Source organism: Rattus norvegicus, chromosome 8 (assembly GCF_036323735.1).
Source record: "Rattus norvegicus strain BN/NHsdMcwi chromosome 8, GRCr8, whole genome shotgun sequence".
NCBI classification, from domain to species: domain Eukaryota; kingdom Metazoa; phylum Chordata; class Mammalia; order Rodentia; family Muridae; genus Rattus; species Rattus norvegicus.
The window spans coordinates 33,969,656-34,040,365 of record NC_086026.1 but is presented as its reverse complement, the minus strand read 5'-3'; the positions used below and the strand labels follow the sequence as shown (position 1 = coordinate 34,040,365).

The following is a 70,710-nucleotide window of genomic DNA, read 5'->3' as shown; positions in this document are numbered from 1 at the left end:
GGAAGGGGAATAACAATCGAAATGTAAATAAGAAATACTCAAGTTAATAAAGATTAAAAAAAAATACTGTACTTAAGAAAACTAAAAAACAAAAGTGGGTCTAACCTATAAGCCCCACTTGCCTAAGGACACAGCACTGCTGAATGCCAGGGGCTGTTCTTGTCATTGCCAGGCCTTGTATTAACCACGTGTCTTCACTTCTGTAAACAAGCTTGCCCTGAATTAAACACTAGAACTGCATAAATTGGGGGTAGTGCTATACACCTGTAATCCAAGCACTCAAAAGGTAGGAGCAGGAAGATCAGAAGTTCAAGACCGTCCTTAGCCTGGGATCCATGAGACTGTCTCAAACACATTATTAGCACATCAATGGAATAGAATAGTATTTACTGCTATAAACTCTTAGGATCACAAACCCTTGGAAATGAAATCCTGCCTTCATGATCCTGTCAGTCTTGGTTTTGACTAGCGTCACTTTTACTGCTGGGGATCAGCTAACCTACCCCGGCTTCTCACCCAGTTCTAACGTGAGTTACTGCAGTTACTGCAGTTACAGCGGTGTGACTCTGTTCCCTGTGTTAGTAATCTTCCTGCAGGCCGCCGTGGACACAGTGTCACAGCAGTGACAGAAACCCAATGGAGGGGCTGGGGATTTGGCTCAGTGGTAGAGCGCTTGCCTAGGAAGCGCAAGGTCCTGGGTTCGGTCCCCAGCCCCGGAAAAAAAAAAAAAAAAGAAACCCAATGGAGCAGCCCCTAAAGCAGAACTCATTTCAAGCTTTTACCTGTGTCACCTCTGCTGACAAGCATCATCCATGCTAGCAAAGCATTGCTTCACCCACCCTCTTGCCTAGGTCGCTATAATTTGGCTCCCTTTCCACCCAGATCAATTTCAATAAGGTTACCTGTGCTTCAAAACCAATATCTAACATCCAGTGTGTCACTCATATTTTTGTGACTAATATGTTAATTGAGCATAAAGCTAAGTCAGATGTCCCCCTCAAAAGGCTATGTTTATGCCATTATCTTTCTTGTTGCATCCCAAGGACCACGTCTCATTGTTTTGCTCCGTGCTGTCTCCCACTACATGGGACACATCTCTAGAATCCTGTGCTTTGTGGCTTTCTGTAGGCTTCTTCCTGCAGGAATCCTGGGCTGGGCATTGGAATGGGAAAGGGCGGTGAGATCAGAGTGCTTATTCAATGTCTGTGAGGTCAGCTGGGGGTACCCTGCATGGTACTCCTTTCCATGAGTCCTGCAATACAGGACTTTTCTTCCCCATCTGTGGTAGGTCCCCACCCACCTTTAATCTTCAAGCCTGAGGTGGTGTAGTGTTAGTATTGGCGAACAACTTGACAGAACTAGAACTCTGAGGCTCTGGGAAGGCCTTTGAGGGATTATCTTGTCAGGTTAACTGATTAAGAAGACTCATGTCAGTTATGGGTGGGACCATTCCCTGGGCAGGGGATCCTGGGACGTATAGAGTAGAGAAAGTAAACTGAGCTTCAAACTTGCACTTGTTGCTTTCTGATTCCTGATTTTGAATTCAATGTGAATGCCTGTCTGCAGCTCCTGCCACTGTTGGCTTCTCTACAATAATAGGCTGTAATCCTGAACAGTAACCTATAATAAATTTCTTTTCAATTAAGTTCCTTTTGTCAGGGTATTCTCTGACAGCAACAGGAAAAGAAACTGAGAACAATGACAGCATCTAGGCACTAATTACCCTGGATTCTTGCTCTAACAGTACAGTCTTCCTACACCCTGCCACATTTATGAAAACAGTCTCTTTACAAATAAATCTTCCTATGGTTATTTGCTTCCTATTAAAACCCCAACTTACCCAGTATGATGTCACTTACCCTAGTGTATCCATTTGTACTTGAATTTGAATCTTCTTCCTCTTAGACATTTAAACAAATCCATTGAGGAACACCAAAGCAGAAGGAAGAAAAATGGGAAGAGTTCCTAATCATTATTCTTTGAGAGTCTAGAAATTGAATGCTCTGACAGTCAACAAGCATAAGCACATCACACAGCAAGCTCTAGGACTCTGTGTAAGCAGCTTGTAGTTCTCTGAAGCCTACGAATCACCGTAACATTCACATTTGGATGTGCTGATCTCTATCGCATTAGCATAAGCAGGAGAGAGCCTGAGACACATTGTAGAGCCTTTCAGTTGGATTGGGATGTTGAGCTTGCACTGTCACCAACAAGCCACTCCAGGATTGCTTCTATAACTCAGGGGAAACACTGCAACGAGTCTAAGAAGTAGGAGAATGAGGAGCCTTAGAAAAATTGTCCCTTATATTTAGCAAACGAGATGCGAGGATATTGAAACATGAAGGTTGACTGAAGATTTAATCAATATCATCCCAGCTAAAGACACAATGACAACATTTACAGGTCTCTTGTCAAATTTGACCCAGCTAACCACTGTCCGTTCTCCCTGACTGTCATGTTTCTGGTTCATCTTTCTTCAGTACCCTTTCCTCTGCCTGCCCCTTAGATACCAGCATCTCCCAAGACTCTATTGTTGGTCATCATTCATCTCTTTCTCTACATTCTCACAAGCAAACACAACTCAGTTCATGCCTTAGCCATGAGGCTCCATCTGTTCTTTCTCTATAGCATATTGAATGAACAAAAACAGTTTGGAAAACCCAAGGGTCAAACAAGGAACACAGCAGATCCAGAAGTCTTAGGGTGGAGATATTGAACCCTAGGAAAGGTAATTACACACCATGGTGCTATACCTGCTTTCTCAGTACTCCAAAAAGTAGAGGGGAGCTGAGCAAGGGAGAAGGATCTTCTTTCCCCTGGTGACAAGGAAGATGGCCAAAAACCTGCCTCTGCTACAATTGCTAACATGAGGAGTCAAGCCGTTACTGCAGAAGTACATGGTTCGGCCCTTTGTTACTAACGACCGTGATACAGAAAACAGCTGGATAGGAGACTCCTCTCAAAAACTAAATAAAAACCACAGAATTTTAGGTAGATGAGGATGAAAAACCAGACAGCAAGTAATAAGTGTATAGAGATCTGGGTACATGGGTTTTTAGTCATGGAGACCATTTTATACACATTTAGCTACATATTGAAAACATGCATCTAAGGATGTGTAATCTAAGACATAATTCCTGTGGATGGAGAGAAGGCTCGCTCGGTAGTTAAGAGTACTTGCTGCTCTTTCAGAGGGCTTGGGTTCAGTTCCCAGGACTCCATGACATATCACGACCTCCTGTAACTCCAGTTCTTAGGGGATCTGAAACCTTCTTCTGACCTCCACAGGCATGAGGCACACACACGGTGCACCTATACACATGCAGTCAAAAACACTCATAAACATAAAATAAAAAAATAAATATTTAGAAGAAAATAATAGTTCCAATTTTAACCATAACTTAAAAGAAATGCACTAAACACTCACCCAAACTCGGGTTAAGATGGAAAAGTAAAGTAAACATTTTCAAAGGTATAATTCAAGTTAGGAAAGGGAAAGGAGGACCCCCATCATCTTCTGGGGAGAGGGAACAGTCAGCTACTATTGTCCCAGTAGAGTTGGCGTGTGTTGTCATTTAATAGTGGCAAAGGACATATGGTACTCACTGGTGGCTTGGAAATGAAACATAATCATTATTGGAATGAAAATGATAGTTAAGCTCCCAAGTTTAATAAGGAAGTAAACACATAATAAATAACAGTTGAAAATAAACAGCACAAACCAGGAAAAAATATAAAAAGTGAAAACCAAGAAAGTTAAAATAAAGCGAAATAATAATAAATACAAAGTAAGCTTAAGCACTGTGCAAGGTGTGACAGTTGACTCGGGGTGAGCCACTAAATCCCCCCTTTACAAAACAGACACCACGTTGAGTGTCTTCGTGTTAGGAAGTCCATGTTGGGTCTTACTCAGATCTGTACTCTGAGTATGGGAACGAGGAAGCAAGAGAATTAAGAGTTCCACACAGACTTTGCTACATAGCAAGATCCTATCTTTTCAGAGCATAAACCAGGGCTGGAGAGGTGATGCTGAACTGAAGAGAACTTGTTGCTCTTTCAAAAGACCCACGTTCAGTTTCCAGCCCACATGGCAGCTGACAACCATCTGTAACTACAGATCCAGGGGGCCTGATGCCTTCTGATTTCCATTGGCTCCTACATACACAGGGTGAATGTATACATACATACATACATACATACATACATATACATGTGTGTATATATACACATATATAGAGATGATAGATAGATAGATAGATAGATAGATAGATAGATAGATAGATAGATAGATAGATAGATAGATACAAACAAATAGATGCTAGGTGAATGAGAGATAGGTAGATAGATATTAAATAGATGGTAGATTACATAAACAAATAGGTAGATGATAGATAGACAGACAGACAGACATATCTTTTTAAAACATGCAAAACAACCAAATGAAAGCATACTTTGAAGACAAAGAAAGGTTAGAGGCTTCTAGTTATGGTACCAAGCTAGTAACATCATTAAAAAGCCTCCTGACCCTGGAGACTGGGTGAGCTATGACAGACTTCTGAATGCAGAACTGGGTTTGCTAATTGCCATTAACCAAAAGTAAAGAGGGAGCTGATGTTTCTGTTGTGGAGGGAAACAGCAGGAGAAAGAGGAAAGTCTAAGCCTGTAAGGAAGATCTTTGGCATTAGTATCTGGGTAGGGATATTAAACACAAGCTTGTACAAGGCAGACTGCTGGCCCTGATAGACCCCTATAAAGATCACATTCTAAGAGAAGAACAGTACAGGGAGGAAGGGGTGTTTCTTCTGCTTAGCTTAGCTTTGATCTCACCTCCATTCACCTCCATGCTTAGGTCTTTTCTTACACCTCTCCCTAAAATCCTACCATGTACCTTTTTTTTTTTTTTTATAGTTTGTTGTCTTCACTATTACAAAGTTACCTTATTAGTGTGTGTGTGTGTGTGTGTGTGTGTGTGTGTGTGTGTGTGTGTGTGTTGTGCATGCCCTGTTCTCTTTGTTGCTGTTAGTTTTTGAGACAATATCTCATTTGGTAGCCCAGGCTAACCCGGAACTAATAACTAATCTCCTTAGCCTCCCAAGAGTTGGGATAAAGGCATGTACTACCATGCCCAGCTAAATGTACCTCTTAAAATACCCGTTATAAAGCTGAGCATGGTGGCACATGTTTGCAATCCCAGCAGTGGGGAAGTAAAGTCAGACTGATCCTCGTGTTCTATCAGTCACCTAGCCTAGCCTGCTTTGAGTATCTCAGACTAGTGAGAGACACTGAGGAATGACATCAAGGCTGTCCTCTGATCTTCCCATGCTCACTCACACAAATACACACAAATGCAAACAAACATACACAGAAAAACAAACAGAACACCTGGTCTGCTGCTAATAGAAACACTACCGTCTCAGGCTCAGCAAACTTTCCTTGGTCTCTTACTATTTCTAATAGTTCGTTATAGCGTATGTCCTTACTAGCTTTAACTGTTAACCTAACACAGCCTATGTAGGGAGCCTTATTGGATTTGGGCCTGGCCGCTTTGTGACTGTATGGCTCAAAGTGGCTACGTGACTCTTGGCTGCACGGCCACAGATACTCACCCCTAAGATGACTGCCATAAAGCCTTGAGATTGTTGGACAAAAGCCTCTCCCATGAATTTACGGCACAGGAAGATAACAATCACGCAATGCGTTCAGCCCGAGCAAATACCAGGTGTCTCCTGAGCAAACACCCGGTGTCTCCACTGCATGACCTCTTCACCTCCTGCTATCAGGGTACCCTCGTCCCTCCTTCCTTTGTGTTTCACAAAGGTCACTCCCCCTACCTGGAAGCCTTAAAAGCTGTAACACTCACCCCAATAAATGAGACCTTGACAACGGAACTTTTGGTTGGTCTCCTTTTTCTCTTCACCCCCGTTGACCCACAGGTAGAAAGCCTCTTCGGGACCCTGAATAACTGGACCCGCTGGATGGGTCAAGCCTAGAGTCATCTGAGAGCAGAACCTCACCTGAGGAATTGCTCAGCTCAAATTGACCAGTAGTTACGTTTGGGGAAGATTATCTTGATTGCTAATTGATGTAGAAGAGTGCACCCCACTGTGGGCAAATCCATTCCTGGTCAAGTGGCCCTGGGCTCTACAAGGGAGTGAGCTACATGAGCCTGTGAGTGAACCAGCAAACACTGATCCTCTACGGTTCCTGCTGTACTCCCTTGCTATGAAGTGAGTTCCTTGACTGAAGGTGGTTGTGACTTGAAAGAAAAGTGCTCCCCTACCCATAGTTTTATGCATTTAATCATGTGGTCCCCAATTAATGACACTATCTGAGAAGGTTTAGAAAGTGTCTTGGTTAGGGCTTTACAGCTATGAATAGGCGCTATGGCCAAGGCAACTCTTGTAAGGACGGCATATAACTGGGGCTGACTTACAGGTTCAGAGATTCAATCCAGTACCATCGAGGTGGGACCATGGCAGCATCCAGGCAGGCATGGTGCAGGAGGAGCTGAGAGTTCTACATCTTCATCCATGCCCATAGTGACATACCTAACTGCAACAATGCCATACCTCCTAATAGTGCCATTCCCCAGCCCAAGTATACACAAACCATCTCAGGAAGTATGGCTTTGCGAGAGGCAGTATGTCACTCGGGGTGGGATTTGAGAGCTAAGGCCTACTGCCCTTCAGTTCATTCTCTGCACTTCACATTGTAGTTCAAGAGGCAGAGCTCCCAGGCTCCTGTACCGGCTGCCTTGACTGCTGCTTATTGTAATTCCTCCCCTACATGCTAGACTGCTACCCCTCTAGAACCATAAGCTCAAGTACGCTCTTCCTTCTCCAGTTTGCCTCAGATCATGGTGTTTCATTACAGCAACATTCTGTATGGATTGGTAAGCATGCCTGCCTTGGCTTCCTATCTTGACATGCCTCAATGATGAACTATGAGCTTAAATTGATTGTGGTCATGGTGTTTCTCATAGCAACAAAAAATAAAAGAAGATCTTACTTAGAATTATTTTTGATATTCATGTCATTTGAAAATAAAGTTTTGTTTTACTTTCCAAATTTCAAACTTTTCCTCTGGTGAAAGGTTACTTGGTTTTGATTTTTTTTTTTTTTTTTTTTTTGGAGCTGGGGATCGAACCCAGGGCCTTGCGCTTGCCAGGCAAGCGCTCTACCGATAAGCCAAATCCCCAACCCCAGTTGTTTTAGTTTTGATTTTTTTTTCCTTTGGAAAGGTTACTTGGAACATCAACAATACCCATTAGACTCTTAGCACAATATTTCATGGTGGAGTTGATGGGTTTTTTTTTTTCTTTTTACTTGCTTTGGACTTTACAGGTAATACTGCTTTTTTCACCACTGACAATGATACCTTATAAGATTTAATAGATGCCCGGATTTGAAATAGCATGCTAACCCATTAGCCAAAACCTCTAGAAGTTAGCCACTGCTTAACTTCTCATCTAGGCTCCACCCATCTTCCTGATTCACCCCCTCCTTGGTGAACAGATGATCCACTATCCCAACGAGAAAACCTGGGAAACTGTTGAGTTTTCTAGATTGGTTTTTCGGACAGATCCATTTTATTGTGCCTATTTCTCTGTGCCTTTTGATGACCCTGTTCAGAGAATGTATTGAAATTCTAACATCTGGTTTTTGGGGGGCCATCAGTCTCATCAAGATTCACAGAGCCTTCTAGCAGCTATTGGAACTGCCTTCCAGAGGCAAAATTGATAAAGCCTATATCATGGAAAGATGTCCCCAACTGAGCAATCTCTCCTTTGTGGAGCTTTGTGGTCCACTTTCTTCATCCAGCAGGACTTATCTGCTGCTCTTATCAAACACAACTGGCCCACTCTTCTCTTCCTAAGAGTTCTCTTTTGGGCTGGAGAGATGGCTCAGTGGTTAAGAGCACTGACTGATCTTCCAGAAGTCCTGAGTTCAATCCCAGCAACCACATGGTGGCTCACAACCATCTGTAATGGGATCTGATGCCCTCTTCTGGTGTGTCTGAAGACAGCAACAGTGTACTCACATACATAAAATAAATAAATCTTTTTTTAAAAAAGAGTTCTCTTTCTTTATTATCTCTAAGATATATACACCTTTGCCTATACTCTGTTTCAGTTCCACAGAGGTGACAATCTCAGCAATTGCATTGTTAAGGCCTGTCAGAGACAACTGCTATTGGACATAGCACTGTGACATTGTCCTCTTGCCAGCCAGCTTCCATGAAACCCATCTTCAGAATTCCATCCTCGGTGTCTTCTTGCCAGCATATCTTAGAGCGGGTTCCTTATATGCAAAAGCTAGGGGTGTGCAGTTGGGTATGTGCCAAATTGTGGGACTGTTCCTCCAGGCAAAAGTACTTAAAGGAATTAAGGAAAGGTAGACAGGATACAGAGAAGCAAGTAACAATGCCATCTCAGGTAAATTGCAGCTTGGCCTGATTCAGAAGATCATGATCAGGGTGCCTTCCTGTAAAGCCAATGTGTGGCCTTTGTTCCTGAATCAAAATGTCACAGTGGGACAGCCCATTAGGCAAGTACTCTTAGGCAAGGAGCCTTGTGTCAATGGATCACACCTGTCACCTCCAAAGGAGTTAAAGACTTGGCATACCCAAGAAAGGGGGCCTGCCAAGCTGCACCTAGCCCCGAAACCCTAAAGCAGTGTCTAATCTGAGAAATGTCTAATCTGGTCTGTAAGTTCCCTCATCTGCCGTTTAGCCTCAGATTTAGCTATTGTCTCAATGTCCTCAACCCACTCCAGCCGGAATCACTGTCATGACTACTTCACTGAGACTCCCCTTGTCAACAGCAGTTACCCCCTCTGCAAAGCCCACACAGGTGGTCATTTCTCTGTCCTTCAAGTGGGGCTTCTGTGCCCTGCCTCTCAACCTATACCACCTTCAGGTTCCCACTAGAGCTCCAGACTGGTATCCAGTGGTATCTCCCCTGGACATCTATCAATCCTTCAAACCTCGTGACTCCGGACTTCCCTCCCCCTCCTCCTCTCCTCTTCTCCCTTGTCCTCTCATTCTAGGTTGGCAGATAAATACCTGGGCTTTTCTCTTTTTTCCCCTGGTTTCCCTTCCTGCTCCGCTGATGGCAAGTCTCTCAGTAAGTGTGGCAAAAGTCTCTTAGGAGCATGTCTGCGTTGGTCTGATTTTTCTTTATCTCCACTATAGCTTCTTCATTTAAAAGCTATGCTCTTTACGTGGGGCTTTTTTTGGTGATCGCTGGCCTCCTCAGCAAATAGTCTAGCCCCAAAGCAAAATCGCCTTAGTTTGTGAAGTCCATGAAGTTTGTTGTCATGTAATCTCCACCTAGCCTTATCTTTATCGCAGTAATTAATCTGAATTTCCATGAATAGAAGTATAACATTGCTCAATACTATTGGGTTCCCAGGAGCTCCGTGACCTAATTTGGGAAACATAGGTGTCCTTAGACAGTGCCATGTCTGTATGAAGGAGGTCCAAGAAAAAAGAAAATGCTAGAGTCTCACTTTTCTTTCACAGGCATCAAAGCTGATGTGAAACAAGGTTAAAGGGGTGGACCAAGGAACAGGAGAAAAGGGAACGAGAGGCCACTGACAAGATCCTTCTCCGGTTGGTAGAGGATAAAGATACATTTTCTTAGCACACGAGGTTACTGTGAGCTCAAAAAATAAAATAAATCCGAAAGTAAAGAGTCAGTGAAACTTAAAAAAAGAAGTGTAAGCTAAGGAGCTAGAGAGATCGTTCAACCATTCGAGCACTTCCTGCTCTTGCAGAGGACTCAGGATGGGTTTTCAGCATCCACCTGGAAGCCCACAGCTGCCTGTTAACTCCATTTCCAGGGCATCTGACACCCTCTTCAGACCTCCATGGGTTCCTGCATTTGTTCACACATAAAAAACATGCAGGCAAACACTTATACACAAGTATTTGAAGGGTTAAAAAAAATCCCATAAACACTATTTGACATAGAAAAGGTCCTCTTGGCTCTGTTCGTTTATGTAAAGAGGCAGAAAATAACTATGTGTCTGTTTTAAAAGTTAAAACCAGTGCGTATAAAAATATCAAAACATTTCATTAGACCCTGCCAACAGAAAGAGAGATGACAGAGGACATGGAAACCAAGCAGGCATGAGAACTGCAGCAGATTGTGGAGGCAAAGGACAGCTGTCTGGATGCCAGATCCCGATCGCATCGTTTACCTGTCAACTTTTAAAACTATACCGAGGTTTTGAATTTATAGATGAAGCTATGTTTGGGGACTGATTGGCCAGTGCTGAGGCTTGGAATAAGCCCTAAAGGGCTTTGTCTCCAGCCTGCATATTATCGAGAGACAAGGAATCCTTTAGGTAGTAGAACTTAAGAGAATATTGGAATTCTTCCCAGCCATAGATTGAAATGGCTGAAATTATGAGTAAAAAGAAAACCTTCTTTACTTCTCATCTTCTTGGTCATTTTGTCACTGAGTTGGGATGGTGACTGACACATAGTTAGTTGATTGCTGTCTGCACCCAGAACAATGGGCACAGATTTTTTTTTTTTCATTTTTTTTCTTTTTTCTTTCTTTTCTTTTCTTTTTTTTTTTTTTCCCGGAGCTGGGGACCGAACCCAGGGCCTTGCGCTTCCTAGGCAAGGGCTCTACCACTGAGCTAAATCCCCAACCCCCAGATTTTTTTTTTTTTTTAAAGCTCACATTTTGGTATTTGCCATCCACTCAGTGCCAAATAAAGTTTGAAGGGCAGGAGGACACTTTTGAGTTCAAGACTAACCTAGGCTACAGAGCAAGTTCCTAGGCTACAGAGCAAGTTTCTGTCTCAAAAGACAAAAACAAAACTTCATATGCATACAGTTGACACCCTAAGGAGGGACATCGCCTAGCAAAGGAGAAGGATGTCAGGCATATACACCAAAATAACCCTGGAGATGAGTGTGAACATCCAAGCCTGCTGGTCCCCGAGTCCTTGACTTTCATAAATAAGACTCTCATAATAGGCTGAGACGAAGCTCCTTATGACTGTAGACTCTTGAAGGTCAAGTCAAACCAGAAAGTGACCACTGGCATGTAAGACTTCAGACAAGGGCTGGAGAGATGGCTCAGTGGTTAAGAGCTCTGACTGCTCTTCCAGAGGTCCTGAGTTCAAATCCCAGCAACTACATGGTGGCTCGCAAGCATCTGTAATGGGATGTGATGCCCTCTTCTGGTGTGTCTGAAGACAGCAACAGCGTACTTATATATAATAAATAAAAAGAGACTTCAGACAAAAGTAAAAGAGGTTTATGGGCCTTGGGTAGAGATAAAGCCTCCCTTTTAGGCCTTGTTCTAATGTCATCTTTCTTACGAAACCTCCGAACACCTTTCTGAGTTGCAAGTGACTCTTTCTTTCCACACTTGAGTTGTGCCTTACCCCCACTTTCTGCACCCATGTATACCCCATCTTTTCCCAGTCACTAACGACTCTATGACAGCCTATGCTGCTCTTACCACCATCATTGCTGCCTGTACACCACGACAAGCTAAGTTCCTCAACCTAGAGGACAGGCAGGCTTTTACTCCTGGTGGTTCCCAGGTTCAAGCAGGCGCGACTCTTGCAGAACATCTCCTCAGAACACACCTGACTGGTGAAATGGGGAGCCGGTAGCTCAACATCACGTCGAGATGTCAAAATGAGCTGGTAAGGGAGAGCTAGGGCCAGTATTGAAATTAGATACCACTAGCAGCTACTTCTAGATGTGAAAAAACAATATACAGGAAACGAACTTTTTTAAGCAAATTTTTATTTATATCAAAATACAAAACATTTCTGAAGCAGAGTAATGGTACATGAGGAGTAATTAAATACTAAATGTTTTGTAATCAGCTTAGCTTGCAATGTTCCCAGGGGTACCTTCGCTGACCACACATCTAGTTACCGGATGTGTCTTCTTTCTCTCTCTTTCCCTGTGTTTGCTTATGTACTGTTGTTGTTTGCGGATATGGACATGCAGTGTTAACTGGTGATGAGTTGGTCAGCTTCGGCAAGTCTGAAAGCACCAGCAGGTGGAGCCTAGAGTCGCAGTCTAGGTCAAGGCCGACTGCAGGTTTCCTCCCAAATAAACCGGGGCTGGTGCTCAACTTTACACTGACAAGTCTGAGGCCAAAGGAATCACTGTCCTCAGCAGGCAGGGCAGGCATTATTGATTAGGACCACGGAGCAGGTACAGCTATGGGTCTGCCACAGTGAGGCCCTCTCAATGGGCTAAGAAGCCCACCCAGGCCAAGGAACAGGAGATGGAGAGATCCTTGGAGGAAACTTTGTCCCCAAGAAACTAGGCAGGGGCTAGAGAGAAAAAGGGTTCCTCTCAGCCTTAGGCGGTTAGGATTTGGTAGCTGAGGTGCCTGTCCCAGGGACAGGCCCTTCACAGATAGATACGTAGTTTGGAGATTTTTTTTTTTTTTTGAGGGGGAAAAGCACCTGTTTGAGAGTGTAGCTGTTTCTGATACACCTCCATTACTAACCTACAAGAAAGGGGAAATGGGAAAAAGGAAGGGGCGTGCCCCTCACTCCCACAGACACCCCACACCCAGGCCAACCTGGGTCTCCCTTTCAATCCCCAGGTAGTGCATGCACTTCGGCACTATGCACTGATGAGCTCATGCACACGTGCATGCACGCACACACACATGCACGCACATGCATGCCACATACACCAACACCCGCTTTCCCTTCGGTATCTGCTCAGGCAGAAGATGGGTACCCCACCTTCACCATCATCTTCTGCTCCCAAGAGTCCCTTCAGCCCACAGGTCCCAAGCACCCAGCCCCAGGCTTGACACACACTGGCATTCCCAGGCTTTTGAGAAGAGGAATAAAGCAGGGAGCTCCCCGGAGACAGAATATACAGAGTGGAGAATATGTCATAAGGCTTTGGTACAGCACCAATTTAATGTTCGTATAGTTTGATTTTTAAGTTATCTTTTAGAAGAAAAAAAAAAGGTTACTGAAAAAATAGTGTTTTATTTACTTTTCGGTTACATACCTGAAGTTCAAAAAGTATGCCTCTAGTTGCCATCCAAATTGACACTCAAAGGTGTTCTGTGCACAGCTGTACAATGTGTTGTTTAACTTTAATTTGGAGTCAAAGTCAGCTGCCCATGATAACTGACTTTAACCAATCCATACATACATACAGAAAAAGGAAGAGAGAGAGAGAGAGAGAGAGAGAGAGAGAGAGAGAGAGAGAGAGAACACAAAAGCTACCCCTACATCTCCCACCCCAACCCACTAAGGAAAAACATCTAATAGAGACAAAATACAGCAAGCTCTAAGGAACCAGTGGGACGAAGCGTACTGATCCCGTCCAGCTGGCCTCTTCAGGAGCAGCACCATGAAGCACCCTAGCGCTGTGATGTAATACTCAACATTCAAGAAATAGAAATGAGGTCTGAACCATCTTCGTGAGAAGACTAGGCGTGAGTGAAGAGACCCAACGAAAGCCAAAGGAAGAATAAAGGTTTGAAATGAGAGCAAGAAATCTCATGACAATATTGATAGTCATGTCCAGGTATGTTAAGACTAACAGCCAGGAGGTTGCCATGTGCAAGAGGTGTGCCGTCTGTGAGGGAGCCTGGCAGGGAGCACCAGGATCCTTCACCTCCCCACTGCTGTGTGTCTACACACTAATGGGACAACAGGAGGGAGGGAATTCAGACCAAAAAACTATGTCCAAGATGATACAGCTCTTCCTCATGAAAGAGAAAAGTTAGAGATGATGGGGGCCCCAGAGTTGCTGACCAGAGCAGAACACCCTCTGCCCGGTCAAGGGCTGTATAAGGACAGGTAACTTGGGGAAGCATGCCCCCCTCCTGCCCTCAGTCTCTGGCCCCACAAATGGCAGTTAGGAAACTAAATCTGAATGGAGCTTTAAGACTTTCTGACAGTGCATACAGGGCTCCGTGAAGAGAACACTGATCAGCTGCTCCCTTAGTGATATCTCAGTTTCCAGTTCCCGCATCAAGGTCATTCATTCCACAGAGCACCTCCTTTCAGTCACTTCCTCAGCAACAGAACAACCCCCCCCAAAATACCCCCTAAGCCAGCATCATGATCTAGCCCTCACCCACAGGACGGGCCCGTGTCCTGTCCCTCACCTCACGCATTTGTATTACCCAAAATGTTTCCACACAGACCTACAGCACAAGGTGAGGCCCAGGCAAAACTGACGCATGGTGGAGGTGTCCCTTTCCCCGAGGCTCCTGGTTAAGGACAGTGGGGAAAGGACAGAGCTGCATCGACCCTGGGGAGAGCAATTCCCAGATCTGTTTCCACATTCGTTCCATAGAACAGACAGAGGTAGCCAAACTAAGTCCCCACAGATTTCCTCTATCTCCTACTAAGAAGAAAAAGCATCACAATTCAACCTCCCATGACCTAGGGACCAAGGTGAATCATAAGGATATGAAACAGCTCAGAATCCTGGCAGTGGCTTTCTCAGGGCTCCCTTCCCAAACACCAGTCCCATTAACTGAAAGATTCAGAGTTAAGGCAGCTTTACTCCTTCCACACATAATCAGACCCTGGCCTTCTTAGCTCTGTGTTCTCTTACGGAAAGCTGGCTCTTCTGGGCCTCCACTCGTTTCTCCTCCAGTGCACGCCTTGCACCATCTTCATGAGGTCTGGGTCATAGAAAGGGTAACGGTAACATTCCCGAAGCCGTAAAGCTTCAAGATGAAGGACGTATCCGTCTTCCCATTTCCAGAGAGGGGTCCAACTGGAGGTCATGAAATCGGCGGGTAATCTCAGGTACCTTGGTGCTGCTGGGGTTTCTGAGAATCAACGTGGAGTAGATTCTCAGTAGAGTAGCGTCAGAGCAAACCTGGGCTTCATGGAGTATGAGCCCTGCGATGCTGACAAGATCTGCTCTGCTCGGATCTCAGGACAGGAAGTGAGACAAAAGAAACGAGGTGGGCTCTAAGAGTCAAAACAACAGCAATGGAATCCCCTCTCTGGTAAGTGAGGAGAGGACTCAAGCTAGAAAGGAACTAAGAATGTGCTGTTCTTCCTCTTGCCCAGCCTCTCAGGAAATCTACAAGAAACACCTGGCTCTCCTCCTTTGGCCTCCTGAGGAGTAAGGCAGGACACACTGCCAATTAGACCCAGTGCTGCCATCCATCCTGAACTTCCTGAACCACAAGAGTCCATTTTCTCACAATATCCTTGGACATTTTTGAATATTTTAAACAGATCATTAAGGGAATCATAGGTCTCCATACGGGTCAGGAGTTAGAGTTAAGCTCTTCTCCACCCTACTTTGCCTATCCCACGGTTGAGGCATCTGGAATAAGAGCTCTTGGCTAGCATTATGTTTTGTTGAGGCAGAGGGGGGCACTTTTGCCTTTTCTTAAATGAGAAGCAGGAAGACTGGAGAGACTACAGTCTTGAGTCTCCCCTGGCATCTGTATCAGCTTCAAGCACATCACTCTGATCACTTGGCACATGAGAAGAAAGAGCTAGCACCAGGGGACGCCAGCTAAGGCTGCAGGGCATGTGGCCCTAACAGCATATGTGAGGTCTTGAATTCTCAAAGAGGTATTCTTCAGAGCACACATTTTCCTTCCCAAACGCAAGTGAACTCCTCCCCAAATCTCCCATCCACACCACATTGTTCCGATACATTATTTAGTGTCCGAGTCCCGGGCAAGGAAGATAGCAATGGGGCTCATTCCTTACATCATGACCAATGTCAGTCCCTCATGCCTGATCTTCCATTCAGTGTTCTGGGACTAGACTGCCCCATTTCTGACAACAGTTTATTTTCCAATTAAAAATAAATGAAAAAGCACAGATGCTATATTTATACGAGATATCACATTCACGCTGGTTCCAAGACTCTACAGCAGTAATTACCAGGGTGTATCTTCTCCAAGACTGAGCCCACGCAGTCAGCTTCAAAAACCTCACTACCACCTTCCATGGGGGCTGCTTGAGCCTAGGTGCTACAAAGCAGGAGAGGTGTTACCAGAAGACCTAGAGAATCCGAACTACTCCCTCTGCCCAAGATGCTGAGCTAGATCGTTTCCAAGCAACTGAGTACCAACTTTAGCCATGGGGTATGGATTAATGCTAAGCTCTCCGTCGTCCTTTGTACACTGAGCACATCTACCAAACAGCATGAGTTAGGGAACCCTCCTGACAGGAAACACACAGATCCGGTAGCTTTCCGTCTTCAGCTCGCTTGTCCTTTCTACAAGTGACTTTAGCTCTTTTCATATATACACATTATCTACCAGAAAGACTCAAGCAGCTTCCAACACGGTCTGTCTCAAGGAGGATGGAGAAATAGGTGGGATCAAGGCATGAGCGAACACCCCGGACCACCTGGGGGAGGCGATACTGCTCAAAGTGTCTCTAAAGCACAGGTACAAAAATAAAGCAAACTATGACTTCATATAGATATATAGATATGCTAGATAGATAGCTTTATATAAGTTTTCTTTATATTTATATATATGTGCAGAGGGCATGAGGCCCACTCCTGCCCGGCTTACATCGCTTCCCCCCCACACCCCCCACTCCCCGTGTGGACAACTTACCTGAAGCTCCCACTGTTAGCCACCACTATTGCATCTGAGTCTTGCCCCCCTCCCCAGTAAGTCTCCTTTTGCCTTAAAATAGAACAAGTTATATATATTTATATAATTTTATGTACAATCTCCATAAAAAATACACTCAAGGTGGTATATTATGACCCTCCTGCCAAAGCAGAAGTTAGTCTAGCAAAGAAAGAGTCAGCCATAACTAGGCCTGATGCTACCCAGGCAAAGCGGTGTCTCTACTACAATTCCCTCACACCCATACTCTCATCAAACACACATCCAAAGCATACCCATACAACACACACACACACTGCACACGCCGCCCACACATACACATCACACACCTCACGGATACTCAGACCCATCTAATACACTTAATTCTGAACACTGGACTAATCAGTTGGCTAGGGGTTCATGACCAGGCAGATAACCTGACACCCGCAGAGAAACAGGTGAGATTACTCCATTTCTCTGACCCAGCCAGGGCAATGTCAACCCACAACAGACTGCTCAGTTGTTCTCAGTAGGCAATATAAATACTCGGTGATAGAATAAGTAAGTTTCCCTTCCAGGGTTTGCAAAGGTAACTATAAGGAGGCTTATCGTCCTCTACCAAATAGAATAGGTTCCTAAGCCAAAAGGAAGGCAAATGTCTCCCAAGTCCCCACCTCCCATATGAGGAGCAACAGGCATTTTCCCTAACCATAGTTTATGTGAAAATCCCAGAGGTCACCCCAAAGCATGCTTTCAGTATTTTAAGGTTGAAAATGCAAATCCCCTTCCCCAGTCCAACCCCTAGACCCTCCCCAATTCTCTCCCTAACCCAACCACCTCCCTAGTGTAAACCATGCACAAGCCAGAGATCCTGGAGCTACACCCAAGTGGAGGCAAGAAGGAAAGAGAGTCTGGATGGTATGAATGTGGGTGGAGGGAGAGCTTGCTCTGCACTTCCTTAAAACAGATCCAGGAAGTCAATGCCGGTGGGAGATGGGATTGGTGGGACACATTTCTTCAAGACCCAAAAGAACAGCAAGCCCACTCATTCATGTTACCATGTAGATAAGCTGGGAAGGAAAGGTAGACAGTGGAGGCCCCGGCTGCAAGCTGAGTCTCTTGTGCTGCTTTGGTTGAATTCCAATGCCAGCGGTGCACAGCCGATCGCTCTTCACCAGAGCTCCTAAGAATCCCTAACTGCTGTAGTTGACCCACTACAGAAGAGAAAGTCTGAGTGGTTCAATGGCCCGCTGCTGATCTACCCATCTATTTAGCAGTTAGGATACCCCAACTCTTCCCCCTCCTAAGACATGGCCAGTCACGAAAAAGATTTGCACTAATGCATTTTTTTTTAATCTACACAGAATTCAGAATGATCTAGGAGTGTCTTTAAACCAGATTCAATTGATTAGGGATTATTATTATTTTAAATGAGGTCATGAAAAAACGTTTACCCTCTTGGCAATCCAAGACACCAAACATCTGGTGCAGACAGCATATTTGTTCCTGAAAGCTTATTTGGAAGTATAGACAGGAGCCCAGACATATGGCTCTGGACCCACGCTCGTTCAACATTAGAGGTGAAGCCGTTATAAGCCAGACCCATAACTGCACCAAGTTGCAGGAGTTGGGAAGAGCTCTTAGAATCCAACTGGAGCTTTGATTCTCAGATTAGTGACTTCTCTTAAAGAGATCTTCAGTTCTTCCTCTTAATCCAAGAGGAAGTTCCATAGAGTAAGGAGTACACAACAGATGACCTCTGGTTTCAGATGAAATTATTTTACTCTGATAGCTATAGTATGGTATCTTTAACCTATCAAAGGAAGAGAAATTAAAAACAAAGCCTCTAGTCACAAGGCCACTATGAAGCCTCCAAGTTGAAGGCATTCTCTATAGCTCAAGAAGAAAACTGACAAGATCGGAAGCCCCTCCCCTCCACCATCAGCACAAAGGTCCACTGAGCACTTTCAGACACAGTCTGCCACAGCAGCCATGAGAATGAGGACCAAGTTCCCGAGAACAACTGTTCCCTCTCCACCGACAAGGAGCTGTGGGCATTTGAAGACCAGTCTCCCACTTTTCAGCAAGAAGCTCCAGAAACAGAAAAAAACTGAAGAAGTCTGCGTTGTCAGTTAGAGACGCATTCTATAACCAGAAAAGTCCTGTCTTAAGCAAACTTTCTCCCAAGATCCAGTCTGCTCACAACCTGTTCTTGGTGGCCACATCCCTCCCACACCAGGGGTGCCTGCCCCTCACTGCCTTCCCTGCCAGTCGTTCATTTCCTTGTGATGAGCCTCCGACATCTGTACTGTCTGGGCTGGTAGAGTCTCCAAAGAGAACCAGAAGCTTGGTACCCTGTGTAAGTCTTAACCTTGTCATCCCAGGATTCCTTGCTTTACAGACAACTGATTCACGACTCCAACCCTCTAAGTGTCACATCGTGCCTTCCCTCCACTCTCTAACAGTCTAACTTCCTTTCCGCAATCATCCCTTGCCCTACTGTAGTCAATGAAGAAGAGCTGCCACACACATCCAGAGCCTGTTCCCAAAGAGACAAAGATAATCAGCACGGCTCTGAGCCTCTGTTGTATTGGAGCTTGCACAAAGGGTAGGGCCCAGCCAAGGAACACTAGTGAAAATGCACAGGATCCCAGAGAAAGCATTAGTAGTACCTCCATGCTCTGTATCTCTGCTCTTGACTCTATCCTCCCACCCCCAAGTCGCTGCAGTGCCCCCCAAAGCACTTTTACATGCAAAGCAAAGCCTAACCATTAGCTGTTCACTTCCTAGAGTTCTCTATATACTAACAAACCGTACTTATCTATATAATTTCCCCAGTCCACCCCACGCCTTCTTAAAGGGTTTTTCTACCAAAATTAGAAGAAATGGCCTCAGTCTCAGACTCAGGTCCTAGGAAGCAACTACAGTGCCCTAATGTTCTGGGATACCTCCCCTGAAGCTACAGTGTGCCAATCTCATCAGGAGGAGGAAACAAAGGAATACCACATCTCAACCTTACGCAGCTTCCTCTGCATAAAAAGAGCAGAAGAATGAGAAAATAAAATCTGCTCACCCTCAAATAGGTAAGATCACTGTGAAAAAAAAAACACCAATAAGTAATTGTTCTAACACACCCTGCTGAAATCTCCCCCAAATACATAACCCAGGCCCCTGGAGACAGAGTACAGATCTTGCTCACAGTGTGTGATGTAATCTCTCTCCTGCCCTAGTCCCTCTAAGAAAACTGGGAAGGAGATGGGCTGGCCATTAGGCAGAAGCCAGCACTAGACATTAGACCAACAGCCACCAATAACCATGGTTGCATAGATCTCCACTCAGAGACTGGAAAGCAAAACTGTGTAAGTCAGCCATCAAGTCGAAAAAACAAGATTCACTTCTTATTTTTCATCTTCTTCCCGTCAAATAATTGCAGTCTTTCTGGGCCTTCAGAGAACCAGTTTACGATCTTCCTGGCTGGTGGCTTAAACACTGCGATAGCACTTCCAGGGACAGTGCAGAAGGAAGGACACACACAAAAAATACCAAGTATAGGAATAGGTTTTGAACTGAGTTACTTCTGCAAGGCTACCAGACCCAAAGGGGAGGATTTGGAAGACATGATCCCCCACAGCAAGAAAGGTGAAAGCCCTAGGAAGCTCAATAGTGGTCACTGCTAAGTTCAGAGGAAGAGTGTAAAGGTAATTGGTCCCTAGAAGTGGATACACCCCAACATCACACATTTCTAAACATATTGTCAAACACGTGCTCCAATCTAGCAATTGAGACCACGCCTATGACACCCTGGTCAGGCACTGACCATGGGGATTGTATCCAACAGTTGGCTTTGCAGTAATCAAAGGAGGGGCTGAAACAGTTTCCTGAACTTCAGGAATGCTGCTGGCCTCCAAGAAAAGTCATAAGAAGAAAGACCTCTTAGGAGAAGACTGTCTGAGAGGCCACTTTGGGATGGGTAGGACCTTGTGTCCCTTCTGAGCCCAGGGGACACAATAGCACAGCTGTCACACACCCAGTGGCCAATCAAAAGCAGTTTCCACCATTTGGTCAGCAAGGCAGAGGTAAGGGGCCCTGCCAGAGGCAAGAAGAGGAAGGAGTCAGCACCTTTGTTAGCACAGCCTGCAAGCCAGGCCTGCAAGCCTAGCCATGGGCTGAGGCATCTGAGCTCACAAGGTTTGGCTCTTGGCCCTACAACACCCCAAAGAAACAAAGTCTTTGACCACAACTTCTCGGTTGTAACCTCAAGGTCCAGAGAGTGACCAAAATTCCCAGGAGGGTCCTCAGAATAGTTGTCCAAGTTCAATACAAAGCTACTGCCCCGACACCCTACTTTTGCATTCCGTGGTTCAGAAATCACGTAATGTGAGAGCAAGCAAACACTATACAGGCTAGGCCCGTAGGAGTCTCCAAATGCTACCCCAGCTATTTCAGGTAGCCTTGTTCCCAGTAGCCCCCGAGATGATGAATTAGCAGCCCAAGGTGTCACAGTGGAAGAAGCAGTGTGCCACTTCTGCAAAAGAACGGGAATCTTGCAAGTCAACCCTTCTACTTCATCAGAGCTAAGGTCCAAGGGGCCAGTGGTCTCCAACATCTCTGACAACCACATCAGTTGGAGGAGTCTAAGGTATGTGGCCCTAATCTCAGAGCAGAAGAAACTCTGCCCTCAGCACCTCTTTTTCCCACGTCCGGAAGAAAGCTGCGGTTGGTGTGGCTTGCATGGTGAAGCCTCAAGTGTGGAGTCCATCGCTGGGAGAGAGAAGGGAGCACCGAGGCCTGGCTGCAGAGATGCAGTCAATCCCCGAAGATGGAAGCTCTGGAAAGGAGGTGTCCCAGCCCCTGGGACATCATCAAAGTCACTAGGCCAAGTGACCAGCAGCTTCTGTGGGACTAGCAGAAACCTTCCGGTAGGCATGGCTAATGCCCAAGGCAATCACTGGAGAGGGACGGATACAGCAGCACCAAGAAGGAATACTTCCAGGAAGCTGGCAGTTCCCACTACTTTAGGCTAAGCCAGAGGGGAGGAGAGGGGAGGGGAGGGTGGTCCCCACCCTCCCCCTTTTCTACTCTTGAGTAACGCCATAACCCACCAGAGACAAGCATCGGAATTTACAAATGTCATCAGGAAAACTGCTGAGCACTAACAGTTTGAACCAGTACAAGATTTGGACAGAGAAAGGATTAGGGCCCTGGCGCCTGCCCGCTACCCCTTCTACCTTCATTCCTATGCCTCAGTCATTTCCACATAGAAGCAGTGAGGAAAGAGCACCCCAGAACTCAACACTACGAGGCACCCCCATCTCTTCATCTCATGCACTAGAGATTGGGTCCAGGGGGTGGAGAAGGACCCCCAGGGCAGAGCAGAGTTGGCAGGCAGCACATAGAGAGTATGCCAAGGAGCCACAGGCAGCTCCCACAAATGGCAATTAATCAATCTGGAGAATTAGCAGACACAAAAGGAAAGGAGGAGCCAATCGGCAGCAGGGGAGCGGAGCTCAGAGTGCCGAGCAGAGATGGGTATAAACAGAGCTTGTGGCAGCTTAGTGCTGAGCACAGGTGGCTACAGAACAGGAGGGCCTTTGGCTGCAGGGCTCCTAGCCCTAGCTGGACCAGAAGAGACTGAGGCATGACCCCATGAGCAGGGGGTTGTACACCAGGCCTGCCGGTCAGCCCCACTGTTAAACAAGCACTACATCTGTGGTGAGTGCCAAACTGCGTGAGAAAGACACCAGTCGGGCTTTAAGCCTGGCCATGCTTTCTTCACCTAACAAGCAGGCAACAAAGGCCCGGGTTTAGTTCAGGTGTTAACTTGTTGCTAACCTGCCAAGCACGGAGCTAGGAATCGTGGTAGGACCCCATTTCTGCTCCAGATGGGAGAGGCTAGATAGAACAATGGTGAACTCAGCTGGGAAGCATGAATCCTATTTCAACTGGAATGATCTCCCAACACAGACATGAGGACACCCACCAGTTCATAGCAGGCCCTGCTCACCAAGCCCCGCTGTTCAGCATCTTCCTCAGTCCCTCACTGACCACAGGGAGAAAAAGCACTTTGCTTCAATGTACATATATATACACATAGAGAAACCCACCAACGACACACAAGTGCATTTGTATCTATATCTATATATATGTGGAGTTAGGAGGGTCGGATATAACTCTAACCCCCTCCCAGGACTTGGAAAAGTGAAACAAATGCATTACTAAAAGCCATTGCTTTCCGTTTCCTCACTTCCTAAGACGTTGGAAGAGGTGAGAAGAACCAATCTAGTAAAGTGGGAGAGGTGGCATAGAGACAGATGTCTTCTATCCCCACATACTCCCAACTCTGACCCACAGTTAAAAGCTCTTCCCCTAGTCCTCTGTCCCATGGGCAAGGCTAGCTGGCTAGATAGTGGGTGTATTCCCCACTGGCATGAGGGAATACACACAGGTCAGGGGCCTGAGCCATCCCATGATGGGCAGAGGAGGACAAGGCCCTGTACAATGGTCCCTCTCTGCCCCCTTTAGCCTAGCACCCCACCCTGGGGACATTTAGAATGGTGTCAAGTCATAGCAGAGTAGCGTGGCCTGGGTCATCATGATCCACACTGTTGAGGATGGCCGTCTGGTCTTCTGGAAGCTGACGGTGGCACAAGTCTGAAAGCCGGGCAAAGGGATCAGGACGAGAGTGTCTCTTCTTCTTTCTGAGGCAGACAGCTTCGTCGGGCCACAGAACCTGAGAGTTGGGAAGCTGCTGATCCTGGGAGGCAGAACCGTCTACAGAGGAGACAGACACACAGAAGAAACGGAGTGAAATGGTGGACCAGAGTCTCTCACGCTCCATGCATCTCCCAGGGCTGAAGTCCAAGTTGCCACTGAAACCAAGGGAGCATCTGTACGTATGGGCTCCAAGGCCAAACATCTGCAGAGAACCTGCTCTCTCCCCACTGGAACAACCAAAACCCAGCCTGGAGTCAACAGAGTAAGGTCTATGAATTCATGGACCTCAATATGCAAGCTGTCTTAGCAACCAGTCTACAAATACTTGCTGTGCTGTGCCTCTTGGATACCAGGTGGCACTCTAGGTGGCAGGAAGCAGAGCTTCACTATATCTCTCTCATCTACTCCAACCAATGACAGACATTACAGGAGACTTCAATCATGAGCGACACTCAGGTCTGCGCGCCTCTTCCGCTGCCAGGGCCAGTCCTCTGCCTCATGGCCCTTTGAGGGATACAGTGGGAGGGTTTTGTTTTCTAGATTAATACTTCACATGGGGGAAGTCGGGAAGAGACAAACTGTCAAGGTTTGAAAGATACAGAAACTGGATTCTCAGGCGTTGCAAGTGCAATAACAAAGAAAGACGAGATACGAATGCACCAATGGCCAGGGCCCTGCTTCTGCCTCCCCAAGAGGTAATATCTGGCTGGAGACTTGAACCAGGATTATTCCCCAGAGCTGAATGAGAATGACTACCATCAACAAGAACAGCCAGTGTAGAAACCTCGAGTTAAAAGCAGGTGTAAGCCACTATGGTGGGGCACCCCCTAATCCCCATACTTGGAAGATTGAGGCAATAGGATTATGAGTTTGAGGATAGCCTGGGGTGTACACACTGACCCTGCCTTTTAAAAAAAGAAAGAAGAGAAGATAAGGTAAGAGAAGAGAAGAGAAGAGAAGAGAAGAGACGAGAACAGAACAGAACAGAACAGAATAGAACAGAACAGAACAGAACAGAAAACAGAACAGAACAGAAAACAGAACAGAACAGAACAGAACAGAACAGAAAACAGAACAGAAAACAGAACAGAACAGAACAGAACAGAACAGAACAGAACAGAAGAGCAAACACAGTGAGTCCTAGAGAGACGGGGCAGTTAAGTCAACAGAATCTAAAACTTCTTGTTGCAAGGAAAAGAAAACTTCTACAAGATTTTTGTGTGAGAATGTATGTGTGTGTTTGTGCATATGTGTATATAAACACGTATGGGGGATAAGAACTGTAAAATCTTTACAGCTCACTCTGGCTGCTCTCCTGGCAGCCGAGAGAGAGGGGGGCAAGAAGAAGGAGTATTTAAGCCCAGACATGGGTACTTTCAGGTCACACTGAGCTACACCGCATGACCTTGTCTCAAAACAATAACAAAATAACATTCTGCTTTCCTGCCTCAGTATTCCCACTGGCGGACTCATAGGAAACCAGTTACCCACGAAGGCTAAGGGATCAATGAGTGATTGCTGCCTCTCTAGGTAAGGGCCAGGCTGTCACCTCTTTGGGGTACTATAAGATTGCAGATGGGGCAGGAGGGCAGCTGCATGGCACTGCAACAATCCAAAAGGAGAGAAAGGGACCAGCGCTTCAACTTTTCAGTAAGAGCAACCAAAGACGGAGACGGCCAGGTATATTGCAAAGGTTGAGCCGACGTACCTCCCCACGAGGATCATGTGTGAGTCACAGAGTGAAAGAGTCTGGGCAGAAGCCGAGCATGAAGGAAACAGCACCATTTACAGAGTGGGAGACAGGGAGGGAGGAGTAGGTTTGAAGAGGATGATAAAAAAAAAATCAGTTTAAGAGTTATAAAGCATGCAAGTCTGAGTCCAGGAGTCAACTAGAAATACAAGATGCTAACTCCAGGACAACACATAGGCTAAAGGCAGACACCTGAGAATGGGCACCGAAGCTGATGAGGCCTATTCTACAATAATTAGATGAAATTTATTCATTTAAATTTACAGTTATGCACTTCCTAACAGTATTTTAACCAAGGAAGGGTCATCTATTCAATGGCAGTCCCATAGTGAGTGTCCAGGCTAATACAAGCCTTGTCTGCAATGTTCACACAGTACCCAAATCATGTAACGGTGCAATTCTCAGAGTGTGTTCCTATCCTTAAATGCGTACACAAAAGAAATAGGTCTGTAGCATATATAACGTATTATGTACGTGATTAAATTGAATGAGTTTAAATCCCAAGTCTCAGAAAATTAATTTTTGCTAAACATGGCAGCATCCACCTGTAATCCTAGCCATCCAAAAGCAGAAGAGGACCAAAAGGTCAGAGCCAGCCTAAACTATCTAGACAGGACCTGTCTCAAAACAACAACATGATTTTCTTTTTCTCTGCCTTTGTATTGCCATTCACAAACTGACAGGAAACCAGCTACAGCCAACGGCTAAGTCATCAATGAGTTCATGGGCTTAGCCTCTGTGAAGACTTTTCCACCACCTGACTTGTTAAGACAATTGATCGGCAGTGGTCACCAAAGATCTGCAAAGAAATTGCTAGACACTCTTCCTGGACCGGCTTGTAACCTTCCTACAAACACCGGTAGAAAAAGAATGTCTGATAAATGTCAACTGCTCTTCTAAAAGAAATGCTCAATTCTTCTTGCACTATCTCCTAAGCTACTCATCACTCATTGCATCAGATATGGTGCGTTGGAAGTACCCTTTAAGAGACAAGGAGATTTCAGTCTCTCTCCTTAGAAAAGGTTAGTCACTGCAGAGGCTGGCCTGGCCCATGCCACATGAGCCCATGCCTGCCCTGTGATCAACTAAAGAGCTTGAAATGGTGAAGGAGAATCACACAAGGGGACAGGGACAACAGCAAGGTGTGCTGCAGAGCAGGAAAGAACAGGATACTCCTTAAGTTGCTCAAAAAGCATGCTGAAACATTACGGTGTACTTTCTAACGCTCCGAGTAACAGAAAAGGCTCTACGGGCACACGCGTACCCTCAGAGCAATGGCTCCCCAGGTGGGAGGAGATGAACTGGGAAGGGAAAGCAATCAGATCTCTTTCTTGTGTTTTCCCATGAAAATCATCTGTGTGCTATTGAAAATGAATGTTTAAAGGGGAATCAAGAACAAGAGAAGCTGGTAGCGCTTCTAGAGAACACCCAAGGTTGGGATCCTGGGCCCACAGTCCTCGTCAAATGGGGAAAGCACGGTGGAAAGACAAGTAGTACTTCCCACCATTTACCGGATCGTTTCTTTGACTTCGAAGAGCCCTTGGATGACTTTTTGGGCTTCTTTATCCGTTGGTATCTCAGAGCCTCCAGCCTCTCAGGCACAGCAGCGTTCCCGGGTGCAGGTGGAAGTATTCTGCAAGGAACAATTAGAGAGGCACAGGTCAGCTCCCAGAAAGGAGCCTTTGAAGAGGGCTGGAAGAAAGCCAAAGGACTGCCCATAGAAGGATGGAGGCCAGGGATGGAGTCCGGGGTGTCCACGATCATTCCTGGACACTTGCTCTCCTACTGCTTCTAAAAGGAGAAACCCAATAGAAAGCTCCAGCAGCGGGAGGCCTATCTCAGGTGGGAACCAACCTGGGGAGCAATCAGAAGACCCTAGGAAAGGAGAGAGAGACTTTAATGTAAGCCAACCACACATCACTTAGGCTGGGTCAAGCAAGTGCCAAAGAAGAGTCAGTTCCTAGAACTCACCATCATCAAGACCTTAAAGTAAAAATGGAAGAGCAGATTACAGCAGGAGGCGAGCAATTCCAGTCCCTGCCTCCCACGTCCAAAGACAGGAAGGGGCGAGTAAGTAGCCAATGCCCCAGTAAGGTGTGGACTCTGTGGAACCCAACTTTACAGGGCCACTCCTTCCAGCTACAAGATTCATCTAGAACCTCACAGCTAGCTGTTGTCACACATCAGCACCAGCAGGCAATGTCTGCCCAACACTCTGCAGACAATGCTTGGATTTCCTCAGTCTCATAGGAAAACGGAAGAGAGTAGAGGTGGATTATGACAGGATTGAGTGTTCAAATCTTACGGCCCCACAAAGTCCTTGCTGTGTGGGGTCAGTGGTCTCCAGCAAGTTCTGTATCAACCTCAATGTTGAGACGGTTGGGAGAGGAGACTCCTATATGCTGATCCTTCTTTCTCCGTCCCTGTTATGGGACGGATAAAGTCCACCATTTAACCAGAGCCTGTGTAGCATAGGTCACAATGGGAATCAAAATGAACTGAGAAGAGCGCACGCAGTGTGTGACACGGTGCCTACAGAGAGGGCATTCAAGAGTCACAAAAGAAGAAAACGGAGAAGACATGTTATCCCTCTTAGTTTTTCTCAAACTAAGACAACATGGAGCCTGAGGACCAAAGAGGGCAAAAGACAGGAGGGGCAATGCTTTCTTCCCACAAACACCGGTATTGGGATGAGACCAGGTAAGGTAGGACATTCTAGGGCCATGGTAGACAAAGGTGAGTCTCTTCTGTCCCCAAGCTGCTCAGCTGCTCATCTCCCTTCCCCGAGTCCCCACGTGAGGTTTTAGCAGATCCTAGTTTTAAAAAAAAGACACTCTGATAGTCCTGCGAGAAGTCCCCAGAGGTCCACAAGCTATCTGGGGTGGGGGTGTGGGAGTAAGTGGGGAGCAAAGAGAAAGGAATAAAAAGACAGCATTTCTCCAACATGGAAGGCCTGTGCAAGCACTGGGAGGAAGGCACTTGCAGACTCGTAGTTAGTAAGCCTCTGGTCTCTGGAGGTAAATGTCAGTGAAGGAACCTCCATCCTCCTTGATGGATGACATTTGCCCCAAAAGTCTTTCAGTGCATTGAATATCAAGAAACCCTCTCAAATTCAAGTCAGAGGCAACTCCTTAACATTTCACAACGAGTACCCATGTCCCGTGGAAGAGCAGTCTAGTTCACAGTGTAAACAAGTCCCCCCAACAACCCAATACGCCAGTGTCCAATCCCCTTCTCTTCCCCTAACCCAGCTCTACCCAGAGGTCTTCCCCAAAAGCAGCAGCTAGAGGGAGCCCTCATCACCCCTTCTTAACTTGGACAATGTTCTCTGTGTTGCCTGAAAAGAAAGCCAAGGACATGAATTCACCACCATTTGCCACCTCTACTCCAGATCCTGGCCAGCATTCAGCAAGGCCATGTGAGGTGAGTTATGTAGTTAGAGGAGACATCCAACAGCCAACACAACCCTTGACACCCACAGTTACAGCACCGTTCTTCCTTATTCCCTAGCCAACGGGCAGAAGTAGACGCAGCGTGGGGGCTGTCTCTCCTTCACTGTTAAGGGTAGGATGGGAAAAACAATTCACTAACGCTACAGCCGGCGGAAAGGTGAAACCACTTTCTATATATTCTATATGCCCTATAGAATAGCTGTGAGTTCAAAAGCCAGTGCCAATCTAGCCAACCACAAAGGGATTCCTCTGCCGTTGGTGACAGGGCACAGGCTATAGAAGCTGGTACAGAGCACCCCTGAGAATTCCTAAGGATTCTTCAAGGCAGATGGAATCTTCAGGGGGTGAGATACCAACAACACAATTAACATATTATTACTACTATCACGTATGTAACACATGCTCATCACTTCCCATGCCAGGCACACGTCTGTAATGAGTCTAAGAGGTACAGTCTGTACTAGCCATATTCCAGATGGAGACACTCAACTTTTGTGAGGGGAACAACTTAGCCAGGTATAATCAGACAGACTCTTCAGTATTAGGCTAAACTGCTCTTTAAGTAAAATGGACACAGAGGCTATTATAAACAAAACAGACTTTTCCTGATCCACAACACTCTCTGCTCTTTATGAACAGCATCGAGAGCCCTCTGGTATCAGCCCGCCTCCCATTTTTAGGGAGGATAACGGTGTCCCATGTCAATACTAAGTGTACCTGACACTGTTCCAGCTTTGAAACTTTTGGTATTGGTGTTTGGCATAAGAAGCAGTAAACCTGAACTTGATCTGGAGGTGAGGTGATCACAAGAGACTCCAACCCTGGTCCCAAAGGCAAGGCTCAGTTCTCCTACTGGTCAGTCTCAACTTGTCTCCACATACAGGAATGCTGCGAACTTCAATTCCCTTCTCTTAGATGGCCCTAGTATATTACTGACAGAGACCTCCAAGCCTACAAGCTTTTCTGGTCTCTCACTTCATGCAAATCCTAGTTCTGTGATCCAGTGGTGTTCCTTGCAGCTCAGAATTACCAAAAATTGCCAACATTTACTTTAAAATCAATTCTCATGCCAGTCCACACAAAATTCCCAGCCCACTCATTCAACCCCAGAGGTGTTATCTGCCTGGTACCCTGCTCCCTAGCGTAGCTGAGGAGAGAAGTGGAAGACTTACAACACAGGAATTTCTTAGGCCAGGAAAGTCAAAATCCAGCTGCCCATTTCTTTGGTTTTGGGCCCTAAGAACTATCCATAAAGACACATATGACAGGAACTCCTGACACATCTGGGAAGAAGGAACCTGGACTGAAGAACTCCATCAATTAGACTAGCCTGTAGGCTTGTCTGTAGGGCATTTTCTTGATTACTAAGGTAGGTACAGTCCACTGTGGGTGGCACCATCCCTATGCATGTAGGCCTGGCCTTTATAAGAAAAGTCATTGAACATCACCCTGTTCCTGCCTCCAGGTTCCTCCCTTGAGCTTTTGACTTGACTTCCCAGAAGGATGTACTATAACCTGCATGACAAATAAACCCTTTCCTCCCCAAAGTTGCTTGTGGTTAAAGCATTTATTATAGCAACAGCAAAGTCAACTAGAACAACACAGTTCTCCATAATTTCCCCAGGTAGTAGAAAGAAGTAACCTGGAGGCTGCCTCCCCTCACCATGGGTGGAAGGATGGGGAAATCTATTCAAATTCATATCATAGTCAGGGAAAAGGTGACAGAACTCTCTATGTGCCCCACAGTCAGTCAGGAAATCACAAGCTAGCATTAATCCAGCCCAATCACACAGGGATCCCTCGCTCATAGAGGCAGAATGCAGACTCGGTGTTTTACCTCAGGCCTCAGGTAAGGCATGTGCCTAAATGGGAGTCTCCCTACAGTATACCTAATCAAAGGGGACTGTGTTAGGCTTTCCAGCCTCCCACATCACAGAGGGCACAGAAGACAGTAAGGGGAAATGGAGTCAACGGAGTACTGTCAGCATCGGAGGAGCATTGAGTAATTGGCTGGGCCCTCAGGCACCCACAGAATAGATCCACATACTGCAGCTCCCACTCTGACACGGAAGCTGGGAAGAGGATAAAGAGAGAAGAGACAAAAGGGAGACAGGGTGAGGGAATGACTAAAGGAATGGGCAGAAGGAAAGGAGAGAGAATGAAGAGGGGAGAAACAAAGCAAGGACAAACGCAGACAAGATGCATCACGGCTTCTCCAAGCAAGACCAGGGGACACATGCAAAGGTGCAGCATGAAGACAGCATCTACAGAGGGGCCATAGCTTCACTATGGCCCGGCAGCTTCTGTGCCCCAGGGAATCTTTCAGCAAGCAGAAGAATGAGCAGAGGTCCCTGTTGCCTAGCACCACAAAGACCTAACTTGGACAACATAGAGGACTTCTTCTGCACTAGGGATGCTATCCAAGTCTAGGAGAGGAACAACTGTCACTCACTGCTGTCCCCGGTTTCTGGGTTTGCCACAGTGATAATGTGGCTCGGTTCTCTCAGATCTGACATGGGGAAGACACTGGGAAAGACGGAGTCGGTGGAGTTGGGGGAAAATGGAAATCACAAAGGAGCTGGCCACTTTGCAGGAACTGGGTAAGAGCTGTCCCACAGCTACCAAACCCCAGGGGGCAACAAAGCACCTATGCCAGCAAACAGCGGGGAAGACAGGCATAGGGCAGAGAAGTTAATCATTCTCCCTGCTCTGCTACAGCCATCCAAGGAGCCGCAAGAGGCCCAGAAGCAGGTGAGCTCCCAAGCACTCTATGATCCTGCCAACGAGGGTAGCTGCAGGCTGATACTCAGCCTCATACACAATGCTAGGGCCTCTTGGATAATGACAGTTTTATAGCTGCAGGTCATAAAGAAATGTCCCGTGCAGTCTCCTCTTGAGAGGCCTCTCTTAGGAGATTTATAGTCCTGAGTTAAGAGGAACAGCCTCTCACAGCATATGAGAGGGGGGAAGCATGCAGCTTCTTCTTTTAGGAAGCCAAAGCACCAAAACAAAATCTCCCACTCTCCCATCCAGGGGGTGGGGGCTGGGGCAGATTGCCAGCCCTGAGGCATGAGCAAAGGAGTTTAGGATAAAAACAAGCATCTTGACAGGGATGGAGCTCTGAGTTCCTGAGCATTTTTAAAAGAAACCTGGCCCCTTCGCTGGGAGGCCCCTCTTCTGGGTTCCACCTGGAAGGATGCTGGAGGAGCCAACAATGGCTGGGGAAGGGCAGTGCTGATGTCTAGGGTTTTAAGCTTTTTACCAACTCAACTCCTTTCTTCCTAGCATGAATTCTCCCGAAAACATGACCTAAGGGGCCCAGCTACTGCAGGGACCCTGAAAGCGATGTCGCTCTAAGGACAAGGTCACATTCCAGTCCTACAACAGCCACAGAAGGGCTGCAGAGTGCAAGGACCATGGGAGAGTGGCTGCACTCCCACCGTTGAAAAGCTGAAAGCCACCTGAGCCTCAGGACCCAGTTGGATGTGGAAGAGCGACCTCTATCATTAAGATCCCCAGGAAGGAAAAAACAACCCCAAGAAGAGATCTGAGTTTAGGGAGAGGGGTTGGCAGGGAGGACACTACCCTGAGTCTACTGGGGAAACAGAGCACTGAACTGAGGGGGATGAGAGATCCCTGGATCCCCGCATGGACCCAAACAGGTCCCCGAGGACAGAGATGCAAAGCTGACCATGGAAATTCTGGCTCCCTGGGGTTCATGCAGGGTCCTGTAGCTGCTATGGAAGTCTATGAGGGCGTCGGCAGCAGGATGGCAAGGATCTGAGTGAGAACAAATGCAGCCCATTCTAGAGAGGTTGGTATGGGCTTGGAGGTTAAAAGCTACAGCTAGGCAGTGCCCAGCACGGCCAGGTGGGCGGCTGGAGCGGCAGAGCAATGCGATGTGAGGAATCCAGAAGCCATGGGAACCCGGGAGCAGCAGCTGCCCGAGTGAGGCAATGAGGGGATATGTTTTGGATCCCCTCTTTTGGAAGCAATGGCCCTGCCGAAGCCCCATCCACCTGCCCACCCCACCCCGCCCCACCGATGAGCTCCCTTACCTATTGAGCTGAGGAGAGGCTTGTCTCGACAACACTGCCCAGATAGCTGAGATAATCAGAAACAAAGCAGTTACCAACACCGGCCAGATGAACCACCCACGCACACCCAGAGGGGAGGAGGGGACAGAGTGAGCAGAGACCCGCAGGCGAGGTCAGCGAACGGGTGAGGGAAAAGAGAGAACCAGAGAACCAAAGGCATAGATGGAACAGAGAGGGTAAGCAGGCTGTACAAGGCACAGACAGGATGCAATGACATCTCCTGCAGACAGAGACGACGGGGAGTCTTCACTAACCTCTTGGATCCCCACACAGCCTGCCCTCCAAGAGTGCCCACCATGGCACTGAGGTAAGCTGGCAGTTTCCAGTGACCACGGTAGTAAGAGGGGGAAGGCTGGGTTCCCTCCTCTCCAGTTACCTCCCATCCCCATCCCACCCCACCCCCATCCCCACCAGGACAGCCTCCTCTGGTCACACCAAGAGAAGAGGCCAAAGGACTGAACCCAAGAAAAAGACTGAGAAAGAGAAGGGAGAAAGGATGAGGGCAAGGCAGGGGAAGAGGGTGGGGGTGCGCACAACAGAGGCATGGCAGGCTCTTCAGAGCAAACTGGGTCAACCTCAAGGCGACGGAAAAGGAAAAGAGGAAGACGGACTGACTTCGAAAGGAACAAAGGCTAGGAGGAAAGGGGAGTGCAGACGGACAGAAGAGGCACAGACAGGCGTCCAGGCCGACTGGTACCTGGAATACCAGCTGCTACAGTACAGTGTGTGCTCTCTCAGACGAGCAGATCTCGGGAGCTTGTCTGTCTGTCTGTCTCTCTGTAGCTTCCTGTGAGGCACATAGGTGGGCGGGGATATGGCTCCCCACACACAGGTCTGAGTTGTTCTCAGCCTCCAGGGGTACCTTCCTGGAGAGACTAAGGACAGGGCCTGGAGTCCAGCACTTACTAGGCACGCTAAGGAGCAGGTATTTGAGTACATGGGGTCTCAGATCAGTGGTCCTGCTTGGTATGGAGTGGCTACACAAGAGGAGACACACGATCTGCAGGCAGCTCTAGGGAAGCAGCACTATCCAACACCAGGATCACAGGGATGTGGCCAGCCTCGACATCATGGGCAGCTTTCACAGGCATCACTGCCTGCTATGCTGTTCCCTTCCCCTTCCCCACATTCCTGATATATGAAGAGCCTTCACAGAACTCTGGGCTGGGTGAGGAGACTCCGGAAGTGCCTGGCAGGGTACCAGCAGGTAAGACCATCCGTTCCAGTGACGATCCTCTGCCAATGTGCGGCCAGAACTCCTCTCCCAGGGGTGCCATAGTGGGTCCCAAACAAGCCCCATTATTAGGATGATGGGGAGGTAGGGGACAGGGTAAGGCGTGGGGAGACTAGCCAGAAGTAGGCCAGAGACAGTGGCTTACACTCACCCTGAAGTAGGTAAGGTTGTTGGGGGCTCTGGCCGGAGTGGCTCCTCCCCCATCCTCCGAGGGGAAGGCGTCTGTCCAAACACATCCAAGTTGTCCCCTGGCGCCGGAGGGGCAGGGCCAGGTGGTGGAGAAGGGTAGCCTGTGGCCAGAGTAGTGAAGCCCATTGTGGGCCTGTAGCTGGGGCTCCCACTGCGGCTGCTCTGTGAAGGAGATCCCGTGGATGATGGTGTTGACTTGCGAGAGAAGCTGACCGCGGCTGGCGGCTGCAGGGTGATCTCTGACATCTCTGCCTGCTGCAGGAGGCCTGGTCGAGGTCGGGCACGAGCAGCGAGCTCAGGGGAGCCAGTGCGGGAACTAAGGGGGCTTTGGGTCAGAGGTGAGAGCCGGGAGGGCTGTAGCACCACTTGATGTAAACTGGGCTCGGCACGCCGGGCCTGCCGGGGGCTGGGCCGGGGCCGGGGCTGGGGCTCATACCACCGAGTGTCCAGGCCAAATGTGCTGGGGCCACCGTGCCCCCCGGGCTCGGCTGGCTCCGGGTAAGGCAACACCGGTATCCCCATACCTTGGCTGGTATGTCTTAGCTGCCCTTGGCTGACCAGAGGTTGCATAGGTCTTTCCTGCCACTTGGTGGCAGGGGGCGCCGGGATGGGACCCCTGCCAGGTGACTTGCCTACCCAGCCCTTTGGTGCCTCCAGAGATAGCATGCCTGGATAGGCTGCAGGCACCTGGAGCGGGGCTGGGGGCAGTCCTCGGGGCAGACAGGGCTTGGGCTGCAAACTCTCGGCCACATCACAGGGGTGCAGCTGGTGGGGGAACATCATAGCTGGGGTCTCCAGTCCCCCAAAGGGAAATTCTGGCCGGCCCCAGGGCTCAGGGGAGCGCCCTCCTGTAGGTGTCTGAGTCAAGGGCAAAGTGCTGTTAGAAGCATTCTCTCCGTTTTCCTCAGGGATGGTAGGGTGGCCAAAAGGCCCCTCGGTGTGCAGGGGTGGGGACGACATGACTGAGCTCAAGGGGCTGCCCACTTCTGGCATATAGAAGGGTGGAGGCTCCACCTCCCCAGGGCTGCTGCTGCTGAGGTACCCATAATACTGGCCATGCTGGAAGGGCCGAGGGGCAGGAGGCCTCGCTTGGCCAGTAGCCTGGAGTCGTCCTCCCAGTCCACTGGGGCCCTCGAGCCCTCGAGGCTGGAACCGAGGGCTGTATGCTGGTGGTGGCAGGTAAGAGTCCTGGCTGGAAGACATAGGGGTCAGTTGAGGCTTCAGAGCAGCCACAGACGTGGGTACCAGTGGGTCTTCATTCTCCTCATCTGACTGCCGGAACTCAGGGTACATGTCCGTCTCCTCAGCGAAGGGGAAGCCTTCGATTCGCCGGCCCTTCACAGAGGGCTCCATCTCCGACGGGCCCATGACGAAGCGGCCATCCGGGCCTCTACTGATCAGTTCAATGGGTGTGGTGGCCTCTGCTTCGGCCTCAGCCTTGGCCACGCTATACTTCCTGCTGCTGATAGCCCTCTTGGTTTTTTTGTACAGGGACAGCTCTTTCTCCCTTGTAGGGCTCAGCATCCTCTTGGCTGCTGGCTGGCCCTGGTCGTCAGAGGATTCAGACGGGGCTCGGAGTGTGCGGATACTCTCAGGACTCACCTTGCCAGAGGACAAGCTGTAAGTGTAAGAAACAGAAGATGATAAGGGGTGCTATACACACTGCCTTCAGCTTCTTCTCTTTGTCTTTAACAGTGACTCCAAGGGAAACAAGCATGGATGGGCTGAACATTTTGGTCAGAAATTCTGGCCAACTCTCTCCATTGTCTACACACATGCCGTCCATTTTTAGAATGAACATCCACTCTGCTACTTTTCTACTGACTTGCCCCTAAATTTGGTACATCCTGCCTGTGCACAATTCCAATTTTATTCTCTACTTGTTCAGAGATACAAGCCAATATTAATGCTGACTCCAGCAAAGGACCAGAAAACATTACAGAAATAACAGTACAAGGCTAAACAAACGAGCCGCGGCGAGCTTGAATTATCTATAGACTACCCACCCTCGATCCATGTGGGCAACTTAAAACAGACAAGCCAAATCAGCAGGTATAAAATACCCTAAGGAGATAGGATCAACGCAAGCTAATAGTTTACTATGTCTAGCCTCCCCCTTCTACCTACAGACCCCTGACAGGCAGAGACACTTACGGAGACTCAAGACTCTTCCTACAGTGAGTGATGGAGAGCGGAGGATCTGGAAGGGAACAAGAAAAAAAGGGAGCGGTCTCAGCCCCTACACACACACACACACACACACACACACACACACACACACACACACAAGACTCCGTACCCAAGGATCCATAGAAGGGCCCATTATAAAGTCACAGAGGAAAAGGCTTCACTTGCCTGGCAGCTCTATGCCCAGCTAAGAGGTCACACAACCACCAGGCCCTCTCTCCCTGTATCCATGGCCCTATCTTCTTCCCTCTAGTACCCTTTGTCTCTCTTTCCCCCTTTCAAATCAAGTCCCATTGCATGGAGGCACATGCCTCTAATACAAGCACTTGGGAGGCTGAGGCAAGAGAATCTCAAGTTTGAAGCATGCCTGGTCTATAAATAGAGCAAGATCCTGTCTGTCAAAGAAGAAGTAGTAGTAGTAGTAGTAGTAGTAGTAGTAGTAGTAGTAGTAGTAGTAGTAGTGGTGGTGGTGGTGGTGGTAATGATCATAGTAATAATAAATTTAAAACGAGGACATTAAGTGGGAGGAGACTGCGGTTGGTAGGTCCTGAAGAGAGTTGGAGATAGGTGGTGAGGGGTAAGATCAAAATACTTTGTGCATATATATACATGTGTGTGTGTGTGTGTGTATGTATATGGATTTTTCCAGAAATGAACAAAAATATTTTAAAGATGAAATCCAATCCCACTGGCGGCTCTGCCTGCAAGATCCCAGCGTCTGTTTCCAGAGGAGACGAGCACCTACCTTTCTTCCGCTTGAGTTTGCGTTTGCGCTGCTTGTTGACAAAGCAGGCAGCCAGAGTGCTGAAGAGGATGGCAGCCGCCAGGAAGCAGATGGTGGCCACTATCCCAGCCAACACTGGCCGGGCCAGCCCATCATCAGTCAGGTCCGGCTGCGGGAAGATGTCTGCAAGGAAGGTCAGAAGCACCCATGGGTCCCGTGCTCCCCAAAGTTTTCCCCACCTCCTCTGACACTTGGTCCCTAGCGACTTTTCCCTCCACACTCAGTTCCAACACGAGCCTTTAAAGAAGTGTAACGAGTTTGGTGCAGCAGTGTGGAAGCTGAGAATGGGACAGTCTATGATGGTCAAGTAACTTCCTTGTAGGGTACGATATCTGCATCTTCCGGGGGAGGGGGAATAATCACCAGTCATCCCCTGGAGCTGTCTTGTCTATCACTGAGAGAGTATCGAAGCACTTACATGCATGTCATCCGGCCCTCCCATAGTAACCCTGTGAGCTAGCTACACACACCACTCTTCTCTTAATGAAGACATCAGTGACTGGCTCACTCTGCTCTTGGTACCCTAATAGAAGCACAGCTGTTCTGACTTTCAGTCAGAATTCTCTGCCTTCTCCTATGCCATCTACACAGTGAAGACGCCTGGGAGATAAAGTTCTTACTCGGGGAGAGGAACTATTAGAATAGAATCTAGGTGCAATCTGTCTTCTGACTCCTTACAGGACAGACAGGCTGGCAGCTTCCTGAAGCAAGGACTAGTACATCTTGGTCATGTGAGCTCTAGAAGCAAGCTGGAGCTGTAGAAAGGATGAGGTGGGCTCAGTTCTCCCTTCCCCAATTAGAGAAAAAGCTTCACCTCGTGACAGATCCATAGGCCAGTTAGTGCCAGGGCCAGAGCCAGCCCACTGTACTTTACACACAGGGCAGTGAGATCCATGAGTGCCACTCTTAAAGAACATCAAAGAATAAGCCAAGACGTTGTGAGATGGCTGGCCAGCGTTCAATGCCACATCGATAACGATAATGGAAAAAAAAATCCATATTACACTGATGGGACCAGAGTCTCGGGGGAGTTAGCTACAGGGACGGCCGCTGCTGGTGCAGCTCATTCAGCAAACAGGGCTGCCTAGCGAGGCACGCTTCCTTTACTCTTGGAAGAAGACGCAAGGCTACGGACCGAGAGCTGTTCCCGGAACTGAGCGCACGAAACGCTCAAGTTGTCTACTTTGGCTCTGGCTGGAATGTTTTTTTTTTCCTATGTTGTTCCATCTCTCTGTGTCTCTTCCCTGGAGAGAAGCCAAGACAGAAGCAGCTGAGTTTTGCTGCCTATGAGAGACAACTTGATTTACACAAACGCCCCAGGGTGCCTAACATATAAGACAAAAATCACACTCTCCTCTTCCCCGTGTGCCCTCGGCTCCACTTCTCTCCTCCGCTCAGCTCACACCAAAGCTTCTGTAATGCCAAGAGGCTCCCTACAAGAGCTTTCTGGCCAAGACCCTCGTAAACAGATCTCAGGGGATCTCAGAACATGCTGCACCCAAGGAAATGGTGGCTTAGTAAGCAAGTCCATATCGAGACACCTTGCTCCTGGAGAGGGTCTCTGCTGTGTTTCAGAAAACTCTGGAACAGAGAGAAGACTTGTGGAAATGGGACCAGTGCCAAGAAAAAGAAAGATAAATGGAGAAGATGCTCGGGGGTTGGCTTTATTTAGTCTGGGGGAAAAAAATCTCGGGAGAGGAAGGAAGGAAGGAAAACAGCACCAAACAACAATTTTCCAAATAAAACCCACATAATTATAAGGAAGCTTATAATAGGCATCCAACAAACACTTGTTGACCTGCTGTATCTCCCCTCTAATTCATGGTGCCCGCCCCCTTACACAGCATAGCTAGCACGCAAACACAGCATGTACCGCGCCCAGCACACTCTAACAAGGTCCAATACATTTCCTTCCTCAGCTATCTCACAGATGTATCAGAAGCTCCACCAGTTCCACAGTGGAACCGAACATCATGTGTCATGAAAACACAGATCTGATGGTCTTCCAAAACCGTAAGACGCACAAGGTTTCAACTAGACTCCTGCTTAAGCTTTCAACCCAGCCGACATGTGCTCCCAGATTAGCTGCTTCACAAAAGGACTCTCGTGTGGCTCTGAGGCTTGCGTTCTGGTTGTTGTTAGACAATTTTAGAACCCAAGGTACCTGTGCTGGAGACACCGGCGATGTTGCTGGGCTCGCTGATCAGATCCTGCATGACAGCCAAAACCCGGAACTCATACCAGGTATCCTACAATCCAGGGACAACACCCAGTCAGCTGAGGTGCTGAAGACCACCACTGACCCTGTACATGAAGCCCACAGAACAGGGTACCCAGAGCACTGGTCACTGAGAGTGTTAATGGTGACTGCTCACATTGGGCAAGGTTACAGTGCACATATTTCCCACTGTATTCAATCTATGGGCCAAGAGCTATGCACATGAGGCCACCGAGAAAGACCGCAGAGATAGATGCTCAGTGAGACCCTGTGGGAAAAGGGAGCTGGAAGGATAACATCGGCTCTTCTAGCTATGAAACGAGCTGTTTTCTCTCTCAAGAAAGAGAGGTGTTCCTTCTTAAAAGATGTCCCCCAGAAAATAAAGAGGGAACGTGTTTTGTCTCAGGACTCTGAATTATTAAAACAAGAGTCCTTCTGGCCAGCCTAGAAGACAACTTTTCTAGAGCCTCCTCAGTTTACCCTGACTAGGACCCAACAAACTGGCCTTGAGTCTGATGATGCATACTGGCTTCTTCTTGCCTCACCCTAGCTAGTGTTTATATTTGAGGAAAACTATCTGTGTTGCACTGGTCCTCCATGCTGATAAGCTAGCTCTGGTCTGGGGACCAACTCCAACCTTTGGTAGCAGACTAGGGAGAGTCTAAAATTTGCAGGTAAGGCAGACCAGTTTGGGGCTTGACTCTAAGCCGTGAGGTGAGTCTCTTAATGATCAGTGACTTTACAAATCATCATGACGAATTCCAGAGACGGGGAATAAGAGGCAAAAAATTAAAGTCCCCACCTGTGACAGATCCTTGGCAAAAAATTCTCCATCGGTGCCTGGTATGGCATCATCTAGCATCTCCCAGCGCTCCCCAACTCGGAACTCCATGATGTAGCGGTCGATGGGGAAGCTGTGGTTGGCAGGAGGGAGCCAGGACAGGAGCACACCCTGCTGGGTCCGGTTGGCTGTGAGGCACCTTGGTGGGGTCACCAGCACCAGGGGTTCTGGAGTTGTAACAGGGAATGCTAGGAGGAAAAGGGAGACGAAAGATGACGGCCACAGACTCCGACCCAGTGTGGGAAGCAGAACCTAACACGGAAAGAATTTTTTTTTTTTCAGAACAGCAAGAGGTCCCTCCAACAGCCCTCATGATCCTCGTCAAGAGAAGTCAGGGCTAGTGATCCAGAGATCTGTGACTCTCTGCAGAACAAGACAACTGCACAATGACCAAGCACCTCCTCAAACGGGAAGAGGTAGGTACTATGAGGAGAGAGAAGAACCTAGTGAAAGATACAGGTCATGTGCCACATAACACCTCTGTCGGCAACATTCCCATGCCCTACGAAGTTACAGAGCTGAAAACGTCCTATTGGCTAGTAGGAGAGGATTCACTATAATACAGAACAGCACGTTCCTCGAACATCCAAGGTAACACTGGTATGAACAAACGTGCGGCTCTGCCAGTCACGTAAAGTGCGGACTACATAGCAATGGTGACATCCAACCACGCTACAGGTTATGTATCTATCCCATTGTATATTTTTATGGCTAGAGTATACTCCAGCAACAGAAAAGGTTTCTGATGAAAACAGCCCCCACCCTGCTCCCGCAGCATCAGCTCCATTGATCTAAAGGTTGCATCATTTTCTCATAATGCCACGCCATCTACATACACTATGGCCTCATTACCTAATGACACACTTCCCAGGTGTGGTTCCTCTGATGGTTTCCCCCACTGTTAACGAGGCAATGACTGTATCTTTTGCTCTCATCCCAAGAACTGGTGAGATCTTCTCACGACTCATGAGTCATACTCTCAACTCCATTTGGGGCCCTTGAGCTCAAGATGAGACCCAGCCTAGACTTGGTGATATACACCTTTAATCCTAACACTTGGGAGGCAGAGACAGCCAGATCTTTGTGAGTTCAAGGTCAGCTTTGGTCTACAAAGTGAATTCTAAGCCAGGTGCGGCTATTTGAATAGGTGAGACCCTAATCAGAGGAACTTTGAAGTTTGGAGTGAACATTTTACATCTGCTGTCCACAGGGCAGAAAGGGGGGCGGGTGCTGAAGTCACGACCTCCAGTCTGGCTGAGAAGTGTCGGTTTGCCAAGGCTGTTCTTGGGCCCCAGAAGACATGCAACTACTGGTAGATCGTTCTGCCTGTAGATTGCCCCTGACCCCTTGTAAAACTGCCAAACACCCATACACATCACTGAACCTCTCCATGCAAAGGTGCAAACAGAATACAATCAAAATGCCATGATATGGGACCAGGCAAACCTTAGAGAAGTGCATGGCCAGTCTTTACTGGAAAATACAAGAAACTATAACAGAGACCACTTTGTAAGGTGCCGGTACCCACTAAGCCCTAACGTTAGTTCCGTCCCTACTTTCGGCTCTGTCTAGCTAAGAAAGAGCCCCCGATATGCGCCAGCCCAGGGCCTCACCTAAAGTGTTCACAGTGACCACCTCACTGAAGGCGCTGGTCCCCAGCCTGTTCTGGGCCAGGACACTGAACTGGTATGCAGTCTCAGGCTCCAGGCTGTCTACCAGCAGCCAGCTGGGGCCCAGTGGCACTGACAAGGACAGCCAGTCGTGGGGCCCAAACTGAGCCCGCTTCATCCTGGCCAAAAGAGAGAGAAAGAGAGAGGATGGGGGAGAAGGGGTGGGGTGGGTCACACTGGAAAGAACAGCACACATGCAAGGTCTTCAAGGGAAAGGCAGTGAAAGTACAAGCATTCCCGGGTTCAAGGGCAGGAAGAGGGAGAGCCAAGGTGGGGTTACCTGCCCGGCTCAGGCTATGCCAACCTTCATGGCACTAGGACACACCCCATTGTGGTACCTCCCAAGTGAAAAGGGTCTCCCAGGTGTAAATCATGCTGAAAATACTGGTCACATTACCCATTGCATTGTGAGAGGATCTCATTCCAAGTACTACTGTATAAATGGACTCTGTCTTGCTAGAATAGGGACACTGGAAATGAGGGTGAGCAGCTGGGCAATGACATGGCTAGAGAAAGAACCCAGATGATCTTGGCTATCTGCCCTACCAGGGACAGGTGAGAGTAAGGCCCAGAGTATCACAGGATGCTCCACTCAACCCAGTCCAGCTTGGGTCATCTGAGGATATCCAAGGCATTCAACAAAAATGGCCAGGAGTTCTCCCCGTGGCAGGACCAGGGCTCCTAATGCCTTGAAGGCTAGAAGTCGCAAGCAAAGGGGAAAGTTATGGTGACGGAGAGTAAAGAAAGAATCTAGGCGTGAGGTTTTCCACTCTTCTTCTACTTCCAATAGGCAAGGAAGCCACCTGCTACAGGTGTAGTTCCAGATGACGCCACGAGGAGGAGACATTGTCCTGGGCAACTGGCCTGCTCTATTCATCCCTGAGCTGTACTCAACTGATACTCATAGGTTCCCCTCTAGGTTTTACGACTCACTGCCACTAGCAGGTATGCCCAATAATGCAAGCTGAGGCAAAAGAAAGTGAAGAGGAGGAAGAGGAAGAAGAAGAGGGGGAGGAAGAGGGGGAGGAAGAAGAAGAGAAGTAGAGGAAGAGGAAAAGGAAGAAGGGGAGGAGGAAGAAGGGGAAAGAGAAGGAGGTGGAGGAGGAGGGGAAGAGAAGGAAGAAGAGGGGGAGGAAGAAGAGGAGGGGGAGGAAGAGGAAGAGAAGTAGAGGAAGAGGAAAAGGAAGGAAAAGGGGAGGAAGAAGAAGGGGAAAGAGAAGGAGGAGGAAGAAGAGGAGGAAACAAGAGGAAGAAGAAGAAGAAGAAGAAGAAGAAGAAGAAGAAGAAGAAGAAGAAGAAGAAGAAGAAGAAGAAGAAGAAGAAGAAGAAGAAGAAGAAGAAGCAGCAGCAGCAGCAGCAGCTACTACAGGAACCAAATGTCTGTATAAGTATAATGAGCGCTAGGGCCATTGAGAAAGAAAGAAGGGAAGTAAGCATCTTCTACCATGGCAACCGCCCTTCCCTACCAGTGTAAGAGGGCAGAGTGTGAGACAAGCAATGCAGACCAGCAGCGGTGTAGGGCAACAGCAGAGGTCACTTCCCGACCCACGTCTTACAACATCCCCTAGGCAGTGGGCCCTTTCCTCATCCAGAGGAACACAGACAGGGCCTGAGAGATTGTTCTGACTATATCTCCCTTTATCTAGGTACACTTCTCCCATAGAAAAATCAATCCTTCAGGAAATGCATCCAGCCTGAGAACTGCTAGGGAAATGGAAGCCCCCCTTGACCCCATGCTACTGAAGTCTCTTTCTGAGGTCTATGGTCTGCTTGTCCCTCCTCCCCAGACACAGGGTAAGTCAGGCTGAAGGAGAAGGAAATAGAATGTGCATTTTCCTCACTTGAGGATGCTGTCTGTGGATCTGGAGACTGCAGTTCCCAGCTCGAGACAGGAAGGAACATCAGAAATGAAAAGCCTTGGGTGTTGGGAAGCCAGGGAGTGCCCTCGGCTTCTCTTCCTGCCATTCTGTGCCTGGGGTCCTCATCCCCTTCCTTACATTTGTGATCTCTACCTACCCTGGGGTTTGGGTAAATATCTTAAGTTACTGATCTGGTCAAAAACAGACATGAAACCCACATGCACAAGATCCTACAGAGAAAATCCAAACAGGGAAGGCAAGGGCCAAAATGGTCCCTGGGATCTCTGGGCAAGGAGCAGAATTAAAAGCTAGACCCTGCACTTTGGGTGCTATTCACTATACTCTGAAGATCAGGAATGTAGAAAAAAGAATGGGGTGAGACACTAAAAGGAGGGGCCACTGAAAGAAGCCAAAGGAAGAGTGGAATTAAGTACAAATCAGCATGCTAACCTCCAGGGCGGTAACACAAGGATGCACTGACCCCCTTATAGAAATACCTAATGTCCTTAAGACCTCAATCACTGTGGACCGCTTTGCCATTTGGAGAGCTGTCGAGTACCGATCCTAGGCTCCTTGGACCCACCACCCACCCTAGGACAGTATAGGATGGGGCAGACAGGATGCCCTGCGTGGGGCACGGGAGGGAGAAGCCGAAAGCAAAGCATGCGGGGCTGACTCACAGAGGTCCGTACCAAACTGAGAATGTCTGCTCATAGCCTCCATCATAGCCTGGCTCCCAGGACACGTTGGCAGTTGTCATGGAGACATGGACCCGGACACTGCCTGGGGCATGGGGACTGGTGCCTGGAGAACAAGGGAGACAGCTCAGTCCAAACAGAGTGGAGCCCTTTGCTAGGTCCTCACCATCTCCTTGCAGGAGATCCAGGAGGAGACAAAGCAAGGGGTACCAAGTTGCATCACAAGAGGTGGCAGCAGAGAGGGCAGAGTCCCACGCCCAACCTGGTCCTGATGGGCTCAGAGAGGAAAGCCCACCCACTGCATAGGCTAGTGTCACCAGAGGAGCACAGGCCAGAGGAAAAACCAGAACCTTCCTCATCCTGATCAAACTTCCATGCATCCTTGAGCTAAAAAGCATTCCCTTGAGGTCCTGGGAGAAACAAACAAACAAAAAAAAAATCACATCCTCCTTACTAATCTCTAGGCACAGGAGATGGCCAAGCTCCACACAGCAGACAGCAGTAGGCTCAGGTATGAGGCCAGCCCCTACTGGGTACAAAGGATGTGACTGGGCAGAATGGCCAGGAGCTCCCCTGATAGGGACAATGTGCAGACCACTTCATTCCTAGCCTACACTGGCAGTAAAATACTCTATGTTGACCTTGTATACACCTGTGCCTGACAAGCCCCAAAGGGACAGACTACAAGAAGGCAGGCAGACAAGTCCAGAGTAATATGAACAAGGAGTACTAGTCACTTCCTCATGCCCCAGGCTATGGACACCGCCCTGATCCTCAGTGCCTGTCTAAGGTGCCACAAAATCTGATTGTCATTCATTCTACTCCTTCCAGTTCTGACTTCCCCAAGATAGGACAAACAAGGACCCCGTCCCTCCTCCCTGCCAGAGCCTCCTGAGGTCAAAGGTTTCAAGCCGTCATCCCAAATCTGGCTTAGGAAAGATGCCTACAGAGTGAAAACAATCACTCCAGTCGGCCTACTCAAGCACGTACCGATGACAGTGAGGTGGGTGCTGGCAGTGATGCTTGTGACCACGTTGGTGGCAACACATTCCCACTCCCCGTGGTCCTCCTTACTCAGGGCACGAAACTGCAGACTCCCGCTGGGCAGTGCATTGTGCTTGCTTCTGCTGGGCTTCCCTACCTTAGCCAAACAAGGAGCAGGGAAGAGGACGGGAGCAGGGATTCAGTCTGAGGAACAAGTGCTCACACTCAGGAGCCTAAGGAGGATGAAGATGTTGGGCCAACCCCTGAGCCCACTGCCAACGCCCCTACACTATCCGATAGTGTCACTCCCCTCCTAACATCTGATCTGTCCACACAGTTCCAAGTAGAACCCCAGTGGCTCTTCCCTGACTCCCCCACAGGGCAAGAGCTTCAAAGCCCAGGTACCTTCCTCCAGGTGATGACAGGGAAGGGGTCCCCTGCAGCTGCACAGGGGATGAGCAGCTCCCGGCCAGCCTCCTGCCTGTACTCCCAGCCGGGTAGCACCGTGAAATACGGGGGGTCCTAATGGAAGCACAGAGGTGGGTACGTATAAAAGGTTGGCCACAGAAACACTGCCTACCACAGGGGCTACACACGGTCCTGGGGACTCACCTTCAGGACGAGCCGGGCAGGGGCAGACTGGCCCATGGTCCCCAAAGTGTTGTAAGGCACACAGGTGTAAGTGCCAAGAGCCTCCTCTGTGGCCTCCTCAATTCGAATAGAGCCATCCTCCATCAAGGTCCAACCCAAGTTCTGCCAGACACAGATCAAAGAGCAGGGAGCCATGGTCAGGACACAGGCACTGCATCCCAGCCACATCCAGGCAGGGTTTGAGCTGGGCTAGACCAAGCACAGGACAGAATAGCAGCTCAGCGGGTGTTGGCATCCCCTGTGGGCATGGAACACAGCCAAACTCCAGCCAGATCGTTGCTCTTTGTCTGCCTAGGCTTTTTAGGAGGAGTGGGGCTGGCAGAGAACCAGCGTCCAGAGGCAGCATCTTTATTGTCAGAAGATGCTGCTCCTTCAGAATCCCATCATGCACCTCACTCATACCTTCTCTACCTGCAGGGGCCGGCCATCCTTATTCCACTTCACCACAGTAGCAGGCGGCTCTGCATCCACAGGACAGCGGATATAGCCATGGATTCCCACGGGCACATAAATTACAGGGGGCATGTTGAGGACACGGGCTGGGTCTGTGAAAGGGGTAGCGTGGGGAAACGTGAGAAGCCAGGTGAGCAATCAAGGCAGAGGGCGACCCCATTCCTTTGCAAAGAACCTTCACACCTACTAGTTGAGATTCTCAATGTTCAACGAGGTGCTAGGAGCCAGGGACAGCAAGACCAGCTTTCTAGCACCATGCTCACCTGTCTGGTTTACTATGCTTTTAAGAACCTTGGGATGTTGAAGAATGCTTGGAGACATTCAGAGGCATATTTCAAACTGCCCTGGTCTTCAGAATATGGAAATGTCCCCAGCCCTGCCAAGCCAACAATGACCATGCACTTCTCCAACTACTTTGTATCCTAAACCAAAAGTGCCATGTCAGTTCTGTGCACAGTGCTGTCCTGAGCATAATGGTAGGTATTCCTGGTGCTGGGTGTCTTGCCTCCCTTGGCCTCAGTCTTCCACCCGTCTCTGCAGTTGAAAGTGAAAACCTATCATGGCCCCAGAACAGGGGAGAGGCCCTGTAGCCCTGGGCTGAAAGTTAAGTCATCTCTTCTCATTTCTCCCCAGGACACCTAGGCTACAAAGGAGAAAGATCCAGAGCTAGGGAGGCTGTGATGAATGAGATGGTTGGTACCTTTCAAGCATTCTGAGCTCTTCAGAGAACAGCCTTACATAAATACCAGGCCCAGTTATATATTTAGATGTAGCTTCCTACTTTTGTATGATAGTCTCTCTCTCTCTCTCTTTTAAATTCCTCCAAGGTTTTCAAAGGGTTTATGAATGGGAAATACTCTGAACACCACTCTTTAGCAGAAATAAGATCCTTGTCTCACCCACCTATAAATCTCAACTCCCTGGATTCTCTTTGAAGGGAGGAAGGAAAGGGGGGGCATGTAAAGAGGGACAAGTGGGAGTGGGTGCTGGTGCTGAGGAGAGCCAGAGAAACCAAAACACCTCTGCAAGAGAACAGTTCCCACAGCTCCGAGGATGAAGCCTTCTCGGTTGGTCTGCCATCCTCCGGAAGGCTGGTCCCTGTTGGCTTGATCCCTCCTGCATCGCTGCCACCTTTTAGCTCGCACGGCACCGCCTGCCCACAGCCCAGAGACAGAGGCAAACCTGCAAGGTGAAGCTTCCCCTCCCTGTAGCCCTTCTGTCCCAGTGCAGAAAGAGCATATCCAGTCTCCTGCTTTTCCTACTACAGCTCTAGGAGGATATACCCAGTATGCTGGGCTTCCCAGCTCATAAGGCAAGAGCTTGTGCCACCATGGCATGCTACAGATCCTTGTGAGTTGCCGGTAGTGCAAGAGAACTGAGGCTTTTGCTGACTCCACCAACAAAGTCATCCCACAGAAATGAGAAAGCACACAGCAAGCTCAACTCTGCTTCACTCTGTGGCCTTGCCTGTACACAACAGACCCCTGCAGACGCTCTGACCTGTACAGCCATTGGGGAGCGTTCCCATAGCTGCCAGTTGTTCCTCTACTTGTCCTCAGCTCAGAGCCTGGCTTAGATCACCATGCTACTCCATGTCCTCGGGTGTATGTCATTCTCCCACACCAGTGTTCTAATAGTGGAGGTCTGTCACCTATAGCGACAAACCTGCAGCCCTCATTGCCTGAGTGACGGGGCCAACCATAAATCAAAAGGAAGACATTAATCTTCATTACCCATCTTCCCATCTGACTCTGTCAGAATGTCCAGCTTGTCACAGAGTGGGTGGGAAAGAAACCAACGGCACCCAAGTATTAACAGGTGGAATCTGGGGCTCACACAGGAGCCCTTTATGGGTCTGGCTGAAAAACTGTTCATTCATTCAAGTCTCACAGCCCAGGGCAGAGGGACTAGGTAGCCAGAAGGAGCCAAGTATGAAAGCAGAACAAATCACCCAGAAAGGTCTTGTTCCAATTCAGTGCACAATGTTTACATGCACAAAGGTAGAGCGCAATGGGGAGAGAAGCTAATCTTGTACCCTCAGACACCCAGGAAAAAGTGCCCAGCAGAAACTAGTTCAAGGTCCAGGTATAAACCAGTACTCGATAACATAGGACCACCATTCAGAATGATAAATGTTCAGAGCTAAGGTCTATTTATCCTTGAACCTGATCTAAGCTTGAATCAATGAACAGACTAACACTCAGTAAAGACCAGCCCACAGAAGACCTCTGCCGATGACAGTTGACTCTATGGGCCAGGCTGGTCATGGCCTCCCCTGGAGTCATCCCTAGTCCTCCCTCAAGGGTTCATCCAAACCTCAGAAAAATGTTGGGTCTTCGACCTCAAATCTAGCTCACACCTACAAGAATCCCCAGAACCCTCTTCCCTCACCCCTACTCACACTGCACAGTCAGGTATGCTGAGGCAGAGGGGGAACGCCCCAGGCTGTTGCTAGGGACACAGGTATACTTCCCAGCATCCTCTGGCTTCACTCGGAAGATGATCAGTGTCCCATCAATCAGGATCCGCACCCTTAGCTTCAGGTCACTGCAAAACAGTGACAAGCAGACAAGGAGAAGAGGGGATGTTGGCAGAAACACAAGCAAAGCATCAATGAGTCCCTTCACCTCCCCTAGAGGGTTCCCAGGCACTGCCAGGGCCCCTCTCTCAATGCAGGGGCCTGTGGGGACCCGTGTGAGAAGGTTGGAGCAGGGAGCTGCTCACTTCTGGAAGTAGACGTTCTCATCCTGCCAGTACCAGGTGTAGGTGAGGTTGCCGGGATACGCCTCTGCCCTGCAGGTAAGCAGAGCATCCTGGGAGATGTTGACGGTGATGTTCTCAGGAGGGGAAACAATGAAGGGAGGCCCTGGGGAGAACAGGAATAAACATCACCTCTCCTGACTGGGAGGGCTACCATGCCAGGCCTCCCAGGAAGCTCTGGGATGCTCAAGATGGGGAGTCCAGGCAGCAGAGCCCAGGCAGTATTACGGAGAGGCTTCTAGCTGCTGTGAGACTCTGTACCACATCTGTAACTGCTCCATGATCTCCAGACCAACCATCTATAACTCCATACACCATTACTGCCCAACACTCTCCAACAGAGCTCAGGCCAGAAGGCACAAGGCCTGATCTTGTCTCTGAAGTGGACAGAACCATGTACTGTTCCCCCAGTCAGAGGTTCAGAAGGCCACTCAGGAGCGGAGACTGGAGAAGAAAGGAGCAAATTCTAGCAAGCCTTGGGACTACTAAGCCAGACCTCAGCACAACTGGGCTTTGGCCCTCCCTCAGAGGCTGCCAGCCACCATCTGCCTCTGCTCCTGCTCAGCAGGAAATCAGAAGCCGCTGGACAGAGGCTCACCACAGTGGCTCTGCCAACTAGACACAACTGCCCTTAACTGCCATTGTCACTCCAGAATACAGAGGGTGAGGAGGCAGAGACCCCTTCCTGGCACCCTGCCCATCCTGGGCAGTGAATGCCCAGCCCTTTTTAGAGCACTCTGGTACCAGACAGAACAGGTCAACATCTCACAGCTGACCACAGAAGTCAGGTCTACTCAATGTCCCTGATATTGTTTAAATGTCAGAGGCCTGGGGGCTGGAGAGATGGGTCCGTGGTTAAGAGCACTGACTGCTCTTCCAGAGGACCTGGGTTCAATTCCCAGCAACCACATGAGAGCTCACACCCATCTGTAACTCTAGTTATGAAACTTCTGACATCCTCACACAGACAGACACACATGTGGGCAAAACACCAATGCACGTAAAAATAAATCTTAAAAAAAAATGTGAAAAACAATGTTAGATGCTTGGATTATAGTCTTTACAAATAGGTGTTGTCACTGATGCACAGATGACCCAAGGGTGTTTCCTCTCTGAGGAAGGTGGAGACGTGGTAGAAACGCTCTCAATGGGAAATCAAAAATGGCTCAGCCTGGTCCCCATCTCCCTGCCACACCATGAAACCAGTTGACCAAGGTGAGAGACATGGTAAGTGACATACGTGAGACAGTCCCCACACAGCTCCTCTACCCACCCCCAATTGGGCAGGCTGTGCCATAAGAAAAATGTTCTCCCTGGAAGCCTCCAACAGGGTTCCATGAATAAAGAGGCTGAAAAGTCCCCCTACCTTGAACAAGCAGATGGGTTGTGTGCACAGCCTCACCCTGGATGCTATATGCTCGACAGGTATAGGCGCCTCTGTCCTCCCGACTGACTGACGTCACCGTTAGGCTACCGTCACTCACCTGGGGGCACAGAAAGAACTCAGTATCAACCTGTGGGACTCACCAGGATGACTCTTAAGTGAAAAAATGAGCTCTGAGAATCTGGAAAGGTCCTCAGGGACTCATGTACAGAGACGGTGGGGGGACAAGGGGTTCCCTACAAGAGGCAATGGAATGTCTGTAGTCCAAGTCAGGCCATGAGATTGCCTGTCTCCACCCTGGGCCTGACCCATCCCATCAGTGGCATTCGAGGGGAGAGAGGATGAGGAAGAGTGACTTGGGTCACCAGGTGAGAGCTGCACTCACCTGATACTTTCCACTAGCACTGAGGAGGGTCCCTTCCTTGAGCCAGGTGACGATGGGTTTAGGGTTCCCAAAAGCCGTGCAAGTCATGGTAATACTCCCACCTTCCTTGGCCTCGATGTACTGGGGGGGTGTTTCTGTAAAGGTGGGAGGGGCTGCAAAGGACAGCAGGAGAATGAGATATGCGCTCCATCTACTTGTGCAGAACTCTGCCACATTCAAGAATAAAGGAGCGTGGAGACTCCCACCCGTAATATCACGGAGATGGGGAGACCTAAAACCTACTGATTATCCTCCTCTCCCACGAACCGAAGTACAAATAACAGCCCATCCTGTTTAGAGCCTCAGCTTTTAAAAGCACCAGCACCCTGTGCCTGAGCTGCTTGCAAAGGCTATCTGGTCAACCTCAGACCTCCTCTCATTCTGTCTAGCTCCGGATTCTGTACTCATCTGGCTGAACTTAGCTCCCACCCAGTGAAGCGGCCCACTTTTGGGAAGTTGCCACACTCAGCGCTAGGAACAGGACATAAACAAGACGGAAGAATTTCCCACCTCCCTTCGGGATTATCATGCTGCACAGAGCCTCCCACTTCCTGTATCCCAGTTCTTCTACCAAGCCCATTCATTTGCAGAGTCCCTGACAGGCCCATCAAGGCCTAATACAGGGCCCAGGCTAAGGGTGCAGTCTTACATTTACCTCATTCTACAGACAGGGAAAAAAAAATCTCCCACCTGCCTGCCTCGTCTTTGGTGCCTGTGGATAAAGGCGAGTAGTGAATTCTACAGGCTTCTCCCTTCTTAATTCTCCCCCGATTACGTGAGAGGTTATCCTCTCCCATGCACTGAAGCTGTGATTAACGTTCTATCCTGTTTGGATAATCAGCTTTTATGAAACTCTTTGCCTCTGCTGAGCTGCTGGCAGAGACTGGTCAACTTTAACCTCTTAGATTGTTGGTTCCACAGTCTTCCAAAATGGCTATTCTGAATATCAACACTAAAGCCAACAATACCAGGATAACCTATTCTTGGTTCTGCCCAAGGGCACATGCTCAAGTGCTAGCCTGGCATATAATCTCAGGCAGGTTCCTCAGACTCTCCGGGCTTTATTTAAATCCTCTGCCCTCTAGAACTGATGTAGGTAGTAAATGCGATGAAGTTTATTGAAAGACCTTGTGAAAAACGCAGACTAATGCTCACAAAATCTCTGATTTTTCTGCCACCAGTAGCATCATTGTCATCCCTAGGAGCTTTGGTCTGAAGACTAAGGAAAAGCCTCAGAAAGGTTCCTTCCCCCTCCATGAAGACATGCTGCCAGAGTCAAGTCAGAGGGCACTAGGATGGGTCCCTGTCTGTGCTGGCTGCACCTCCCAGCCGCTTTCTCCTGCTGACTCCAACAACACTGCCCTTCTGTGTCTCCTCTGCAGCCAGAGCTTCCAACCTCAACTCTCACTCGGCCCGGAACTCTACATGCAGATCCTATTTCTGTGCTTCACGCAAGCAGGTCGCTTTCCCTAGTATCGCTGAATACTCAAGTGTCCTGTAGTTTCCGGATGTAGAGTGTGCAATGAACATTTCTTGAATGGAAGAATGAGTGAAATAAACAAATGAATGAAGGCCTAGGCATCCACATCTATAGTCTAATACAAATGCAAGTACACACATCCTCTTAGAGGCAAGACCTTGTAGGGCCACCTTGGCCTCTAATCTCCAAGGCCCATAACTGGTGGGTATGCGAGGACATTTGGAACTACAGGATAAATAAAGAAGTAGACTTCTTCACATAAAGCACACATCCTCAAGAAAGTCAGTGTTCAGAAAGACACTAGGTGTCTTTGATGATGATGACAAGCCCTCCCAAGTCTGTGTAAAGGCGTCCTGGGACTCCAGCCTCCAGGCACTGAGAATGTATACTCGTACCAGAGCCCACATTCACCCACCCTGCCCCCAGAAAGTCAGTTAACTCAACCACAGCCTCTATTACCTCCGTGTCAAGCTTAAAAGAAAAGATAATAAATTAAATTATGTCCTGAAGTGACAAATTAATTACTAATTACATAATTACTTTATTATTTAGGTGCTAATCAGGAACGTACTTTGAACAATTTCAAGTTTTCAGGAAAATAATGGTTTGACTCTCAATTATTTACTGAATTAGGTGTTAGCTTGCCAGCTGCATTTCCCGGCTTAATTCCTCTCGCAAGCTCCCTATAATTAATAGCGCAGGTTAGAAATAAGCTGGCCTCTCCTCCAAGCCATACACCAGGCCTAAAGCGAGACTTGGCTTGGACTTCGGAGGTATTTTACGTGCGATAGAGGGATAATTGGGATTGTCTCCACCCAACCAGTCTTCAAAAAAACAACACAGGAGGAGAATGAGATAATGTGTTCTAACTCTTATTTTTGTACTGGCCTTTCAATTTCCAAAGGTACCCCTGTCACGAAATGCCCAACACTATACATCCTGCTCTGACTGACAAAGGGTTAGCCCCTGCTTCTTTCTGTCCAGAATGGAAATATTTTCACAGGAAGAAATTATGGAAGAGTAGAGATGGGGGCAAGGTGGGAGGTCTCTCTCTCACGCAGAGTTCTGGTCTGCATCTTCCAGGTCTGCTCCTGAGTAAGGGCAACCTGCTCTCTGCTAAGGCCTCCTTCTCAAGCACTGGAGCAGGTACCTAGCCTCAGCACTCTGCCCAGCCCTTGCATGTCCACAGTCTACCTGTACCCCCTAACTAAGGTGTGCTCTTCCTTTGGGCTCCCAGATTTGCTGGTTCCTCCAGTGAAGGTCCCTTGCCACCTCACTCCCTGCTTTTGCCTAAGTCCTTCTCTGACCAGGATTCTAGATAGAAGTCATGTCCTCGGAAATGCTCTTCTTCCTTTGTGCTCCTAAAGGCACAAGGCAATCATTTCTTGACATGATTGGAAGACGGAAACACCAAGCTTGGGTCATGTCCCCTGCCTGACATCCAGAACCTTCCACAGAGATATCAGGAACTATGTCTTGTGTGGATAATTTTGGTTAGATTCATGAGGATTTTTAAGGACCAGAGTCCTCAGTGCCTTCTAGCTAGCTCTTCCTGCCACCCACGTTTTGATCTGCTTGCCTTTCCCCCTGCTGTGAAAAATGTGGCTGCTGTCCTGCCCATAACTACCCTCAGATAATTAGTGCTCAAGACACAATCTCACACAGCAGTCCATGGAACCTTGCAACACCCTACAAGCAGGCTCTTTCTGAAGAAACTGAAACTCACGGAGTTTCAGCTTAACTGTCCCCCCGTGACTTAATATGCAGTGGTTTCAAGAAATGAGCCACATCTTTGGCAGGTCTTGATCCGCATCTGTTCCACTGTGATAAATTAAAAATGCCTAAGGAATCAACTCATACAAATGAAGACAATAGTCTGTAGAACATGAGCTCCCAGCTCCCCTGAGCATGATTCTTGGCTGCGTAGCTGGCGTCTGGGTTCCTGGAATAGATACTATCAATCAGGATGATGTGGGAGATAGGCCACACCTCAAGGCGATTTCAGGCAATAAGAAAAGGCGCACACACACACACACACACACACACACACACACACACACACACAGAGAGAGAGAGAGAGACAGAGACAGAGACAGAGACAGAGACAGAGACAAAGAGGATGTGATGAAGCAGAGGATCTCCTGGCTTGGTGTTCAGTCATGAATGATGCCCTGTATAGCAAATCTCCCTTCTAAGTTATGATTTGCTTGGGTTCCCGGTGACAGGAGTTTTCCCTGAGCACACAACAACTGGCTCAAATGGTCCCTCGAAAGCTGGCTGCTGCTGAAGAAAAGCCACACAAGATTTAAAATCTGCCTTAGACATTAAACCCAACAAGCATATAGTGACTGCCCCACCTCTGACCTGGGCCACTGACTTTAAAGTGTCCTGCACTATAGGCCAACACTCTTGAAGAAATAATCTTTCCTGGGGCTGAGAATGTAACTCTGGCGTGAGCCTGATCTGCACAAGACCCTGGATTTGATTTCCCAACTCTGAAAAAAAAAAAAAAAAACTAAAATACTCTGCTCTCCTGCAGACTATGGACAGGCTCCCAGATCCAGAGAGAGTGTATAAGCCTTACCCAACCCCACTGGAAAAGGGAGACTGAACCATTCTTCAGGGTAAAACAATTGAGAGAAATTTCTAGTCTAGGAGCATCGATTCTTCTTTCTGGCTATGGCCTCTATAACCCCAGGCTTACACTAAATGCAGCACATCTCAGCATGTACGCTATTAAAACCTCACCCTATGTGAAGACCCTCAGACCACTGCCACTGTGGACCCAGGATTCCCCAGCCTAGACCAAGTCTGGAGTTCAGCAAGCTCATCCAGGCCTCCCTGCCCTAGTCAGACACTTGAAAAGTATCTGTGCATAGCACAATCCATTTAACATGAGCTATAAATAACTGACAGCCATTAAAACAGTTCCTCTTCCCAGGATTCTCACATTTTATTAGCTGGTAAACCCTGTTCAAGCAGGAAATGGGTCTGAGTTTACTCAACAGTATTTACCTATCAGCTGGTGTAGGGCTAGGAAGTTAACAGACCCTTGGCACTTATTACCAAATAAATGCACTCAGCGAGAAACTGAGTGAGCAGCCTAGAAAGATTCAGGCTGTTATTCAAGGAACTCCACCTTGAGAAGAGGCACATCCTGGGCTAGCAGGGTCATCCAAGGCTAGAAAATGGCACCAACACTGATCATTCCCAGAAGCAGATTCGAGCCTTCCCCCGAGGAACCCTGATGGGACTCTGCACACAGGGGACCTGCTGCTTCCACTCACTCAACTGACCCACCAACTTCAGGAACATATGGAAGAGGTGTAAAGGAGACACTAACCAAGATCTTATGGGACCAGGGTTTATTGGGGCTCCTCTCAGTAGAGGAGCTTCCTCCAGAGGAGGCCACAGAGGTCACCTTATTTGGCCATTCCCAGGAAAGGTTTACGTACCGTTAATGGTGAGATGGACCCAGCTGCCGTTGTGGAATGTGTCATACTGCTGATCCAGCATGAGCACTTTGCACTCGTACCAACCCTGGTCCTCAGAGCGCACCTGCTCCAGCCGCAGAGATGCTTTATCATGAAGACTGGCCCGGCCTGGAGAACACAGTGAACAAAGCCCAGTGAACCATCAGGAAAAGCCAAAGACAAAGGGACCAACCCATCATAACCTTCAGAACACTTCCCATGACTGTGTAACCAAATGGCAGTCAGCACCCATTATAGACAAAAAGGAAAGGCAAACCGCCTTGGTCATGGAGTCACAACCCCTCCCCAAGTAGCCCTACACCAGCCTACGAGGGTAGCTTGCTGTGTGTGGCATTGACGACAGCCTCTGCTCCTTCAAATGTGCCCATTCTTTTGGAGACCTAGGGCAAAAGAAAGGCACGATGGGTGCAGAGATGAGAAGAGAGAGAAAGAGAAATGGAAAAGGATCGGAGCCCAGCAGGACCCAGAATATCTCTGTCTCAGCTGGGTACCAAGGACTTCTGACCCAACTTCCTTGTCTGGCTTCTCTGAACAGGCAGAGTTAAGACAGGCTGGGGCCATACGCTCAGTCCCTCCCACTCCTGGACTAATAACAAGGTGACATATCCCCCCAAAGACCAGCCTAAAAGGGGCAGGCAAAGCAAGGTTGGGGGTTCTTCCTTAGCCTTTAGCTACCTCTGTGATATGTAGGTAGCAGAGTCCGGCCCACACTGCAGTGGACAAAGCAACCCCTCTTTCCTCATCTTCTACTCTAGCCCACACTCATCCAAACCCAACCCAATTCGTCCTCTGTTGGCCTCCCTGCCTCAGGGTCAAGCCTTCCTTGTAGGAACTCTGATGCCAGTCAGCCGGAAAATAGACTATCAAAGTTAATCCTGACCAAAGGGAGGGTGGGGGGACAGACTTAGAAGAGAGCCAAACAGGAAAGGGCCTGACACAGTACAGGCCCTGTAATCCCTGCTGCTCAAGAGGCTAAAGCAGGAAGACTGTGGGTAAGAAGCTGGAGGGGGCAGTCTAGTGATAGCCCAAGTCATAGAGAAGTCAAAGATATAGCAATGGCATAGAAAGCGCAAAGCCTTGAGTTCCATGTCAGTACCAAAGGAAGGAAGGAAGGGAGAGAGAAGGGGGGTGGAGGGGGAGTGGGGAGGGAGGGATGGATTGAGGGAGGGAAGGAGGGATGGGGGGAGGGAAAGGAAAAAGAATGCATGCGTTCTCAGAGAAGGTAATTCAGACTTCAGAAGCCATAGGGAGAAGAAAGGTAAAAGCAGGGCCCTGCCCCGTCTCCGGACTTCCTTTCAGCTCCAGCACACACTTGCACTCAGAGACACACGCACGCACACACCCTGCGCCCTCTTCACTGGCAGGCTGGCGGGGCGGCAGCAGTGAGTCACAGGGAGACCACGCTGGCAGAATAATTACAGAGCAAGACATAAATGGGGCCAGGGAAAAGGGGAGGGGGGGTGGCAGAGGAGGTGAGATCGGATGTCTGCCAGGACCACAGACAGCAAGGAGTGAAGATGCATACCAGGCCCTGCATAGGACACCCCAACTTCAGAGCCAGGAGAGTGGGCTGATCCTGCAGTCCAAGCTGTACCATACTCAGGGAAGGGAGGAGCTGTCTGGCTCCCTTGCCCCGCCCCTGCCCCTTGCTTCCTCCAAGAGGGCCCTCTTTCTAGTTTGCCCTGGAGTCCTGGACCTCATTGCATCTGCAGGATGAAGACACAGGCTTCACGTCTGCCTCCTCTACTTCCTCTCCTACTTATGATGAAAACCCACTAGAGGGCAAAGAGAGAAGGGAAAAGGCAAAGACCATGAAGAACAGAGATAATAGGCCCAGTCGAGAGAAAGATCAAAAGTGGCAGAGAAAAATGAAGAATAGCTGGGGCTCGGTGGATGCCGCTGAGCCCTGAAAGGGAGGTGTAACAGCCAAAACCTAGGGGGTGGTGGGGAGAAATGGGACAGCTCTCCTCGTTCACAGCTTACCTGCATACTCAGGGTCCACATGCGGGGGATAGTAGCCAAACTTGATGAAGATAGGGATGGGGACCCCAAACTTGAACCACTCTACGACATAGGGTGGGGGCTGTCCTGTCACTGGGTGGATGACGTCGCATCGCAGAACCACACCTTCGCCGGCACGAGCGGTCACAAACTCAGGTTCCTCTCGCAGGCCGTGGGCAACTAACAAGGACAACCAAGGTGACACATGAGGAGCTGGCATGATGATGATATCCGACCCGACTCTCCCCACAACACACAACTCTGGAGCTACCCCTTCCCTCCCCAACAGTCCCTAGTACACCCAGGACACCCACCTCTTAATGCATTCCTCCCTCTGCCCTGAGGACAGTCAAGCTTCGTGTGTAGCATAAGAAGAAGAAAGGAGGGGGTGTCCCATTTTTCTCTAGTCTTGCAAGCAAGACTTCCCATCCAAAGATCCAAAAGCAGCAGGCATTACATGCCTGGACTGCCCTCCTCAGGTAATCCCCTGCACTTCCAAGAAGCATCAGGAGCTACAGACACAGGGGATGAAGGGCTTTTAGCCCTTGGGATCCTGCCTAGCTGTAGTCCCTAGGAACATTCTGCAATCTTTCCAAAGCAGGGCACTTCCCGCTGGAGCCTGGTGGGCGAAGGCAGGGCCAGCCTCCTCCTCCTCTGCCCCACCCCCAGCTCAGCCTGGTGTGGCAGCACTAAACAAGAGGGCTCCATACAGGAGCGGGGAATCCCTAACAAGCTAAGGAGGCTGCTTGGCAGCACCAGAGGGAAAGCCCCGTGGGCCTGAGCGGTCTCTCCAGCCCCTCCTCCAACCCACTGCGCCAGCTTTGCTGCAGAGGGGAGCAGGAGGCACTGCAGCCCTCTAATTCCCAGGCTTTGAATCTATTAGACTCTCACAGTAGCCCCAGACAGACATCACTGTTAAGGGAGAAGGATGGTGGTGACAAAGGAGGGGGAACTGGAGCAATCCCCTATCTTTCACAGAGGACATCAGAATCAGGGAGCTATCGAGGGCACACCCATGTGGGAAAGAGTGTCAGGGAGGGAGGCTAGCAGGAGAGGCCTCCACCCTACCCAAACTGCAAGCTTGAGGAGCCAGGAAAGAGGCTACCTCTGGGGATACTGTCCACATATCAGGGCAAACAGAACCTGAAGAACACCTCCAGCCGCACACCCTCCTCACATCAGAAAGGGAGAGGGAGATGACAAGGTGACCTTGATCATTTCTTCCACAGAGAAGGACAGCCTCACCCCTGCCTTCCTTCAACTGCCCAGGACTCCCCCAAGCTAACTACACTTTCCCTTTACCACCCTCCAAGCCCAGCTCTCCAGGGCAGTACCAAGGACAGCAGCCTCCAATGGGCGGCTACAAGCCAGAAGCCTGTTGGGCCCTCCCACCCAAAGATGCCGGCAGGAGAGCAAGAGAGCTTTGTGGGTCCACCTTGTGGGCTATGCCTCTGCCTGTCCTTCACATCTGTGTGCCTAGCTCTGAGTGTGTGTGTGTGTGTGTGTGTGTGTGTGTGTGTGTGTGTGTGTGTGTGTGTGTGTGTGTGTGTATTGTGTGTGTATTTTCCTGATCACTGTCTACCTCTGTACCAGCTTCTTTCCTTTCTCCGGGTCTCATTTTTCTCCTTCTGACTCCTTCTCGGGTGTCTGTCTTTGTCTCTTTCTGACATGTGTGTGAGCATGTCTGTGTCTCTGTGTGTGTGTGTGTGTGTGTGTGTGTGTGTGTGTATTCTCTCTCTCTCTCTCTCTCTCTCTCTCTCTCTCTCTCCCCCCCTTCCTGCTCCTTCCTCATGTCTCTCTGTCAACCCTCCATCTCTGTTTCTTTCTCTTACTCCCACTCTATGTGGGTGATTCTGTCTACCTGCCTCTCTCTCTCTCTCTCTCTCTCTCTCTGTCTCTCTCTGTCTCGGTGTGTGTGTGTGTGTGTGTGTGTGTGTGTGTGTGTGTGTGTTGTGGATGAGGCCTGTGGATTCCTGCTACCCTATGACAGAAAAGGGGGCTTTGCCTGATTGTCAGAAATGGGGAGCTTTTCTATGTGCATGTGTGCTTCTTGTCTGTACCTCTCCAAGGAGTCAGTGTGTGTCGCCTGTGTCTCCTCCCCCCCCCCTTCTCTGCAACTTGCGGAAGGAGGAGGCAGAGAGGGAAGCAAGCCCTTGCAGAAGCCTATTGGCTCTCAGTGACATCACTGTTTTCTAGAGAAAGAGCTAAGATCACTGAGTATTTTTGGAGCAAAGCAGAGTGCTGCACTCACCTGCCAGAGGCCCAGGCAGGTTTCCTAGCCTCCCCTCCCCCAACCTGGCTGCAGGCTGTTTGCAGCCCAGGCCCTCCAGAAAAGAAGAGAGCCCAGCTGCAGGGAGTGCCACCCAGCATCCCCCACATCCCATAGGACACACGGGGGGGGGGGGGGGGGAGCCTACTGAATCCAGGCATACAAAGACCAGAACTGGACCAAAAGGAATGAATTCCCAGCAGAATCCATGAGCCAGAATGATAGGGGTGAGGGGAGGGGGTAGACACGTGTGTATGTGCATGTATGTGTACACGTGCAAAAACTACCTGCAGCACAGCCTGTGGGGGAGATTAGGAGAGAAACTATAAAAGCCTGGGAAAGCAAAAGGGACTTTTCCCCGGGGCCAGATTACCTGGAGGTGGGCAAAGAGGCTCAGGAAGGTAGCCCCTAGAGTCTGGGCAGAAGGACGAGAGCTGGAGAACATCAGGAAGCTCCACTAGTCAACTTCTGCTCTGGACAACAGGCTGCCAAGTCCAAGGCTCTGGAGGGCAATGCCCAGAGGTAGGTCACCTTTGGCATGGGTCCCTGCAGTGCTGTTCATTTGCGCCCCGCACTGCCTGGTTCTCGCTGCATATCAATAAGGCAGCCCCTTCACACCCTCCTTCCCAGCCCTGCAAGGAAGGCTGTAGGCTCACACGCTGGCCTCAGCCAGCCCTGGACTGGGCCCTGCGTCCCAAGCACGAAGCACACCCCAAAATAACAGGGCAAGCACTCTCCCTTCTCCAGGGTGCTCCAGACACAGACAAGTGACTACAGGGTAGATGCATCCCAGAGAGGACACACAAGACAAAATGAGACAGGTTTCTCCACAAAGAAGACGAGGGGGAAGCCATGTCTCAGCCTCCACACTTGGCACAAGCTCTCCTGGGTTTCTGGATCTGAAAATAGTCATCTTCTCATCTTCTCTTCCCCTTCTTACACACCTTAAACACACACACACACACACACACACACACACACACACACACACACATGTACGTTATGTTCCCTCACTCTATTGCCCACAGATACTTTTCTCTAGGCCTCATATTCTCTGAGCCAAAACACGTCTAACAAACCTATCTCCAGAAAAGCTCAATGAGTGTGTGTGTGTCATTAGCCTGGTAATGAGGGGCTTGAAAAGGGAGAAATTGGGAAATCAAACACAAGGGCAAGCGAACCCCCATCCAGGAGTGAAAGACACTCTGGTCAGGAAATTAGGGGGGAGGGGCACAAATGTATCCTATGCATGTCCAACCCAACCAGGAGGTCACTCAGACAACCCCTGTGACAAAGAGACATTGGAACTCAAAGCACCCCAGGACTAAGAATCAGAGCAGAGCCTACATAAGGCAGATGGACGTATTTGTCCCCAGTAGGGCCACAGAGAACAGCTGGAAGGCAGGGGAAGGAGGAGGGGAAAGACAAAACTTAGAAATAATGACCACAGAACCTCCCTTAGACTGGCTTTGGCAGGGGGTGGGCACATCAGGAAGGCTAGAAAATGCCCTGAGCCTCACACAGCATTTTCAAGAGGGCAAGAGTGTGGTCTTGTATGCCCAGCAAATCTGAATCCTGAGTGGCTGCCCAGGCGACTTTAGGGCTATGCCACCCTGGCAGGAAAGAGAAAGCAAGAGGGCAGGTGGATGGAACAGGCCCCTACAGGTTGGCTGACCTTTTGGGAAGCCCATAGGATACAAATCTCCCATTCTCTGGGCCAGGTGGTACCCGGTGGGTAGCTGAGTCCAAAGCTGCCAGAAGACACCCTGGGTACACAGAACTACAGAGCATCCAAGGCTTGGCAGAGACCCACATCCAACAGTCACAACCTGGAGCCAGGAAAGGGCTGGGAAGAAAGGGTCTTGAGGAGAGAAAACGACTTTTACGTACCAGGAGAAGAGACGAGAGGCAGGTGTAGAAAGCCTCACTGCAACTGGGAGGCAAGCAGAATACACTACCCAGCCCCACACACGCAGGGTCTGTACTAGGAGCATGATGCTACATGTCTACAGTGTGGCCCCGACACAGTTCTCCTAGCTCTGTCTTGCAAATGGGCACAGTATATGGTTTCCCACAAGTTACCTATGTAACAAATAGAGGGTCAAGAGTACCTTCCAGAACCCAGGGACCAAAGCCTCTCTCTCCTATACAGAGTCAGAGCTTCTACCCACAGTCAACACAGGTTCTGAGAGTCCAGACTCTACATCCCAAGACCACAGATGGATTACAGGATAGGCCCTCCTCCTAGAAGCAGTTAGAACAGATACAGCATCACTGGCTGGTTCTGGTGAAGGTCACTCCACCTGGTCCTGAGAGCCCTGCTGCATTGGACCATGGCTAAGGGGAGGAAGACACAGACTACCAGCCTCCATGGTTTCTTGTGGCAGCCTCCTCTTCCTCCTCCTCTGGGCACCAGACTCTCAAACCACAGGCCTGTTGTCTAATAATACCAGCGACAGCCACCGTCACCTCCATCTGCCAGCCTAAAAATAATCCCTGCTGAGTCCAAAAAAGACACAGCCCCCAATAGTCCCCCAATCCCTCCTCCTCGACAGGCCAGGAGGCTCCAGGAGATTCCAGGAAGCCGGCAGACTTGAGCTCTCACCACGTGGGAGGCACACACCCAGAGGAGGGCCTGAGGACAGCAGAAAGTTGGCTCCTGCCACCCAGCGCCAGGTAAGGAGCACACAGACTCTAGCCTGGAGAGGAGACCAGTTGGTACCCGGGACAGGAGGAGGGTGTCCCATTCTCTGCACACACAGGTTGGGTGGGTTTGAGGCAATCTATGGCCTCTATCCTCCTACCTAGAAAGGACTCACATTCTAGAAAAGCCCTACCTTGCTGTGCCTCTCGACCAGTATCCAACAGCCTTTCTGCACCCCTCCCAGGAGGCCCAGGGCTAAAGTTGAATAAGCTCCAACTTTAGGAACAGCAAGGTGGACTTGGGGCTGCCCCACCACCACCGCCTCCAATAGCATGGGCGCTGCCAGTGCCATTAGTGACCTTAATTTGCTGGGCCAGATTATTCTTCCAAGAGCCCTTTCCCCAGGAGCCACAGGAAGGAAGTCTGTAATTCAATCTCAGTTCATGGCTCCTCAGCAGAAAAGTGAAGCCAGACCCCACTCCCTGCACCCACAACCTAGCCTTACCACCTGGGAGGAAGCCTGTCCTCATGTAGCCTGTGCACCCCACAGGGCATCCTGGTGTGTACGCTGCAAGGCTAGCCAGTGAGGGCACTGCAGGTCAGACAGGCATAGGAAATGAGTGAGAGATTACTCCTGGTAGAGCATCCCTGCTCTGAACCAGGATGAGGGCAATGAATCACTGGTACAATCTGTGCTCATGAACAAGTTTTATGCCACATCCCCACATCTAGGGGCCAGAAAGAAGATAAGGAGTCGGCAAAGAAGGCAGAAGGCTAGACAGGTTATCAATCCCTTCTCTGTCAGAAGGTGGGGCAGGCAGGTTCCAGCCCTGACCCCATGGAACTTACAAAACCTTACAAAGCCCTCGAGGAGGCCTCATCTCCACTCACCACTCTCCCGGTTACTCATGCAAGAGCGAATAGGAAAGCAGGAAGATTTCTAAGAAAAATAGGTCAGTTGCCTCAGGCAGACCAGACCACACCCATGGGCAGTGCCCCTGGGGCAGAAGCCTGACTGCAAGCTGCTCCTTCAGCTCCAATCCTCTCCCATCTTCCCAGGCACCCACAGCTTTCTTTACCCACCCTGGACTGTGCCAGGCTGATGGCAACCAACAGCTCCTAGCAAGAGATACAGTGAGCTTCCCGATGAGCCAAGCCTCTACCCTGCTACTCAGGCGTTCTCTATTGAGCCTCAGGCAGTCTTTCGTCCCAGCTTTGGGCTGGAGCCTCCAGCTCTCAGAACATCTGGGCTACGGGGATGCAGGTGCAGAGCAATGAACAGGGAAGCCAGCAGCTTACTGAGTAGTCTCCCTGCATCCCGAAGTACTCAAATGAGGGGCTCCTACCTCAAACTTGTACATAAATGTTCCTGTGCTCCATGCAAGTGGATGCAAACACACAAGTGCTTGCAAGTGTGTGGTACACATCTAACTAAGTGGAAACACCAGTTACAGAGGCATGCATACATACATGCAGGGATATACATGTGTGTGCACACGTTTAAAAATATGCACACTCACACAGGCATATAGGAACATACATAACACATCCTGGGGCTCATATATGTATGTACACATGCACACACATACACATGCACACTCTTCTAAGCTCTCACCAATCATAGCTCATCAAGATCCACTCTTCACTCAAACTGTTCAACCCATCCTTGGAAGCAGAGGGAAGGGGGTTCACTCCAGAGTTGGGGAGGAGGGACAGCTGAGAAGCCTCCAGAAGGGAACAGCTCTCGTGGAGACAAGAATCAGTTAAATCTCACTGCTCCTGGTGCTTTCCTAACTGGGCCTCACCTCCCACCCCCGCACTTTCAGTGCAAACTGGAGGGCTGCAGGGAGACCTAATGAGCACCCAGCAGCATGGAGGGAAAAAAAAGCAAACACATCCATGCTGGCCAACTCTGAGAGCTAGGTGCTTCCCTGCTGAGGACAGAGAGGAAGCCTAGAAAGTGCCAGGTACAGCAAAGAAGGGAGGGATACCAGCTCTCAACATCTAACCAAGCAACCTCTGCTCCTTCAGAAACCAGATCCCGGCTTTCTGCCTCAGATCCAAACATGAAACCCCCTGAACCTGGGACCTGACAACTCCAGAGACTGGTGTGTGCTGGGCCATGGGCCTGCAGCTTCCAGCTGACTCTTTCCAGTACTCAGCATCAAGCCTCCTCCCACACATACCCACTCTAGCTTCTGGCAGGGGGGCCTCCTACCAGACACACCCCCGCCTCCATGTAAATGTCCTGAGACACACTCATACCAGCACTCACTACCCACTTCCTGCACCAAGTCCTTCCCAGCTGAGAGGCTGCCCTGGGGTAGCCTTCCCATCTCCATCTACTAAGCCAGAGAGGACGAAGGGCACTGCTGCTCCAACCACAAGCAGAATCTGAATCAGACCTTAATTTGCCTGGGCACACAGGAGCCAGGGAGACTCTGTGGCAGGCAGAGGAGGAGGTCTGTGAATGAAGAACAGACTTCCCTCCCTTACAAGAGGTTGAATGTCAGTTATACCTCGCTCAGGATTTCCACATAGTGTGGAAACTCCCCCAGATTGCTGGGCAGATGTCTGTGATGCAAAGACTACTACATCAATAGCCCTCTTCCTCCTCCTCTTCTTCTTCCTCCCCCTCCCCCTCCCCCTCCTCCTCTTCCTCTTCCTCTTCCTCCTCCTCCTCCTCCTCCTCCTCCTCCTCCTCTTCTTCTTCTTCTTCTTCTTCTTCTTCTTCTTCTTCTTCTTCTTCTTCTTCTTCTTCTTCTTCTTCTTCTCCTTCTCCTTCTTCTTCTTCTTCTTCTCCTTCTGCTCCTTCTGCTTCTCTCTCCCACACCCCCACAGGGTTTCTCCATGTAACCATGGCTGTCCTGAAACTCTCTCTGTACAACAGAGATCCACCTGCCTCTGCCTTTCTCTTTTCTTTACCCTCCCAACTGGATCCCAGATCTCAGTTATTTCCAAGATGCCTGACTAGAGTCAAAAAGAGGAGTCCATGCCCACCTCTATCCCAGACTTGCAAGCTAACAGTTTGGATGAGCCTGATCCTTTTCACCTAGAGCGGTTCCTGCTTCAGACAATTCTAGAAGAAGCAACTCCCAGTCCCTGGGGTTGAAGGATTTCTCCAAAGTCACCTTTGCCACTCACAGAACATCTGGATCCCATAAGGCCCCTCATCGGCACCGGTGACCCTGGCCTCACCCGCAAGCAGGTGCCCTTCCCCCACTGTAGGCTGGGCTGTGCATCCTTCCTGTAGCATCTGGCAGCCAGCAATACTTCAGCTTTGCAGACCTTGTAAAGGACTTCCAAGCCATTCTGCATGCCCCACCCACACTTCCCTGGGATGCAGGAAAGAGAGGTTCTACCAGACAAGGTCAGCCCATGAGAGGGTCTAGCTTCCTCAGAGGCAATCTTCTGAATGTTCCCCCAACCCGCTCCTAACTCTCAGCTCCCCAAATAGCCCACTGGGCAGAAACGGAATAGGAGCTAGGAATCCCAAAGACGCTGAAATACTAACATTGATGTCTGATGCGCACACACTTCCCAACAGGCACCCAGCCACTTCATCACAGAACTGCCCATGTACTCCACGCCTCTACAAATTCCTACAGCTAACCCACTTTCCACCAAGGTAAGTGACATTTAGATAAGCTGAGGAATTTGTCCAAGGTCACAGGGTCAGCAAGTAGGACAGTCAGGTTTTGAATCCTGTCCATTTATCAGTAAGCCTATGTCTTTAATTGCCTCGTTGAGCCATTTTAGACTAAAAAGAACCGAAGACCGATCAGGTCACCTTTGCACCCAGACAGAAGCAGGAGTTCCAGACAAAAGGACCAATAACCTTCATGTCCAACAACCTTCAACACTGGGAAGTTCCTCCTTCGGTCTAGCCATTCTGCGAATTTCTGCACTATAAACCCGATTTCCTTTAGTCTGTGTTTAAATATAAAAAAATAAATAAATAAAAATCTGTCCCTATGCCTATACCCTCGCTGAAGTTGGGAGGCTAGTTCAAGAGCCCTCCTTCAGTGTCTCTTCCATTGGGATCCTAGCAAAGCCTTTTATGCTTTCAGAGACAGCCCCACAGCAGAATATACCAAAACCTAGAGGGGAGGAGGAGGAGGAGGTCACTGAAAGACTGCATGGAAAGGGGGAGGGGAGAGGCACAGCAAGATCCACCTTTTTCCATAAGCTTCTGAGGTCACCCTGTCTCGGTTTTCCCACCTGACAAATGAAAAGCTTTATAACCATTCCGACCATCGCAGTGCTTGATGGAAAACTGCCCTACCCTTCGCCCTCCTCTCTGGTTTCAGAACCCCCTCTCAAGAAGCAGAGGAGATACATTCCAATCCGGAAACTTTCTCAAACCACTCCCCCCCACACGCCCCGAGGCAAGGTGCAAAGAAGCCGGGGAAGCCCGCGCCTCCAGCAGAGCCCTTCTTAAAGGCTCCCTAGTCCGCAGGTCCTCGCCACCCGGTCGCCTTCCACCCACAGACCGTTCCTCTCCCGCCGCCATCTCCTCCCTGCTTCGCGAACTTGCCTACAGCCGGGTCGGTTCGGCGCGCAGAAACCGTGAGCTCAGAGTCCTGGCAGCTTCCAGGCTCGGCTCTGACTTCCATACAAGGGCCGAGAGCCTGGTGCCATCCAGAGCTCTGCCATCTCCAAAGCGAAAGCCCTCACGCTCAAGTATGCACCCCGCGCCTTGGCTTCTCCCTAGCTTTTTCTTGGGCTCAGACCGGAGAAGGCAGAAATAAAAATCCCGCTCCACTCTGAGACTCTGTGGGGCAGACCCCTCCCTCGCGGCCTTCGCCCCCAGGCCGCTGGAGCGCAGTGACGGTGCCTCCCAGAGAACTTTTGCCTGGCCCGGGCCCAGATGCAGGCAGGGTGGGCGCGGGCGGCCGCCAGGACCAAGAAGAGCAGACGCTGCTCGGAGTCTCTAGGTCAATTCTGCTTGTCACCTGCCAACGGGATCCGACCTCCACGGCCAAGATGTATGGAAAAGAAGGGCGCGGAGCGGAGAACCGAGACCCTTAGAGGCGGCTGCGGGAACTCCCAAGCTCTTAATCGCGCCTCCCTTCAAGAGCTCCTTCATCCAGTGGTGCTGTGCCGGGCTGGGACGCGCGGAATCCTTCCTTAAAGACCATCAAAGTCCCCAGCAGCCAGAGTTAGAGCACTAGGGGTTCCCCAAAGCTCAGATTCAACGTGCGGTTGTGGACCAAGGGGCCCAAGGTAAACCAAGTCCACTTAGATTCTAAGGCGTTCGCAGCCCATGGGTTCCTGCACCTTCCCGCCGAGTTCCTCCCACCCGCAGTTCCCCGGCCCTCACCCGGGCCAGTGCCCGGAGGTGCGCCTGGCCGGATCCTGAGCCTCGCCCCCGGGGTTCGGGAACCAGAGCCTGGAGCAAAGGTCTAAGGAGGGTTGGAGGACGGATGCTGCACTTCAACTCACCTTGAGCCACAAGACCTCGGGTGCTGATCACACTTGCTATCAAAGTGGCCACATACCAAATCATAGTACTACCGCGCGCCAGCCAAGAGCCTCATCCTATCGCAAAGTGCTCCTGCGTCTGCACACTTCTGGTGCCTCAATGCCCGCTTCTCGCCCGCCTACGCCCCTTGCCGGTGCTTCTGTAGCCCGGGCGGCCCGCTCTCCATCCCTCCCTGGCTCCTCTCGTCTCGGCGCGCGCAGCCTCCCGGGCCCCGGCGCAGCGGCACCTGCACTGCCAACGGAGGCAGAGCGCAGCCAGGTCCACGGTGAAGCCTAGCTGAGCTTGTCCTGTGGCCCGCCCCTGACGCCTACTTATTGGACAGTGCCCACGAGTCAGGGTACTGATTGGTTGAGCTCCTTGTCCGTCACTGCGCGAAGGAGGCGAGCCCATTTCAAGGTGCGTTGAAGTGTAGCGAGCACAGAGCCGCAGAATCATGCGCATTGCCTGAGAAAAGGCGTTGTAAGGTCTTTGCTCTATTCTGTTCTCAGCTCAGACTGCATGGCAAGTTTCTGATTAAATAAATGATAGCTTCTAGTACTGGCTAATGGGACCCTAAGAGTCTCAATAACCCTTGACAGGTCCGAGGGAATGGAGCCCCCGCCCACCTTGAGAATCCAACATCCGGTTTCTATCAAGAAAAAAAAAAGCAGTTCCCGGGAGGACCACGCTGATACAGGGATGGGGAAACCCAAGCATCCTGAGGAAACTAGGGAACGTCCTTTTCTGGAGAACGGTTCAAAGAAACCACGTGATGCCTCCCCACCCCCCTACTCCTTTGCACACTCTTCCCTCAGAACACACTACCTCCATCAATCGTTATATTAAGTTAGGTTCCATCCAGCCCAAAGCCAGGAGGATGACTAAAATGACCTCTAGAAGTCGCTAAATTTGGAATGAGTCATTGGCTCAGCTGCGGCGAGTCACAGACCCCTCTGGAACACATGTGCACACGTACTGCCACCCCCACCACTGCTGGTCATCGTTGCTCATGATTACTAAAGCAATTAAACTTTTTCCTCCTCTTTCTAAATAAATGCTGCGTCTCCTGCACACAAAATGCCTCTTCCCCTCCTACCTTACTCAGAGCCCAGCCCCATTTCAGCAGCATAAAGTCCAAGTGGAGTTGGTGAGCGATCAGGGGGTCAGGGTAGAGAATCAAAGAAAAGGGAAAGGTTCTTCTCATTCCCGCGGAAGATAATCAATAGGGAAGATGGAAGAGCGTCCTGTATTCCAGGCTTCCTACTCCAGCATCCCTTCATCTCCTCCCCCAATACAATTGTGTTTACACAAGAAATAAATGAGCGTTCTGAGACTGCTGTGGAGATGTTTATTCTTTCAAGCATCTGAAGCAGCGTGGAAAGACACAGCTGCCTAGGAGGGGCTGTTGGCCATGGAAGGAAATGGAGAGGCAATGAAGGCAAGCTCAAAGCCCCACTCGGGAGCACGAAGCTCCCTATAGACCAACAGCTTGCTGCTGAAAAAGCCAACCTGGGCACATAGACTCACGCATCTCACATAGAAAGTGGCCTTGAGTGATGGCGGGCCATCCTTTTTAGAGAATTCCACTCTCATTGCTGTCTAGGAGATGAAAGTCTGGGGACCCTAAGCGGAGGTGCAAGCCCACTGATAAACTTTTGTCATCTGAATAAAATCTGGAGAACTGGACTTCTGAATACCTCCTCCTTGCCCACTCGCTCTGCTCACATGAACACACTCATGATTTATCACTCCGTGGGTAGATTCACATGGGGCCACTGCTCTAGGTTCTTTCTGGGCTGACATTCCTTTCCTGGGGTCTTGGTGAAAGCTGCACACACTAGATCTCATTGATGCACCAATTTTCAGGCAACATGTACCAATTCTACCTCCAACACACACATATGCATGTCTACCCATAAACAGGTTTGCATTTACACAAACCCACACGTGCTTTCTCTAGGTCCTTGCTCTATCAAGACTTACTGGGACCCATTTGCAGACTGGGTGCTGTGGCTAGGATATGGTTTAATTTTGACCTCAGAAACGTTCATGTTGTTGGAAACTTGATCCCCAAGGTGGCAGTATTGGGAGAATGGAGCCTTCAAGAGGTAAGTCCTAAGGTCTGGAAAGACATTGGCAGTTAAGAAAACACACAGTTTGGTTTCCAACAGTCTCATTAGGTGGCTCTCCGCAACCCGTAATTACAGCTCTAAAGGATCTAACGTCCCTTTACCTGAACTGCACTTACGTGCACATGACACACACACACACACACACACACACACACACACACACACACACACACACATACAGTTTAATATAAAGATGTGAGTTCTAGGCTGGAGAGATGGCTCAAGGGTTAAGAGTGCTAGCTGCTCTTCCAGAGGTCATGAGTTCAATTCCCAGCAGCCACATGGTGGCTCACAGCCATCTGTAATTGGA

The 70,710-nt window shown here is 49.4% G+C and overlaps 1 protein-coding gene and 1 long non-coding RNA gene across 13 annotated transcripts; one reads left to right on the top strand and one right to left on the bottom strand.

Moving 5' to 3' along the window:
• Positions 1-12,975: 12,975 nt before the first annotated feature.
• Positions 12,976-68,587, bottom strand: Igsf9b (immunoglobulin superfamily, member 9B). 8 transcript variants are annotated; one of them, XR_005487809.2, is made up of 22 exons: positions 68,250-68,564; positions 57,874-58,071; positions 55,852-55,998; positions 50,878-51,029; positions 50,475-50,592; positions 49,073-49,214; positions 48,750-48,895; positions 46,298-46,440; positions 45,857-45,997; positions 45,650-45,766; positions 45,251-45,401; positions 44,243-44,366; positions 41,647-41,822; positions 39,995-40,221; positions 39,139-39,223; positions 36,936-37,097; positions 36,158-36,203; positions 33,966-35,621; positions 33,278-33,367; positions 32,542-32,587; positions 26,543-26,664; positions 23,323-23,338 (listed from the first exon to the last, which is right to left on the bottom strand). XR_005487809.2 is itself a non-coding variant. In XM_017595988.3 (21 exons), exons 1-20 carry the CDS (start codon positions 68,311-68,313, stop codon positions 32,542-32,544), a joined length of 4,131 nt encoding a protein of 1,376 aa, XP_017451477.1. In that variant the 5' UTR covers positions 68,314-68,564; the 3' UTR covers positions 23,201-23,338. The 8 variants fall into 8 exon arrangements, 6 of the variants coding, with proteins under 6 accessions (XP_235959.6, XP_006242805.1, NP_001363879.1 ...); XM_017595988.3 differs by lacking the exon at positions 26,543-26,664 and having other exon boundaries at positions 23,201-23,338; XR_005487810.2 differs by lacking the exon at positions 33,278-33,367.
• LOC120094099 (uncharacterized) lies at positions 36,969-46,450 on the top strand. Of its 5 annotated transcripts, none has more exons than XR_010054102.1 (5): positions 36,969-37,108; positions 38,894-39,218; positions 40,316-42,648; positions 43,350-45,263; positions 45,625-45,762. It is a non-coding gene; the product is annotated as an uncharacterized LOC120094099 (long non-coding RNA). The 5 variants fall into 5 exon arrangements; XR_010054105.1 differs by lacking the exon at positions 36,969-37,108 and having other exon boundaries at positions 37,121-39,218; positions 40,316-40,449; positions 42,494-42,648; XR_010054103.1 differs by lacking the exon at positions 36,969-37,108 and having other exon boundaries at positions 37,121-39,218; positions 43,350-43,497; positions 45,092-45,263.
• Positions 68,588-70,710: the final 2,123 nt, after the last annotated feature.

Excerpts from the sequence above, each read along its gene's own strand:
- Igsf9b (NM_001376950.1), bottom strand. The coding sequence starts at position 68,313 with ATGATTTGGTATGTGGCCACTTTGATAGCAAGTGTGATCAGCACCCGA. Across the intron at positions 44,367-45,250 it reads CACCCACCTCACTGTCATCG|GCACCAGTCCCCATGCCCCA; the intron begins GTACGTGCTTGA and ends CTTGTTCTCCAG. Across the intron at positions 40,222-41,646 it reads GGTCACTGTGAACACTTTAG|CATTCCCTGTTACAACTCCA; the intron begins GTGAGGCCCTGG and ends TTTTCCTCCTAG.